Source organism: Spinacia oleracea, chromosome 4 (assembly GCF_020520425.1).
Source record: "Spinacia oleracea cultivar Varoflay chromosome 4, BTI_SOV_V1, whole genome shotgun sequence".
NCBI classification, from domain to species: domain Eukaryota; kingdom Viridiplantae; phylum Streptophyta; class Magnoliopsida; order Caryophyllales; family Amaranthaceae; genus Spinacia; species Spinacia oleracea.
In genome coordinates, this window is record NC_079490.1 from 107515769 (window position 1) to 107587857 (window position 72089).

Below are 72089 nucleotides of genomic sequence, written 5' to 3' on the forward strand. Positions count from 1 at the left end.
GTCTATCTTGAATATATCGTCAAATTGAAGGGACTCATCATTTAATAAACCACAAATTAAATGGAAAAATAAATTCTTTTCATTTATTGTGAATGATTAACCAATAATGTTTTACAAAGATTTAAACTCTAAAACTTTAAAACATTAAACAAGGATATCAAAGCCATTCTCCAATATGCTTGATTCCCATAGCTGCAGTGTGCGAGTTTTGCTTCGCCTGCGGCAGAGGTTTAGTAAATGGATCTGATATGTTGTCATCAGTTCCAATTTTGCTTATCTCGACTTCTTTTCTTTCAACAAACTCTCGTAGAAGGTGAAATCTACGAAGTACATGCTTGACTCTCTGGTGGTGTCTAGGCTCCTTTGCCTGTGCAATAGCTCCGTTATTATCACAATACAGGGCTATTGGTCCTTTAATGGAGGGGACTACACCAAGTTCACCTATGAACTTCCTTAGCCATATAGCTTCCTTTGCTGCTTCATGTGCAGCAATGTACTCCGCTTCAGTTGTAGAATCCGCAATGGTGCTTTGCTTAGCACTTTTCCAGCTTACTGCTCCTCCGTTGAGGCAGAAGACAAACCCAGACTGTGATCTGAAATCATCTTTGTCGGTTTGGAAACTTGCGTCCGTATAGCCTTTAACAATTAATTCATCATCTCCACCATAGACCAGGAAGTCATCTTTGTGCCTTTTCAGGTACTTCAGAATATTCTTGGCAGCAGTCCAATGCGCCTCTCCTGGGTCTGACTGGTATCTGCTCGTAGCACTGAGTGCATACGCAACATCCGGGCGTGTACATATCATAGCATACATTATTGAACCAATCAATGATGCATATGGAATCCCATTCATTCGTCTACGCTCATCAAGTGTTTTTGGGCACTGATTCGTGCTTAGAGTTATTCCATGAGACATGGGTAGGTAGCCTCGCTTGGAGTCTGCCATCTTGAAACTATCAAGCACCTTATTGATATAAGTGCTTTGACTAAGTCCAATCATCTTTTTAGATCTATCTCTGTAAATCTTAATGCCCAATATGTACTGTGCTTCTCCTAGATCTTTCATCGAAAAACATTTCCCAAGCCAAATCTTGACAGAGTTCAACATAGGAATGTCATTTCCGATAAGTAATATGTCGTCGACATATAATACTAGGAAAGCAATTTTGCTCCCACTGACCTTCTTGTATACACAAGATTCGTCTGCGTTCTTGATGAAACCAAAGTCACTGACTGCTTCATCAAAACGTATATTCCAGCTCCTGGATGCCTGCTTCAATCCGTAGATTGACTTCTTTAGCTTGCATACCTTTTTAGCATTCTTTGGATCCTCAAAACCTTCAGGCTGTGTCATAAACACAGTTTCTGTTAAAACACCGTTTAAGAAAGCAGTTTTGACATCCATCTGCCATATTTCGTAATCGTAATATGCAGCGATTGCTAACATTATCCGAATAGACTTTAGCATTGCAACTGGTGAAAAGGTTTCATCGTAATCCACACCGTGGACTTGCCTGTAACCTTTTGCAACCAATCTAGCTTTGAAAACTTCAAGTTTCCCATCCTTGTCCTTTTTCAGTTTGAAAACCCATTTGCTTCCAATGGCTTGGTAGCCATCTGGCAAATCGACCAAATCCCATACTTGGTTTTCAGACATGGAGTCTAATTCAGATTGCATGGCTTCTTGCCATTGCTTGGAGCTAGGGCTCGTCATATCTTGTTTGTAAGTCGCAGGTTCATCACTTTCAAGTAATAGAACGTCATAGCTCTCCTTCGTCAAAATACCTAAGTACCTTTCCGGTTGAGATCTATATCTTTGCGATCTACGCGGGGTAACATTTCTAGATTGACCATGATTCTCACCAGATTCTTCTAAAGATCTCTGAGTTTCATCCTGAATGTCATCTTGAGCATTCTCTAGAGTTTGTTGTTCGACTCGAATTTCTTCGAGGTCTACTTTTCTCCCACTTGTCATTTTGGAAATGTGATCTTTCTCCAAAAAGACACCATCTCGAGCAACAAACACCTTGTTCTCAGATGTATTGTAGAAGTAATACCCCTTTGTTTCCTTTGGATAGCCCACAAGGATACATTTGTCAGATTTTGGATGAAGTTTGTCTGAAATCAATCGTTTGACGTATACTTCACATCCCCAAATCTTCAGAAAAGACACATTTGGAGGCTTTCCAAACCATAATTCGTATGGAGTCTTTTCGACAGCTTTAGACGGAGCTCTATTTATAGTGAGTGCAGCTGTATTTAGTGCATGTCCCCAAAATTCTAATGGAAGTTTGGCCTGACCCATCATTGACCTGACCATGTCTAGCAAGGTTCTGTTCCTCCGTTCCGACACACCGTTCCATTGTGGTGTTCCAGGAGGAGTCAATTCTGATAGAATTCCACATTCTTTCAGATGGTCATCAAATTCATAGCTCAGATATTCACCGCCTCTATCAGACCGCAGTGCCTTAATCTTCTTGCCTAACTGATTCTCTACTTCACTCTGAAATTCCTTGAATTTGTCAAAGGATTCAGACTTATGCTTCATTAGGTAGACATAACCATATCTACTGAAGTCATCAGTGAAAGTGATAAAGTAGCTGAAACCACCTCTAGAATTCGTACTCATTGGTCCACATACATCTGTATGGATTAAACCCAATAGTTCATTTGCTCTTTCTCCAACTTTAGAGAAAGGTTGCTTTGTCATTTTGCCAAGTAAACATGATTCGCATTCACCATAATCCTCTAAGTCAAATGGTTCTAGAATTCCTTCCTTTTGAAGTCTTTCTAAGCGTTTCAAGTTTATATGGCCCAATCGACAATGCCACAGATAGGTGAGATCTGAATCATCCTTTTTGGCCTTTTTGGTATTTATGTTATATACTTGTTTGTCGTGATCTAATAAATAAAGTCCATTGACTAATCTAGCAGATCCATAAAACATCTCTTTAAAATAAAACGAACAACTATTGTCTTTTATTAAAAAGGAAAATCCCTTAGCATCTAAGCAAGAAACTGAAATGATGTTTTTAGTAAGACTTGGAACATGGAAAATTCTTCAAGTTCCAAAACTAGCCCGGAGGGCAACGACAAATAATAAGTTCCTACAGCTAATGCAGCAATCCGTGCTCCATTTCCCACTCGTAGGTCGACTTCACCCTTGCTTAACTTTCTACTTCTTCTTAGTCCCTGTGGATTGGAACATAAGTGTGAGCCACAACCTGTATCTAATACCCAAGAAGTTGAATTAGCAAGTATACAGTCTATAACGAAAATACCTGAAGATGGAACGACTGTTCCGTTCTTCTGATCTTCCTTTAGCTTCAAGCAATCTCTCTTCCAATGCCCCTTCTTCTTGCAGTAGAAGCATTCGAATTCAGAAGTGGGTTGACTGACCTTCCTCTTTACAGATTTGGCGCCAGTTTGCTTAGTTGGGCTGGCCTTGTTGCCACCTTTCTTAGCATTCCTCTTCTTTCCAGATTTCTTGAACTTGCCCCCACGCACCATAAGCACATCCTGCTTATCACTTTTGAGCGTCTTTTCAGCGGTCTTCAGCATACCGTGAAGCTCAGTGAGCGTTTTGTCCAGACTATTCATACTGTAGTTCAGTTTGAACTGATCATACCCGCTATGAAGAGAATGGAGGATGGTGTCTATAGCCATTTCCTGAGAAAATTGCTGATCCAGCCGACTCATATTCTCAATGAGTCCAATCATTTTGAGAACATGTGGACTTACGGGCTCGCCTTTCTTAAGCTTGGTCTCAAGAATTTGCCTATGAGTCTCGAATCTTTCGACTCGAGCCAGATCTTGGAACATGTTCTTCAACTCACTGATGATTGTGAAAGCATCTGAGTTGATGAACGTTTTCTGTAGATCCGCACTCATGGTGGCGAGCATTAGACATTTCACATCCTTGTTGGCATCAATCCAACGATTGAGGGCTGCCTGAGTGACCCCGTCGCCTGCGGCTTCGGGCATCGCCTCTTCTAGGACATACTCCTTTTCTTCCTGCATAAGAACTATTTGCAAGTTCCTTTGCCAGTCAAGGAAGTTTTTCCCGTTCAACTTCTCCTTTTCGAGAATTGATCGAATGTTGAATGAATTGTTGTTTGCCATATTAAAAACTACAATTGAAAAGAATAAACAAATAAATAACCATTCACAGTTTCTCTTAATAAACTTAAATTCTAGCATACATGCATAATTCAATGTTTATTAAGCATTTTATTCAAGTTATGTGTTCCGGCAGGTGTGAATAAAATGATTCCAAGATCCTAAAATCATTGAAGAACTAAGCACAGTTTGTCGACTTAATCCTAAAACATCTTAGGTAAGCAAAAGCCTTTTTCTAATATTCTAGAAACTATTCTTGGTTGATAGGTACGTCTAAGAACTTATTAGGTAAACCTATCAATTTTTCCACGACATAAAAGGACTCCTTACTTATATCGTTGAGTTTCACCAAAACGAACATGTACTCACAATTATTTGTGTACCTTGCCCCTTTAGGACCAATAAGTAACACCTCGCTGAGCGAAAACTATTACTAGATTGATGTAAAGGATATCCAAGCAAGTGTATATTTTGGCATGGCACCTTTTAACTCAATTTTTAAGTTTGGAACTTAAGGCTCTTACTATGTTGGTTAGATTTTAAGTGAACTAAAATCCTTAATCATGCAACATAATCAAGCTTTTGATCTTATGCATTTCAAGACATATTTAAAGCAATAAATAACTTAAAGCATGCATAAGATAAATGTGATCTAGTATGGCCCGACTTCATCTTGAAGCTTTAACTTCAAAGTCCGTCTTGAAAATCTCCGTGGGAGGCACCATTTTCTTCAAATAGGATAAGCTATAATTAAAACTAATTACAACTATTTGATGGTACGCAGACCATATTTGAATTGAAAAACAACTTTGGTACTTTAGACCAATTACATTCAAAATTAATGGTACGCATACCATATTTTCTATCCTATTTGAGCCATACTAGTCACTTCATAACCTGCAAAACAGTACATATACAATATATACCATTCACCCATTCATTATCATGAATGGCCCACATAGCTGGTTAGTAAAACACATTATGCACCACGTAAACATTTGCAGCAATTAATCAAGGGCACCAATAATCTACCAATTATTCAGTCCTTATTAATTCTAATCAAGTTGTTTTAACCTTAAGGATTTGTAGACCTAATCAAGAGTTTATGACTAAAAGGGCTCCCACTTAAACCAATAAATTCATATGCTTTACTAATTTTAAACATAAAAATGTATTTCTAGTCTAACCGGAAACATACAAATTTAATTAAAATTTAAAGCTCATATAAATTTATAATTGAATCCAAAAAGTTTAATTTAATTTCAGTCGTATTTAAATTAATTCATGATTTTAATTTTAGTAAAATAATTAGAATAAATAAAATTTATTATAATTACAATATTCAAAATTAAAATCCAAGAAAATAATTTAAATTATTAATTTTAAAATTAATTAAAATTACGTAAACTGAAAATTTCAAATTAAAATTTCAAAACGATCTAATCGCAACGCAACAACCCCACGCAACGTACGCCCATGGGCCACACGCACACAGCCATCGCTGGCCATGTGCGCGCAGCCCATGCGCTGCGTCGCATAGCTGCTGCTGCTTTCCTTCGCAAAGCATCACGCGAGCTGGTGCTCGCTGCGCGCGCGCCAGCGCTCGATGCACGCGAGCCATCGCTCGCTGCGTTCGCTCGCCAGCGCTCGCTGCACGCGCTTGCCAGCGCTCGCTTTGTGCGAGCCAGCGCTCGCTGCGCGAGCTTGCCAGCGCTCGCTGCGCGCGCTTGCGCGAGGCAGTGCGCGCTGTGGCGCAGCTCGCTTGCTGCCCACACGCGACTGTTGTGCCTTGCTATCGCCCTCGCCCATTCGTCCATTACACACAGCCCACGACACAAGGCAGGGCTGCTGCCTTGCGCTCGTGCACCATGGCCTTGCTCATTGCATTCGTGCCGCATGGGCGACGAGCTCCCTTGCTCGTCGTCACATGCCCGCACTATACAACACCCCTTAAGGGTAACACGTAGCGTCCATTGCTTTGTGCGTGCAAGTTATATGAGCGAATCGCATAAAATTTAAAAAAAATTATATTTAAAATTAATGACAAATTAATAAATAATATTAATTTCATAATTTTAGGGCGAAAAATCGAAAATTTATTATTCAATTGATTTCCGATTATCATGGATTCAAGCCTAGGTCATAAAAATTTAAAATTTATCATAAATTTACAATTTTTATGGTGGTTTTCAATCATAGGTATCTAATTAAATTATAATTAATTATGAAAATCAAATTAATTCTAAATTATTCTAATTTTCAACAAATTAATCATAATTACAAATTAGATTGCATAATTAACAAGGCTAGGCATTCAAACTTGTTAAACATATACAGTAGGTCAATCAAAAATTCAAGATTTATCAACAAGAATCGCAAATATTTAATTTAACATCTTAAATTTACGAAATTTTGCATTCGAAAAACTAAAACCTCCGAAAAGTCATAGTTAGGCTTCGAATTTGAGAATTCTGGGTTCGGCAGAAAAATATTAATTTTGTCAAAATTTTAGAATGCCTTTTACATGCGAAATTGATACAAAAATCACTCGATTTGGATGAGTAACGAAGAAACTGCCGAAAAACTGCGTACGTATAATTAAATAAACGCAATTTGCAATTAATTAACAATCACGAAAATTAATCACCCCTTTTAATTCTTGCAAATTTGTAATATTTAACCATGTTCATGCATTTAGATTATGAAAATAATAAGAGGCTCGTGATACCACTGTTAGGTTATGATACATATGACAATTCATAAATCATGCGGAAAAACCATAAAGCCAGGAAAACATATTATTTACACATAATCATTTAGCATAGTTTAGATGCATACTCTTTGTTGCGTGCCTTCCCTAGCTGCGCCCGAACCGAACAAGAACAAGTCTTTAGGACTCCAAGTGTCGTCCCTCCGTAGATAGTCCACAGCACGTCCGGATCCGCCTTAAGATTGACCAACTAGAATCGCCCTTAAGGTACTATTATTTTCGGCACTTTTATAGGCAAATGTGACTGAATTTTTCTCTCTAAAACTCACTTTGAATACTTGAATAAATTCTGTAAATATGTGACCCTAGGCACCTATTTATAGAGTTATGGAAAAGGATTTGGAATCCTATTAGGATACTAATTTATTTAATTATAACCCTACTAGGACTGTAATTAAATAATCATTATCTAATAGTTTTAGGATTTAATCATATTTCGAATCCCGATTGCTTTAGGATTCCCGCACAAGCATTGCACGAGCACCGTACACCCGCGCAAGCCTTGCGGCCCACGCTAGGCGCACAACGCTCGGCCCACTGCTGCTGTGCTCTCGCGCGCGCGCCCCAGGCCTTGGCTGGGCCTGGCCTTGCGCTGGGCCTGGTCGAGGCTTGGCACGCGATGGTGCGTGTTGGCTCGCTGGGCGATGGCCTGGCTTCGTGCTGGGCCTTCGTCTAGCGGGCCTCGTCCGATGCTAATTCGTACGATACGCTTCCGATTAAATTCCCGATTCCGGAATTCATTTCCGATACGAACAATATTTAATATTTCCGATTCTGGAATCAATTTCCGTTTCGAACAAATATTTAATATTTCCGTTTCCGGAATTATTTTCCGATTCCGATAATATTTCCGATTCTGACAATATTTCCGTTTCCGGCAATATTTCCGATTCCGGCAATATTTCCATTTCCGATAATATTTTCCGATACGTACCATGTTTCCGTTTCCGGCAACATCTACGACTTGGATAATATTTATATTTCCGATACGATCCATATTTCCGTTTCCGGCAATATCATCGTTTCCGAAGTATTCATTTCTTGCCTGTGACGATCTCAGCTCCCACTGAAACCAAGATCCGTCGATTCCGAATATCCATAGATGGAGTATTTAATGCCATTAAATACTTGATCCGTTTACGTACTATTTGTGTGACCCTACGGGTTCAGTCAAGAGTAAGTTGTGGATTAATATCATTAATTCCACTTGAACTGAAGCGGCCTCTAGCTAGGCATTCAGCTCACTTGATCTCACTGAATTATTAACTTGTTAATTAATACTGAACCGCATTTATTAGACTTAACATTGATTGCATACTTGGACCAAGGGCATTATTTCCTTCAGTATATTCATTTGTAAGTCTGGATATGAATTCTTATGAGCTTTTTCCATAAATTCATTTAAACCTTTAATGATTTCAGTTTTAGCTGCCTAGCAGCAAGCCAACAGCTAGCTTGAGGTCCTCTGCATTATTTGATTTTCATATTTCTTCTTATGCATTTCTATGTTACTACATAATCTAATTCTTGATTTTCTAGGTTGATCTAAGTGAATATGTGTAGTAACATGAATTTGTGTTCGATGCGGTGCTACACGGAATCGAATTAAATCGAACGAAAGTAAGTATTTTTAACAAAAATTGAACGAAATCAAACTAAAGTTATGAACGATATCGATGGTATTCAAGTGAGGTAGGCAGCGAAGGCAGCAAATCCTAGCTCTTCCAATCCAGCAGCGGTGGCGACAGCGGCGAAGTCGGAAGCGAGGGAGGCAACAAAATTCTCGAAAATGAGTGAAGAAAGAGAAAGTGATGAAACATGCATGATGCTTGTTCTCTCACTCTACTCAAGTCTGGCCCTGTCTTTACTTCATCTTTTTTTTGTTATTGATTTTCAGTTTAAAACTAGACATAATTACCAAAATGTATTCACTCGTATTTTTTGTCAATTTCTGAATATTTGCAATAAATTTAGAACATGTTTGAATACATTTTAAAACATGCTTGAACAAATTTAGAACATACTTGAATAATTATAACATGCTTGAATGGATTTAGAACATGCTTGAACAAACTTTGAACACTGTTGAATAGAGTTAAAACATGCTTGAATAAATTTAGAACATGCATGAATAAATTTAGAACATGCGTGAATAAATATTGAAACACGGTTGAATAAAGTTAGAACATGCTTGGATGAATTTAGAAATGTTGAAAAAATTTAGAACATTTTTTGAATTAATTTAGAACATGCTTAAATGGATTTAGAACATGCTTGAATAAATTTAGAACATGGTTGAATAAATTTATAATATTTTTAATAATTTTAGAACATGCTTGAATTAACTTAGAACATCTTTAAATTTTAGAACATGTATATATGTATTTGTGTTGACTAGGTTATCATGTTCTAAATTTAGAACATGGTTGAATAAATTTAGAACATGCTTGAATAAATTTAAAACATGGTTGAACAAATTTAGAACATCGTTGAATAAATTTAGAACATGCTTGAATAAATTTAGAACATGAGATTGAAATTTTAGAATATGTATATGTGTTGACTAGGTTCTCATGTTCTAAAGTTAGAACATGCTTATATAACTTTAGAACATGCTTGAATAAATTTAGAACATGTTTGAATGGATTTAGAACATGCTTGAATAAATTTATAACATGGTTAAATAAATTGATAACATGTTTAATAATTTTAGAACATGCTTGACTTAATTTAGAACATGAGCTTGAAATTTAATTTAGAACATTTATATGTATATGTGTTGACTAGGCCAGGTTATTGGACGGGTCAGGGCGGGTCATTAGCGGGTCATATGAAAATACATGCGGGTCAGTGTCGGGTCAAGGTCATAAGGGCCAGGGTCGAGTCAGGGTCGTAGCCAAAAGCTAATAGGGTATATAACGGGTCAGGGTCATACCAAAAAAATAGCTTTATCAGTATTGTCTGCCCATACATTTATATTATGTCCTGAAGTTATGCTTGTCATATGTCATATTTCACAACCTCATATTCATCCTAATAAAGAAATCGGGTTAACAATAATCAAGTTTTTTTATTCATACATAGTAACATAATTGAGTGGTGATGATGACATGATTTATGGGAAAGCTGAGTGTTTTAACAATAAAGAAGATTACAGCAGCTGAACTGCAGCTGAACTGCAATTGCAAAGTACACCGATGGTCATACAGAGTTCAAGTTCAGTAAATCAGGACTTTACTATTTCATCAGTAGCAACAAATACAACTGCAACAAAAATAAGAAGGTTACTGATGTGGTTATGGATGATAGAAGCAACAAAAACATCAAGGAATTTCTTAAACCATAAAAGAATCAAAATAAAGTTTAACTCAGAATCAGTTCAACTGAATAAGTAAGAAATACATCAATGTAAAACCCTAAATTGTAGAACAGTTAATCCAGAAAAGGAGTCAATCCAAAGGATAATTTCTTAAACCCAACAATTCCATAACATGAGCATGTCCACCTAGTAGCTGAACCAGATAGATTTAAATTCACTAAATCAGTACAAATAGAGATCAAATCAACAACTATACAGTAATTGCTTCAATCATACGCGCAGAATCCTATTTCATATGCCAATTGATGCTGATCAGAAGTACATAACCAGCCATCCGAACTGCAGCACCCTCAAGTGCATCAACATCAGCCCCTTCAAGGAACCCTTAAGTAGAAATAAGAAAGCAAAAATAGTCAAACAGCAGCAACAGATAGACAAAATAAAGGGGTCTGCATCATAATTGAAAAAAGCTAATTAAGAAGCATCATTATACCTAAAAAAAGGGGTTTACATCATCATCATCATAATCATCATCTTCTTCTTCTTCATCTTCTCTAACTATCTCGTCATCAAACTCAAGATCAAACTGCTCTTGATCTTCAACAGAATCTCCACGATGCCAATCTTGCAAACAAATCAAAGCTTCAATTGTTTTGGACTTTAAGGCACTACGAGATGCCAAAACGGTCTTTCAACCAAAACTAAAGGCGGACTCCGAAGCTACGGTACATAGGAATAGTTAACAAATCTCGTGCCATCTTTGAAACCACAAGATATCTCTCAGAACTTTGATGCCAAAACTCTAGAACATCCAATTCCGAGTTGAGATCAAGAGCATCTCATCTAAGTACATCTCAAGTTGTGACTTTCCTACTTTAGACCTTGTACTAGTGCCGACAAAATGGTCATAATCATCAAAGTGGTTCTTACTTCCTAAAGTAGTAGCAGGAGAAGGATAGACTATTGTAGGTGAACTACTAGCATATTGTAATTTGTAATCCATAAACAAGGAGTTCATAGTCGCTAACACCAAATTTAATCATCTTAAAGGCTCGTCACTACCAAATAACTTACTAAAACAATATTCAACAAATTTGACCTTATACCTTGGATCAAGAATGGCTGCGCAAGACAAGTGCAAGTTGTATTCGGACCAATACTTGTCAAATTTTATAAGCATTGGTTGAACCATATCCTTTAAAAACATGTGAGGACCATTTCCCGCCTCAAACAAATGACGATGCACTATCCGTGCACCTTTGAAATACAAGTTAGCAGTAGGATATTTCACGCCCGAAAACATACAAGTAACTTCGTAAAATAACTCCAAAAAGTTGTGAATCACACTAACTTTCTCCCACTCATCCTCTGATGGAGTATATGCCTTAAATGGTGCATGATCCGAACTCTAATGAAGAAAAACTTCTTTAAAATAAAGGGTAGTGCCAAGCATTTTATAAGTGGAATTCCAACGTACTTGCATATCAAGGTTCAATTTCCTTTTTCCATCTAAGTGAAAATCTTCTCCGCACAATCATAGACCTCATCACCCCTATGAGAAGATTTGGTGACCATCTTTGTCAATGCACGAATTTTGTCCAATATTTCACTAATGCAGACAATCCTTTTTGCACAATAAGATTAATAATATGTGCACACAACAACGTACATGAAACAAAGTCTCACCATCAAGTAACCCTCCTTTAGGAACTAGACGTTTCTTCAAGGTGGACACCATCGATCACTTCATTATAAGTAGCATTATCAACCGTGATGGAAAGAATTTTATCATCCAACTTCCATTGATTAAGAAACATACTTAATTATTCATTAGCAATACTTATTCCATTATATGGAGGAGCTAAGGCCCTAAACCTAAGAATTCTCATGTCCAATAACCAGGCTTAGTGTTGACTAGGTTCTCATGTTCTAAATTTAGAACATTGTTGAATAAATTTAGAACATGCTTGAATAAATTTAAAACATGATAGATATTATTGACTTGTCCAACAAGTACGTACATAAGTCACGTCTGGGTTGGATCCCCATATCTCCGGTGTACACAAAGCCCCACCCCACCCTTGAACCCCAGTGACAATTGAACCCATGATTTTCTCTTACGTGCATACTACATAAAATGTAACCACAAGACTAAAGATCACACATATATAGTTTATTTTATATGGAGTAGTACGTAGTTATACACCCAAATCTTGCATGGCCTCGATATTTAGTTATTTTCTGTTTCGTGGAGGGATAAACTTAAACAATGGAATCTCATGGTGAGAATTGGTAGAAGATAATGATGGAGCCCTTTCATAGTCATTTTCTTGAGGTTGGAGATTCCCATGCTTCGTCTCCTCTTCTAAATTCACTCCTAAAGCTTTCGGATCGTCAATCAAACATATTGTTGCGATCACAAGTATTACTGCAACGCTTTGAAGCTTCATTTCAATTCGTACGTCGTCACAACTTTTCCATTAACAAAATTAGACACCTATAATATTTTTTAGTAAAAGAAAACAACACAAAAGTTAAGATAGTTGTCTCTCAAGACTGTGTTGAACAACTATAATTAATCAAGTCATTTCACTTGGAAAAATGCTACACTATATAATTAAGCCCTTAAAGGACTTTGGACCGGAAAATACTTCCATGAGAGTAGGAGGATTTGGAGTTGGCCTCATCTAGTTTACTTTTACTCTTTCTATTCGATATTATCAACCAGTTGACAAGTGCCTGAGATCAATTTCCGTCAATATCCTACCTAGTCCTCTACACCTAAACTTAGCATCAAGTAAAACAATGACAAAAGAATAAAAATTACGTAGTACCTTTCAAAATACTAAACATATATTTTCACCAAGTAATAGGATAATTGCTTTAAGTGGAGATTGAGAGAAAATTATTTACATAAATGATCAATACGTAGTATCCTCTACTTACTAAAAAGAAGCGGAACATGCTTCCATGTTTTACATTATTTTTCTTGCCCATTATGCCCCCAATCTATATAAAGGTGTCTCTAATAATGTATGTGTGTCACGTATTTTCTGTAATCACTAGAACATGCCACATCATCTGATTAGCAAGAAATATATATCACATATAACATACATCAAAATTTTATTGCAATAAGATTTGAACATGGGATCTATCAAATGAAAAATAAAGATCTTACCATCTTAGCCAACCATTAGATATGGTCTTTATTACACAAAAATATATATAACTTGGAACATCCAAGCGTATAATATATACACCAACTTTTAACATAATTCATACCACGTACATGATATTCAAAGTAGTAACACGGGGCATCGCCCGGGCACCAAACACTAGTTAAATTCATTATTTACCGTATTGCCATGCCCACTTAAAATATCATTAATCAATTTCCTTTTTTTTATGTTTTTTAAACAAAAAAATGCATGTCTCCTTTATACACATTTATACAAAAATCCAAAAATATGTAGGGGTGAGCGAGATCGGGTATACAGTCAAAAACTACAAGAACGAAAACATGAAGGATATAGAAGCAAAGATGATAGTGTTGGTGACAGCCTCCTGAGCCAAATCGAGAGCTTTATGAACTTGATCATCATCAACTTTTTAGATATGCACCAAAAACTCTTACCTTTATCAATATCATTATTCTATGTGATTCGCATTTAGATTCTTATTATAAAAGATGGACTCAATATCCCCTCTACTGAAACTTGTGTTACATCCAAATTAAATATATGGTTTTGATATAGTTAACTACAATAATTAACTAAACTACTCCTTCCATTTCTATAAGTTCATATAAACGATGTTGTCTGAAATATTTGCCATTACGAATGTATGTATGTAGGACACACGCAAGAGGCGAGAACGACGACCTTTTAAGATTGAAGTTTTGAGCTTCTTTGTAGTCAGTATACTGGTTAGGTGGCGTCCCCATTCTACATTGAAAGTTGTCTTTGGTGTTAAAAATCTCATAAATAACATGTACCAAGTACTTTCACAATCCTGGAATTTTAATAATTCCTCCGTTCCATAAACATCGCACCATCTTGTTTTTTACACTATTCACACTAGACCTTTGTTTATTTTTTGTGATTCCTACCTAAGAAAAATTGTAGTCATGTGAGATCTTGTTAGATTCGTATCAATAATATATATTTTTTTAATATAAAATGTTTGTAAATTTTACTTATACATAATTCGAGATATTAAGAGTCAAAATATGCGTTGGGAAGCGTAAGTCAATTTTGATGCAATATTTAAGGAAAGGAGAAAATATGAATTTCTGCTTGTTTAATAATCATCGTTTTGTGTTTAGTAATTTGTTTGTGTTTAAGTTTCCTTCAAACTATTATTTCTAAGTACAATATTCTCTCTTAAAAACATAATGTAACATTCTCGTAAACTTTAAATTCTTGTAAGTTGTAACTTTTCTTTTTTGTATGATCTCGTTCCTATTTTTATAAGCTCTTTATCCTCCATTTCAGCTTTTCTAATTTCATCAAATAATATACTCCCTCCGTTCTTGTATATTACTCCCTCCGTCCCTTAATACTCGCACCGGTTTGACCGGTGCAGAGTTTAATACACTTGAATTGACTTATTAATTTAATGAGTGGTAGTTGATAATGGGGTATTTTTTTTAATATAGTTAGTGAGAAATGTGTAAGGGATAGTGGGGGTGTGAATTTTTAAATAATTTCTTGTAGGGAATGGGTTAATAGGTAAGTGTGAAAAATAATATAATATTGGTAAAAAAATTCCATTTATAGAAGCGGTCCAAGTATTAAAGGACGGCCCAAAAAGGAAAGCGGTGCGAATATTAAATGACGGAGGGAGTAGTCCCCTTTCCGTATTGGGATATTTCTTTTGTTAGTTCATTTTACAATTTTTCCTTATTTGTTCAACAATTATTCTCCTTTTACCTTATAGGACAATTGTAATTCCCTTTTCTTCCCAAACAAATATGCAAGTGGGCCCTTTATTTTTATAATTGAACAACACTAAACACATCACCTACTCATATTTTCTTAACTTTTCTCTCTTCTACCCGCATGGGTGAGATTATTTAGAGATTCACATCCAAGGTGTCATTTTAGTGGATTGTTCTATATTCCATAAGGGACTAATAAACAAGAATGGAGGGAGTAGGTCTTATTCCTATGACCCATAATCTTATAATTGTGTTTCCTGTTTCAAAATTACATTTATCTCAAGTGCCTAAGCTTGTTTTGAATATACGTTTTTTCTGATTACGTACAAGTTCATTAAGCTTCTTTGAACTATAAGCTTCTTTTGACTAATGTGCATATTTACGAAGGTAGTCTACAGGAGTACATTTCTAGTTTTGGATGTAAGAAAAACAAACTCTATGCAATTAAATATACTATATTACTTTATACAAACAATAAAATGTATGCAAATATACTAATTATATTCTACGTATATAAACATTTTAGTATCTTACATGACATGCAACACACGTCTCTTGAAGTAGAACTAGGGGGGAGAGGCAATATTCCTACAAAACATCCATCAAAGCGCGCAATCGATAGGATTTTGGCCTAATGACAGACTAATTAAGGGCATATATGTGACTAGATGGCGTGTTCGAATTCCCCCCTCATTTTTTATGCAATACCCTTAAATTATGGCTCATTTAGATTAAAAAATTAAAATCAATCAAAGTAGCGAAAAACTTACAGAAATCCAGATGAGCTTTGAGCAAGTCTTAAACCATCCAATTAAAAGATTAATCTTTATATAGACAAATGGCTGAAGATGGATGAGGTAATTTCAAATTAATGGAGTTACCACAAATGAGGCAAGACTAAGTGGGTTATCAATTAATCCACTTTTTTAATCAAAACAACAACAATTAATTCAATGAGATATATTGATTACCACTACAAAGACATAGGTTTTTCTTCGCAACTTGTCTAAATTTCAAGTGCATTTCAACAAGGCTTAATGCTCATAATAGTTATTTCCTCCGTTTCTTAACACTCGACCCATTTTGACTTTTTGCACTATTCACATAATTCACTTTGATTCTATTTTATTTCTAGTTTATGAAAACAAATGTCAGTATATAATATATTGTTGACTTCATCTTAATATACATTTTTAAAATATTTATATTTTTATAAGTTTTTATAATATATAGTTAAAGAAATTGGTGTTCAAAGTTGTGCATTGACAAGCGTGTCCGGTCAAAACAAGTCGAGTATTAAGGGACGGAGGGAGTACATCAATACATTTTTTTCAACATGGCTTAATGCTCAAAAGTAAATAGTTACTACTCTCTCCGTTTCTTTATAAATAGAAGTATATTACTGACACTCACTTGTCAATGCACCATTTGATTGTTAATTATCTATATTTTTCTATTTGTAAAAATTATACAAAGTTGATATTTTAAAAAAAAGTGCATTGTTTTTGTTCTAATACGAGGAGTTCCCACCGCCTTCGGCGAGTAGACTAATATCCCGCGGGAGTTTGCATGGGTACCTCGATGGGCAGCATTCCTCCCAGTTGAGATTTTTTTCATACCCAAGGCTCGAACCCGAGACCTTGGTTAATGAGTAAGAGACACTTAACCACTCATGCTAACCTAAAATTAAAAAGTGCATTGTAAATTGAGATTTTTTTGTTGTTTTTTTTTAAAGTGCGTTGTAAGTAATCTAACAAAATTTTACATAATAACATTTGATTTTGGCACGTAGATTATGAATTTTACATAATAAGCATTGTGAATATGCATTTAAGCCTCAATCAAACAAAAAGAAATTGCAAGCTAGTCCCTAACTACAACCATTGAAGATGCTCTTAACCGTTAAGTAGGTAGCTTTAAAATCTTACTTTGTATTTGTTTATTTATTTATTTATTTCGTCAATTTTCTTTACTACTATCTTTCCACTGTCACAGGACTCACAACAACGCGCAATTTGGATTATACACCCGGTGCACAGTACTCATCGTGCATCCCGATGAACATTTATTGAATATCTAATGAATATGGAGATGATTTCAATGTACATCTACAAGTGAAATATTTCAACAATATGTTCTTTGTATTTGAAATATATATTTATTTAAAAATAGGGTACGCAATGAGCATTGTGCACCCGGGTGCATAAACCATATTTTGCCCAACAATAGACAATCTTCAACATAATCAAATATGTAAAAATGTATGAATTTCTCAATTTTACATTTTTTGTTTACTTCTAGAAAAATTATAGAAAAGTAATTATATGAAAACATGTAGTAATCATTTAGTATCGGACTATTTAGTTTTTCATTGTTTCTTTCAAAATCAATTGAAAAATTAGGTAAAATGGAAAAAATTTAAATTTTCTTAGTAATATTATCCAACGGTTTTCCCAATTAACTAACCAAACAACGTAAAAACTTTGTTTTCAATATTTTTTCTCGTCGAATAAATGAATACTAGTAATTTACTTAGTTTTGATTATTAACACATGTTAGTGTTTTGATTTTTCACATATTTCACTACAAAAAGTATCCCAAACATAGTGAAAAAGAATAAATTTTTATGATATGTTTGGATTGATGGTATTACGAAGTAATAAAAGTCAAAATAAAGAAAAATATGGTGATTTTGACTTGAATTTGGGATTGAAGCTTAAATGCATATTGGTAACAGGAAGAGAAAAGTGACTTGTTATACAACGGCATAAGATTTAACAAAAACGTTCTAATTTACCATGAACTTCCCACTATACCCTTATTAGATTTTTTTCCCAATTACCTGCCCCTTTACCTCCTTTACTGACTCTCTCCTCATCTATAGTTTTCTCTCTCCTTTCACTCTCTCTCCTCACCTTCACTGATAATCCGGCACCACTGTTATTGTCCACCGTCCTCCATCGGCGCTGCCCTTCGAAGTTACCTTGCTTGCTCATGTTCTCTCCTCTTCAAAGATCTAACCATTACAATTGAAGTCGTTGCTTGTTCCTACCTCCGCGGACTATATGTCGAAGGGATTTGAATTCTCCAGTTCCAACCACCGCCAACCATCGCTCCAGCCAACGATGCTCGTCAAGCCGCCTAACTAGCGTCTCCTCTTCTGTTCAAAGGTTTATTTAATTTTGCTTTCTTTTTGATTTATATATTTCTCAATAAAGATCCTCAATTTCTGAAATTGGATTCATATGGTGAAGGGTTCTTCGTATTTGTTGGAGATGAATCAAATAGTTGGATAGGCGTGAAAGGTGTGGTTGTCAAAGCCCCAAAGGTACTGTTCTTCCCATGGTTGTTTTGAATCTGTAAAATTCAGCAATGGTGAAGAACGAGAATGAGACTATGGTTGATCTAGTCTTGCCCTAGGGTAAGACTGTGTTAGATGTAGTCTGTTCAATGTTTAGACTCAACTAAAGCTAGTATTCCCTTGGGACCTGACTAGTTTTTTGGCAAGAATAAGACTAGAGCTGGTCTTATCTTGCCCGTAGGTCAGACTTTGTTAGACCTAGTCCTGTCAATGGTTAAGACTCAATTTACCTTAGTCTCCCCTTAGGGCCTAACTGAGTTTTGGCTAGTCCCGTTTGTATTGTTGGTGTAGTTGTAATAATAATAGAAATAAGGTTGAGAGTTTTAAAACTTTAATCATATCTGCAAAATTTCATACCTTATGAGCTTTAGTATTGAGTGTTAAATACATATGCTCTGAAATAACCTTTTAGGGATGCAAAATTCATAATTGTCTATGTTGGGATTTAATGAATAATTTTGTAGATTATTCATGTCAATTTTAAATTATTGTCACCACCTGACATATAATATGGAAATTGTGCATAACTGTTAAAAGTATATATAACATTTGGGAAGTTAATAGTAATTATTGGTATTAGGATTTACGAAAGTATATACATTTAGGAAGTAAAATATATAGATTGAATGATGGTTGATGGTGATGCACTAGCTAGGTTGAATGATTCTTTCTTTTGGAGAATTGGTTGTGACTTTGAACAAAAAAAAGAGAGAAAAGGTCTTATAATAAAATGAGTTCAGTTTCCAAGTACCATATTGAATTGCTGGTTGGCTATGATCTTTGAAAAATCTGAGTGAAGACCTAACATCTGATGTGAGCTAAGGATTACTAATTTGCCATTAGTAAAACCAGATGTGTAGTGTAACTCATGAATGAACTTATTTATTACATGACAAATTCATCTCCCTTGTATCCAACCTAAAGTAGTACCCAATAATCTTAATGTTATTTCTTTAAAATTTTGAATATAAATGAATTTCAAGATGCTTCCGTAGATGTGGTTCTTTTACTATCTGTTGTGAATTAGCATAACTGGAAAATTTAGAGGAAGAAACTTAGATTGATAATTCTGGAAATACAATATCAAAGTATAGGTATCAAGTTGTGTTTCACTCCAAAAGAGTTATACCAGACTAAGATAACAATTCAATTTTGGATATCCCCTCTTTCCCTTCTTTTCTGTATATATTGTATTGTTCATTCCCGTTTCATTCTGTTTCCTCTAATTTGTTTTATGTCATGTTCTTCAAGTATCTCAACTGATTCATAATGCAAATCTAGCTACACCCCTCCTAAGTGTGGTTCATTACGTTACTGGTCGTCCAAAAGATTGATAATGATAATTGTTGTAGCGATTATTTATAGTCTAGACATGCCTTGTAACAACAAGGACTTAGTTAACCTGGAAAAAATAATCAAACAAATTGCCATATTAAAAGGCAACTAGGCAGTAGTGATTGTTGGAGTCTTCTACCTCTTGTGTAAATAGCTGATAATTTTGAGCATAAAAAAAATGGTAAGAAAATATATAATTTGCTCTTTAACGCATATTGCATATGCACGAGCATGCATTTTAGTGAGCCTATTTTTTTCTCAGTAGTTGAATCCTTCTCTAAAACACCATTAAGACTCACTTACAAGTACGAGTAAAATCCACCTTATTTCTTAGTGCTAATACGTTTTTTACGAGATGCATTTGCAGCTTGTTTTCATATTTTTATCGTAAATACTTCATGCTAATAACTCCAGTTTCATGAAATATCCTTTTATGTTCAATCTGTTGGTCTTTATGTCATGGAGCTAACAATATTTTTCTTTCTTTTTTTGACAAAAAGAGATGACAACTAAGGGTAAGAAATATGGAAAAGGGAAAAGTGCAATAAAAAGGGAGAAACTTTCAGCTAAGAATGTTGCATCTAAGAAGGATGTCGCTACACAGGACTCTGGACCACGACATCCTGGTAAGCGAGGTTTGCTAGCCTCCGAGAGAAGGAAGCGTTCACGGGCGACTATTGTGAAAGGACATTTGCAAGCTTTTGTTTTTGTATTTTGTCGAATGGCCATTTCCAAATCTTTGCAGGCATTATTATATCAGCCACCACGTTTGCATTTAAAGTAAATACGTAAGGGGCCTCCACCATTTTTCTTATGGGATGTTGTAATAATTTCAAAACCTTGTTGAATTGCAATATCTTTAGTCCATTCAAAAGCCGCATTTCGAGTAGCAAAACTTTGATTAGTTTCAAAATAAGAACTACAGTTAAATTCCATCTCCACCAGAATCTTCAAACATATCCTATGAAACATAAACCAATTATACATATTTATTAGAATTACTATTAAACATAAAAGTAACCATCCGTATTTTAAGAGGAAAAAAAATCAGTGAAGGGCTGAACTAGGTGTAGTTCAGCTAGAACCATGGTAATAACTAACAGAAAACTAGTGAGGTCCATGGCATAGAATGGAGTAACCTCAGTCTAGCCCCTGGTATTTCCTACGTGAATTTCAGATTCACTCTATGGGCTACACTAATCTTTTGTGAGTTTGTCCCATTGGCTTCACTAGACTGTATTAGTCTACCCCATGGGCTACACTGAGACGATTTCAGTCAAGCCCATAGGCTACCTTCATTTAGATGTAGTCTTGCCCTATTTTCTCGAAAACGTACAAATTTCACACACTGTCATTACCTCGTGAACAATAGTTGTTCTACGACTATCGTCTTCAGTCATGCGAGATATTGTGGTTTTTCTCCTACATATAATGGAAATTGTGGATGTAATTGAACAAGATTGAAGAAATTTAAACTAAAATTTTGAAGAATCAAGCATGCCCAAAAGAGAGAAAGGGGATAACTCACTGTAATTGGGATGTATATGAGCGAAAAACAGTTCATCGGCTGAGGGAGGTCGAACACATTGCTCGAAAATACATAAATTCGCCGGACTCCGAGAAGCTCCGTGCACTGTGGTGGCTTCGGTGATTACCTGTGAAGTTGTGGTGGGTGGTTTGTTTAGGTCATTGGGTGAGAGAGATGGTAAAAAATATAGAGAGGTAAGAAAAAAAAAATAGTGAAAAGAAAATGGTAAATGAGTAAGGGTAAAACAGGAAAGATTAGTGAAAAATAGGGCGTCTTAACGTATTTGTAGGGCGTTGAATAACAACCCCGAAGAAAACTACCCTCACTATGAGGTTAATTGTTACCCTTGCTTTGGATAATAATTTCCTCCTTCCTTATCCTCACATCAGCACACTATGCATCATATAACACCACATTACCCTCCTTCCCTCGTCACACTTCTCTTAGAGTTCTCTTTGTAAGATAAAATGTCCTTTTAAATATAAAATGTTTATTCGGAACTGTTGTAATAAAATTTACCAGTTGCAGAGAGTCTATTTAGGAAAGTTCCCAACATTTCCCCAATTTGCCCTCGGTGTGGTGCCAATGAGGAGACACGCCTTCACTTGTTTAGAGAGTGTTGGGAATCTAGCATCCTTTGGAGTTATGTATTCCAAAGGTTAATTTTCACCTTTCATAGAAAGACTGGATGTTTTTTAACAAAGCAGTTTTTGAACTGAAAAAGATGAGACCATTTTGAGTCTTCAATGCGTTTGGTGTGGACTTTGTGGCTACTAAAAACATTCTACAGGGTAAATGAAAAGCGATACTGAAAATAAAGGAACCTGTTTGGGCACCGCCAACTGACAATAATATCAAGTTGAATGTGGATAGCAGTTGGAACTGCATGTCACAATGATGCAGGTGTAGAGGTGTGTTCCGTGGTGCATCTAGGACTTGGTACATGGGCTTCTCTAGTAAGCCAATGCCATAACTTGGCTAGCTAATGAACTGTATGTTATTCGTGATCGAAGGTCTTTTCATGGCGGTAGATTACAACATCTAGAAGTTAGAGTTGGAAACAGATGCACAATCTTTGGTCACTATTGGATCAATTTTATAAGCATGAATTGGTGCCGGTTGTTGCAAGTCTGATGACTAAGTGTGAAGCACATTTCTCGAGCAGACAACAAAGTGGCACATTGCTTAGCAAGTTATGCACTTAATATGGCAGTCGGGCATAAATTCTTCCTTAATATTCCACCATTTGCAAGAGTGGCAGGTGATCTCAAGGCAGTAGCATCAATGTATACAGGTGAAGGACGGACTTCGGGTCATGTGGAGGAGCAGCGTATTGTGATTGATCTGGAAGCCCCTCCATCAAGTGCTTGAGTGGTTCCATAGTTTTGGTGTTCATAATTGCTTTGAGGGATGGGTTCATTTTCGTAGTATTTTGGGCAATTTTTTGGCTAAATATCGGATAGTTGACTAGTTGTAACTTGTAAGTGATGGGCAATCTTTTTTTTGGGTATAGCTGCCCCCTTTTTATTTAATCTCCTGCCACTAATGTCATATAATATCTTCATTTATGCGTAAAGAAAAAGGTAATTTTGTCTTAAATTTGGGATTAAGTCTTCATTTATGCATATGGGTAAGGAAAAGAAAACTACCCTCACTATGAGGTTAATTATTCCCTTGTTTAGGGTAATAATTACTCCTTCCTTTCCTTTTATTAAGGTGATTTGACTTTAATTTCCTTAATTCATTGCCCCATCCAAACATGGCCTGGATTTTCTTTTGGTTTGTTTATCTTTTAGTTCAACTCAAAAGGTGGCCGAGCCGCCGAGCCATTAGGACAGAGCTGCAATTCACACAGTCAAAACACTAATGTGTTTTACCTCGTAACTACGGGTATGGCCGGGTTAAACGCATGTTGATGACATGAATCCAATGCAAACTAGCTTAACAGCAGCCTCGGCCATATTCCGATGACTATCAGAATGTACAAAAGAAGCTCAACTGCTCAAGTTTAGCCATTTTACATGCACTATGTACAGAAATTTACAATGACCAGGTAAAAGCTTGATTTGGTTAAGCAAGAACTCATAAACAAAAAACAGCATCACTGGCTCACAGTCCAGACCACCTTCAGCATACTAGCTTGGTATCGAAGATCCGGAACTTCCTACTTCCCCAGACATCATTTTTGTTAAGATAATATGATTTGATACAGCAAAGCACCCACGGAGGATTTCTTGGAGCATTCTTAATTACACCACCACCACCATCTTCAGCAACACCAAGCAATGTATTCCACTTCCGAATCAATGCATCCAAAGGGGGATAACCTTCAAAAAACACTTTCTGCAATTCAAAAGCACCAGAATAAGCATAATTTGAACTCGCAGCTCTCTCTGTATATTCACGTGCTTTTACGAGTTGTATCTGACATGGGTGCATGTCGGTGCTTGAGGTGAAATGAAGAGTCTTAGTAACTTAAGTAGTTGCATAGTGGTAAATCTTATCATAAACCATTACTATAAACCAACATTTTCTGGACATCCTCAGAAGTATATGTGATTGTACTTCTGATGGAGGGAATATATAAACCAGTCTCATTCTTGTTCCCTGTTCTCTTAACCTACGATCTTTTCGATTGCAAAGCTACAATACTGTGGTGTTAATTCTTTGCTCTGTGAAGTCATGGACTACTTTAGTTTTAGGCGATTCACTGAATCACTACTTTGGTTTTTTGGCTTGATGTTGTGTTCTCGATATCTGTTCATGTGACGCACTCCTTTGTTAGATAGTCAGATATGGCAGTACCGTGACAATTAATTCCAGACAGAGGGAACATGTATTATGATGACCTTCAGCAAATCTCTACCATGTAATGTTGAACTGAATAATATGGCAGAAAAGAATCCATACCCCATCCTCAGCATACAAATAAGCATGAATTCTTCCAGTAGGGTCCTCTAAAGTAAGCCGGACCCGGTAGGTCCCATCTGGAGAGCGAAAGTCTTTAACAGTCCATGGAAGTGCTGCTACAACCCGAACAATACACTTATATTTTCCTGTCGCCTAAAAGAATGAATAGCAACAAATTATTATACGCGCACATTTAAAAAAAAAAATTGGTATGCCAAAAAAGTTAAAGCTGGGTGCTTTGGCAAAGTGAAAGATCTGTAAATGAATTGGAAGTAAGTGATTCCATATAGACTTCTAGCAAAAAACAGCCAAACAATACGGAAATTATATATGAAGGCAACTGATTTCAAGACCTGATAAAATAAGCCTCGAGTCCTCAGCTATATATTAATACATACAATACATTTCTTATTGAAGGCGGAAAGGAATAGCGAGCAGAGAAAGAAATTTGCCAGTATATTTTTCAATCCATCTGCTAAACTTTAAGACCGATTGCTATCAAAATGTTAGTAGAATTTTGTTTCATGTAGCAGTAAGATTGTAATGATCAGATGAGAGCTTGTATTAGCTAAGTTGTAGCTGGTGTCATCCTCAACCCATCCTAGACAGTGGGGGGACTTTTCCACTGTTAAGTCTTGGAGTAGTGTGTTGTTGTGGTGCTTGTGATCATTACTTGGTAAGCGATAAATCTCTTTACTCGCCAAAAAGAAGAATAAACCTAAATTCTATATTACTTCGACTATTCATTTTGCCTCAACTACCCGTGTTGGAATACTCGACACTTTGACATTGGTATGAAACTTGGATACTCTTGGGCTAAAATTAGGTAAAACTTTCATAAAATGGTTGTGTTGACACTTGGACACATACCCAAGTCCGACACTTAACATAGCCTAAAACTTTAACTATCTTCACCATCGTCTTCAGTTACAATAGTCAAATTGCTCTTCACTAACTAATATATCACATAGAAGTGCAAAAGAGAAGAATTATGGAGACTGGAAACCGCTGCTAGCACTTTAATGCCAAGGGAATCATGTTCTCAATCGTCATGTTAACACTTCTCTCTCTCCCTCTCTCTCTATTTCTGTCATATTTTAGTCATTTTATTAAAATTTTGCTCCGTCACAGGCAGGCTTAGCTGTGAGGCAGTGCGCTATTTCAGACATCAAACGTTGTACTTTTAAACAAATGAGCACATACCATGGAAAACACCAATTGATATATTGTTTCATACAAACATCATCCAAATGCCTAACTAAGAACAAGATTTTCCATTGATAAGAAGAACCCCTTATCATCAAACAGGGAAGGATATGGTATGAGGAACTGAAAATAATCAAGAATAAAGGAAGGTGCAGAATAAGAAGAAAACATCATACTCCTGGAGGCAAGTAACAAACCAACAACTATAGGATACGGGATACAACCCCTTATCATCAAATAGAAAAGGATATAGTATAAGGAACTGCAAAGAATCAAGGGTAATGGGAAGGTACAAAATAGAAAAAAAAACCATACAGAATAATGGAAAGATTTTCTATAGATAAGAAAATCTTGTCAACAAATAGGGTAGAACACGGGAGAAGGAACTGAAAATAATCAAGAATATGGAAGTTTTCAATTTCAAAAAGCTCTCTGTTACTAGGTACCTTCCTAAACAGGAGAGGGAAGAGGGTCGGGAGAATGCAACAATAGGACGTGTGAGATAGAGGGAAGTTTGGGAGCCATACGTACTAGCGAGCTCGGTTCAGTCAAAGCTTGACTTGAGAGCTTTGTGAGTCGGCTTGAATATATCAATTAAATAACAGCAATGACTTCTAACTTGTGAAAAAGGATATAAACTAGAAATATAATTCATGAAAATCTCAAAAAAGAAATATTGTAAATATCAAACAACAAAATTCTATAGCATGATTACGGAAAACAGAGGAAAGAAAAGAAAAAAGAATCAGCTACTGTGCAAGATTAATTTGAAAACATAATTAAAAAATCGGAAAAGGGACTGTGAGGTAGAACAAAGAATACCTGCTGATACGTCATAATGTCCATTAGTGTGACAAGTGGTACATCTTCAACTTCATCATCAACTTCTGATAAGAATTTTCACAGAAGAATATCAGTGAAGAATAATTATTTTATCAAGACCTTATACAATTACTATCACAATAAAGTTAGGAAAGATTGACACCTGTAATACGTATAGGCCAAGGAAAGCTTGTAAATGGCATCCGGTCAAACTTAGAAGATAACCGCTTTTCAAAATCCCTAATGAAAATGTGAAGCCTTTTGTTAAAACCAATCACCAGAGCACTTAGCCACTAGACCATGCAATTATGGGTAAATTACTAAGAGATACTGCCAGAACTCTCGGTTACAGTATATTTTCCTAATGAAGAGTGACTCATGTACTCAATGAGAGACATAAAGTGAATTACCAACCTTTGGCGCTCTACAACCATGACGTCTTCAATTGGTACAAAACGAACTTTTGTTGATGAATTTAGGACACCAAACCACAATCCTTCATGTACCTTAAGCATTAGGTTGATAAATTTTACCCATCTACCAGGACTCAATGAAGGAATATTAAGCTTGACATTTCTTTGGTTAACAGAGACTCTCAATATTGTTCCAATGGTTGGAAATTTACACAAGGCCTCCCTGGCCAAAGGCTGAGGTTCCAACTGCAGTGGAAGTGAATGATCCTTTTCTGTTTCTAGCCTGCACATGTTGCATTAATCGATTATGTTCTTGAGATAACCGAAGTAAACACCTCATATAAAACATTCGCCTATCTTCCCCTTCATTTTGTAAAATGATAATACTCCTTGTTCTTAAATATTAGTCTTAATTTGACTTTTTCACCCGTTTCAACTCAATCTTTAAACGTAAATATATCCAGATACGTATGATAAAAATTATAAAATTTGATAATGTGAAACTACACGTTGAGACGAATAGAACAAGATCTCATATGAATATGTTTCAAAATACATATTGGAATGAAATTAGAAGATTCTTTTCAATAAAGAATATTCTAGATTCCAAATAGGACTAATATTCCAAATAGGATTAATAAAGAAAATGATAAATAACGAATTCCAAACAAGGATAAGGATAATTGACATAAATTTTTCCAAATTAATCCTTAATAAAGGAGAAAAAAAATAAAGCAACATAAATGTGTCTCAAAATATTAAATTCAACTAACATTCTAACAAACATGACTGATAACTTTATAATTTGGGTGCAAAATCGCTACAAAGTAAAATATTTATTCAATATTCAATTAGAAATATCGTATCTCTGCCACGTATTTAAAGAAACACAGGGAGAACGAAAGGAAGAGGATTTAAAGATAATTGATCAAAAAATCGTTGAGTCACACTTTCAGAAGTAGAAATCGCCCCGCACAAGACATGCAAGTCGTCCTTTTGATTTCTTCTTATACAATAGGAAAAAATTATATGGAGTATTACGCAAGAAATATTAAGATCTACAAACAATTTTGCAAGTAACAAATTCAAAAGTAAACAAAATTAGAATTAAAATTTTGAAAACTTAATAAATTAATTAAATATTATCTTCAACTGCGTAAATGAGTGTAACAAAACACAAAAATGATATAAAATCTTACTACACAAATGCCCACTTTCTACACTAATATACTTTTCCCTTCAATTTTACAAAGTATGTACTTTTTTGTTTTACAAGTGAGCTATTTTCTTATGTTTTTTTAATTCATAGACCAGAATTTTAAAATGTTACTTCGTCTTTTTAGCGATGAATTCATACTACTTTAAAGATTTTTGTCTACCGATTTTGTTCTTCGTGCATTAACGAGGACTATTTACTAGAAAATTAGAGATCTGCCTTTGTGGACAATAGGCCTCGAGCCTTTTGTATTTTAGTCGGGAAACAAAGGGTGAAGTCTATCGTGCATATGAAACGGACACTGTGAGGACAGAAGAGGACTGCTAAAAGGTCATCAAACTCTTTAAGAGTTCAAGTACAACTACAGCGCTGCTTACTAAGTCAGTTAACTAATTTTTACTATATGAGAAACAGGATTTGTTAGCCGACCCCAAATCATTTTGGGACTAAGGCTTTGTTGTTGTTGTTGTTGTTGTTGTATGAGAAACAGGATTCCAGCAACAGAGAACAGAAGAAAGCAAACCTCAAAGTGACCAAATTTGACAAGTCCATCAAAGAACTGTAGCGTACTTACTCAGATTGAAGTTGAAGTGGCGGAGCATCACTACCATCCCAAACAAACAGCATCCACTCATCTTGATTGACTTGAGATATGTGCAAAATCTACCCCCCCCCCCAAAAAAATGAATTACCAGTTATTGAAAGTTCTTTGACAAAATAGAAATCATCCTAAGATGCTAGTATACCGACTGAACATCCAGAATCTTGTTACTTCAATCAAACGTCAACTATGCATAATCAACGAGATCAATCAAACATAATATCAACAATCTAGGAGGCATCAACACCTTAATAAAAGAAAATTACCTTGCAAACCAGATCATAACAATAACATTGTCCTTCCTTGATATGCCTCAGCAACACAGAATTGTTTGATACTGCAACATACATTACAAGATTTAACACTGTGGCAAAGCCAATAGTACTAACTTTTGGGGGGAAATCAGCAACCAGAGACTGTCACTCGGCTTTCAAAATGAGATGAGATTAACCTAGTTAACCTAACAAGTACTAACCATTGACATCATCTTTATAAACAGAAAAACAACTTGCAAAGTTCTCTTCTCTTGAGATAAACCCTGCATAATCCTTATTTCTTTGGTTGAAAATGACATTTTATGCATATTCTTGTGCCGTTTTATATTAATTATGTTTTCATTGTCTTTAAAAGGCTAGTAAACGGGGAACAGTAATGGCAGTTAGTTCTGTTTTAGTAATGGGAGCATGAAGCCAAATAATCCATATTTTTCAAGGAGCGAAAGAAAGGAAGTGAACAAATGACTTCTAGAGATAGGAAAGAAACGGTTAAAAAAACATAGATCGTGGAAGCCTTAAAAATAATTCTAAATCATATAAATCATGCTCAAGCAAAGTACATATCAAACAAGAAATTTGACATCTTACTAAACATAGTCTGCTCTACTCTTGCATATAAGGGGATCATTTTGTCATATGTCATTCAAATACAACAATTAGACGGCAGAAAGAGAAGCAAAATACCTAAGAGAACAACCATATAGTGCACCATAAAACAAAAAAATGTATAATCTATCAACACTCTACAATGGTAAGATTTCCAGAATGGTACCTGTATCGAGCTGGAAACTCTCTACCCATTTTCTTAAACTAACCACATATGTCATGTCTTGGTTTCTAGGCTGAAACTTGGAAGAAATTTTATAGGGATTACAGCTTCCACCATATTTTCCTTCGTAGAGAGCAAATGAAGAGAACTTTTTGTTGTAAAGGGCATAGGTTTCCATCTTATGAATTTTCATCTGCAGAATTATCAAGATAAACTGATTTAGGGTAGTAGTAACCATAGAAAGCATAGAAAACAGACAAGGGGGAAAAAAGAGAAAAATATTAAAATGACAAATCCAATTTGGAAATCAATTTTCGACAGCCAGTTGGAGCCTCTTCAGCAACTGGGCTGCTATCGAGATTCAAGAGATAAGCTTCATCTTCCCAAAGAAGCTAAGAGAAGGAAGAGAAGGGATGAAGTTTTCAAAATTCCAAGTCAAAAAGATGTGAATTGCAAACAAAATTTTCATAATTATGCAATTCCAGAAATGCTGAATCAAAAGCAACCAAAGTTTGATCTTCCTGTCAACACCTTTATGAATTGGAAGTATTTCTGCTGCCAATCAAATTAAATTAACCAGGTTAGAATCTAGGAGATCTTTCACCTTAACAGCTTTCAAAAAATTACCATGCAAACCAGAAAGGAGACACCACACTTAGAGCACATGATTAATCAAACCTAATTACTTTACAGCAAGGGGTGGTTCTTTATATACAAAGATTATAGTCTTCGGGAAACCATATGAGTAGGGAAAAAAGTTGAGATACCATAACGTGGAAAAGTTGAATAATATCTCCAGATGCCTCAGCCTGAGGAAGCTTCTCTTGAGTTTCAGCAAAGATATTAACTAAAAGCCCACGGATATTATGTGACTCATCCACAATTCTCAATGAACAAAACCAATCTGTTGAGAAACACGAGTATATATGCAATCACTTTCTGGAAAGTAATTTGCACATGCACAATAGCACAGAAAGTAGCAAATTATCATAAGCATGTGAATGGTGATTTAAAAAGATTGAACAAAAATCTTACATAAAATTACGCTCAGAGTAACCTATACTCGGAATCTATCATCAATCTACTACCAGCTCAAATTTGAGGGCAGCCGTAAGTCCGGCCTTTTACTCATCATTGCCAACTTTTTCATACATATCATGTCAAGCACCAACATTAAGTTGTACTGACAATACCCCAAATAAATAAGAAATCATTTGTCTGAGGGGAAAAGGAAAGATAACTCAAAGGAAAGAAATCATTTGTCAACCAAAATGTTTGACCTAGGAATAGGATGTGATATGCTTCAGCAAGAGAAATAACTAGTACAACCATGGATGCTCTTGTTAATACTATAAAAGTACTCATAACTCATATGGACAGCAATAAGTTGAACCTTTTATTCTCAGTAATGCAAACATTGTTAAAACTTCCAAGTAAAAGGGGAAAAAAAGCTGTCCCATAACATATAGTTCAAAAATCATGAACATAAAATGTCCATAATCTTTGAACAATATGTTCTTTTGAATCACGTGTTCATTTGAAACTAGGATACGCGTCCTAGTTCCTGGCAAAACAACGGAAAGTTCAATAACCACAACTAAAATTAACTTTTAATTAGTTCAAAATCAACCCAATATAACAACATAGATACACAATGTGGCTTCTACCAACAACGCCACCACCAAAAAAGTACAACTCCAATCGAACAACGGGCTATATCACTAAATTCGGAGACTAGTATCACATACCAGTTCATGTCCAAATGTCAAACTTGACCATTTCACAAAAGTTCTGCATATTTCAAGTCCGAAACGAAGTGCATATATAACTATTTCTAGTGACAGTTACAAGTTCATTATATGCTTGACAAGAATTCAACATAAAAAATCGACATTGAAAACCGCAACAAATCTGGCTCAGGAAAACCTATACTCAGACTCAATCATCAAACTACTACCAAACCCAATTAAGGGGGCAGCCGTAAGTCCGGCCTTTTATTTATCATAGCCAGCATTTTAGGTATACTTTCAAAAATCAATCAACAAAAACAGCCGAAAGAACTCTGCTTTCTACCAAAAGAAATTCAAGTATGTGAAAAATTGAAGATTGGAAAATACCTGTCCCTCTGCTTCGAGTAGGAGCTCCGTACTCGGTGATAATGCCGATTAGGTTAACTTTCTGATTCAAAGCCGTCATTGCATCAGCTAGTCTGAGAAATCTGTAGTCATCTCTGTCCCTCATGTTTTAGGGTTTTGGTTGCGAAATGTCGAAAAAATTTAATTTGGGTTTTGAAGGAGGAAAACAAATTAGGGTTTATGGGTTCTATCTTATACCGACTCTCTAGCTAGTAGGGCCAGGGGTGTGCAGAAATGGATTGGAACCTGAATCCGGTTCGGAACCGGACCTGAATTGTTCGGTCTGGTCCGGACCGATTGATTCAGGACCGGACACCAGACCTCCTAAAATAGAGTTTTGGATTTAGGACTGGACCGGACGAAAATCGGATAAATCCGAAATTGTTTAGAATCAGGTAAAATGTACTTCACATATTTTTAATTACTCCCAACTTTAATAACAAAGTTGGGGATTTAGGGTTTCCCCTCACGCAGTCACTCTCCCTCCCTTTCTCCCTCGTTCTCTCTCCTCAATTCAAGATCTCAACTCTCCCTCATTCTCTCTCCTCAAGCTCACTCAGCCTCCTCCTTCGAAGAGTTCAAAGACGACTTCTTCTAGCACACTCTCCTCGTAGTCCGAGAAGTCTCCATCTTCAATATCTCTCCTCATTCAACCTCCAGCGAATACAAATGTGGTGAATGGTTCCAATCCGATAAGATCTAGTTCGTCGCCTTTGTGTCATCACTGACTCACAGTTACATAATACTGCTGCCTGCTGGGTTATGATCTAATGAGAGCAGAGCTTGGTCTTTAATGGTGGTTGGGTGGTAGACGGGGAGTTGGGTTGGTGGGGCCGAGATTGAGGTGGTCATGGTGGTGAGTGGTGACGGGGGTCCTGGTATGCAAATATGCAATTGTAACTTTTCTATAATTTTATTGTTATCTTTGTATCATTGAATTGATTTTAATTTTGTGGGAAAATGTTTTATTTTCTTTAAAATGGTTGGATTTTATTCTTTTCGTTTGATTTTCGAATTGATGTATGGATAATCAGCTTGTACTAGATCAAAGAACAATATACAGTGAGATATGTTCTGGTTAAACTTGAATCGCAGTAGTATTTTTGAAAAAGAATAAATAAAGAAACTCGCCAAAACCAATAAATCAGGTCCAACCGGTCTAAATCCGGTCCGGTCCGAAAATTTCATGTCCGGACCGGTCTCCAAACTCAAAATATTAAGAATTGCGGATCCGGTCTATTCCGGATCCGGTCTATGGTTTAACTACGTGAATAATTAAAAGAAATAAGGAATTTAAAGAAAAATATACAACTAGAGTTCCTAATTCATTTAAACTCGCATCACAACCCGAGCCCAAAATCCAAAGAAAGCCCAACATCATTCACCTGAAATATTGAACAACAATCCACAATCAGTGGGGAGCAACTAACAACTCTCCCAACCCAAGGTTAACCAAACAAATATAATCAATAAGAATCATAGAATAAAATAAACAGGACAATAGACAAATAGTAAACAAGGACAAATACCTATACTCACAATAACATGACTTGTAAGATATTCATACCTAGAATTATGGAGATAAATATCATGAAAACAGAAAATTAACTATTCATAAGAATACATAGTTAAACTAGTCTATAAATAAACACATTAAGTAGAGGCAAGAACAAGAGCTTGAAATTCACAATTTACATTGTAATGGAGTAAAGTTAGGGATACGCCCTTCGGACCATGCCGTCCTAGTCTAAGTATGGCAACACTCTCAAACCTAGCTCACAGATCATGCCACCCGTGAGTAAACTCATTGGACAATGTCGTTCGGGGTAAATTCTAGAATTTGAACGACAACTCTAACCAAACGAACTTCTGATCATGCCACCCGAGAGTAACCCATTGGGCCATGTCGTCCGGGCTTGGCGTGCTCATCTCCGGGGACCATGTCGTCCCTATGGATATGTTATCCTCTAGAACATAATTAAATGAATAAATCTATAAGTTCAAGTAATCATATAAGAAACCCAACATTAGAAATTTGGAGTAACAGTAGTCTTAAACTAACGACTTAAACTCCGGGATTCTATTTCCCATATAAATAAATTCGAATTTATTAGAGATTCGCGACCATGCCGTCCCTAAAAATATTTATCAACAATTCATAAGGTCATAAATAAAAGGATAATGTTTCAATAAATCAATTCTTATAAGAGTAATATCCATAAATCAACTATCATGGTCATCATAAAAATGACCATTGCTTAGAATTAATATGGGCCACAAAAAATGCTTTTATTTTATCTTTAAATTTAACACAAATAATATATTTTAATGATTTTAATGATTTTAATTGTTTTTATCCTTAAATTTAAATACACATTTTTTTTATGAAAATAATTTTTGTAATTTCTGAATATTCCAAAATTAATTATTTGTATTTTCGAAAAGTGTAAAAATTAATAGTTAGATTAATTAAGATAAATAGCCAAACTTAATTAAAAATGGGGGTTTGAAATTTCTCTCTCCTGGTGGGTGGTGCGACGGTGAGGGTGGGGGAGCGGCGTTTCTGGGGACACCGCGTCGTCGTGGGCACTGGGTGCCGCTGCTCAGCGCGCGTGGGCGGGGGGAGAGAGGTTGTGGGTTGCGTCAGAAGCAGGTGGTGGTTGCGGCTTGAGGCGAGTTTAGGGGGTTTTGCGATGTCTGGGTGCGGCGTGGAGGAGAGGCCGGTGAGTTTCTTACTTTGACGGGGTGACAAGCGGCATTATTCAGGTGCGACAAAGGGGCATGGGTCGCGGACTCGCGGCTGTGACTCGGCGCCGGCAGTTGCAGTGTGGTGGTTGTTCGCCCTAACCGGGTTGGGCTAATTAGGGCCCAAATTTTTTTTTTAAAATCTTCCAGTTTAAGTTATGGTTTATATCTTAAATTATGCTTCCAAGTGACATGAAAGCAATTATGTCTTGGTGGTTATGAGCATATAAATTCTTTGTATTGACACCCCATAGTTTGAGGTTCGAATCTTCATGCGACTACTTTTTCCCTTTTTTTTATATTCACTTATATCCTTTAAAATAAAAAGATAAATCTTATGATGATTATTTTTTATATTCTTTTAATGAAATATTAAACTTTTACTTATTATCTTATTTCAATAAATAAAAACTCTTTAACATGTAGGTATTAACTTGAAAAGTGAATCATTCGTGACATTCTTTTTTTTTTTTTTTTTGATATTTACTTATATCCTTTAAAATAAAAAGATAAATCTTATGATGAATATTTTTTATATTCTTTTAATGAAATATTATACTTTTACTTATTATCTTATTTCAATAAATAAAAACTCTTGAACATATAGCTATTAACTTGAAAAGTGAATCACTCGTGATATTAATATTATAAAAAAAAATTATTATAATCTATTTGTTTGAGGTAACTTGCAAGAAAATATAAGGACATACCAAAACGCAAATATAGATTGACATTGTTGTTGATTTTTGCGATAGGTAAATGTTCGTCTATATTGTTGGTAGTTACCTTAAATTATTTTTAGAACTAAGTATATATTGACAATATGTTGAAAACATGTTATGGTAAATGTCCATCTATATTGGTGGTAGTTACCTTAAACTATTTTTAGAACTACGTATTAACCATTTTCTTATGGATGTGCGTTACCATTCTTATGTTCTTATGGTTATTACCAACATAATCCATATATAGTATCCAAACACAATGTAAATAGTATCCACCCTTATTTTCTTAAATTAATTTTCATTTATAGCTTAATTTGTTTAAGCTTTTAATTACATTTTTTATTTGTTTTTTAAATATAAATTATATACTTAATTATTATTTTTGATGGTTTTAATGAATAAATAAATTATATAATTACGATTTAAAAAGAAAAATATTGTTAATTAGCTAATTAAGCTACAATAAAGTATATAATTACGATATAAGGATCATTTATTAATAATTAATATGACAACCCAATATACTTCAATTAAATTACTATATCAATGAACATAACCTCAATTAAATTACTTTAAACCTTATTCTCTTAAATCGTTCAAGATCATGGGATATATACTTTGGAGAATCCATCAATGAGTTTTTTTAATCTAACAACGTTTAATCGTCACCAATTATTTAATTTCATATCTTCACATAATATTTCATTGTTCGAATTATATTGGTAATGTCCATCTATGTTATTGGTATTACCTTAAGTAATTTATTGTTTAATGATTTTATTTTTCTTCATTTTAATTTTAATTTTTAGCTTAATTTGTTGAAGATTTTAATTACTTTTTTATTTTTCTTATTTTTTTTAATATAATTATAAGCTTCATTATTATTTTTATTGGTTTTAATACATAATTAAATAATATAAATATGAGTTAAAAAGAATAAAAATCGTTAATAAAACTAATGAGGCTATAAAATAAGAAACAAAGTTTATTTATTTTCTTCGTTTAAATCATTTATAGTTGAGTTATTTAAGATTCAAGATTCAATGGTTTGTTTGGTCATGTCTAACCTTATGTTCAATAATGATGTTTCAATTTCTATTTCATGTCTAACACTGCACATTTCATATCATATTCTAATTCTAATTTTTATTTTGTAAATATGGGTTTTTTACATAACAATTATTGCTAAACAAGCATGTTAGTGGACTAAGGTCGAATAAACAAGTTTAGGTGAGTTTTGTTTGACCTTGTTTGCGAGTAGTTCGCGAAAGTATCAGCTCATTTGCTCCACTATTGTGAACAATATGAAATGGAAATCATATATTGGTTTTCCATATTAATTGAAAACAAATGGGGGAAAACACCTATTTTGAAATAATTAGATATAAAAAGTATTCATGGTAACTACTAACAACATATATGGACATTACCAACATATTAGCCAACAAAAATTTCAATTATATCTTGTTTTGGATAGTTTCCATCTATGTTGTTGGTAGCTACCTTAACTTACTAGGACAAAAAGTACACGCACTTACAATTGGCGGTTCAACAAATTTAAGTTCCTTAAATTCAAGTATTTTGGCGGTTTTCCAAAATTTTCATCTACAATTTTTGTTAAAAACCCAAAATTTTCTTTCTCCTCACAAAAATTTACAAAAAATTTATCTCTCCTAAAATTCCCTGAATTTCTCTCTCTTTTAAAATTCTCCAAAATTTTCTCTCTCCTAAAGTTTTTTTAATTTCTCAAATTATTTTTCTGAAACAAATTTAAGTTTTTAATTTACAATTTCAATTCATTATGGTATCTATGGTGGAGTTCACTACTATATATTCCTTTGAGTTTGCGTGGTTGGAGATTTATTTTGGTTGTACCAGAGTTTAGAACTAAGTATTGCAAATTTATTGTGTTTTGTTTTAGATCTATAAATAAAAGATGTAGACTTGTAGTGTGTGGTGTCTTTGTTATTTTTTTGGGAGTTTACAGCTATTCCATGAAACCTTGAAGCCATGGAAGCTACTGCCTACTGGGAGTATGAGAGAGAAGATGATGGACAATGCGTTAAAATTGAAAAAGACGATGAGTTTTATTGATTTAAAAATTAATTACAAAACGGTGGTCATTACCAAACATGAGGTTGGACATTACTAAACAAACCATCATTATAGTGAAGATTGGAACTGACCATACTTAATATTGGACATGACCAAACCTATAAAGTTTCTTCAAAATTGACAAAATAATTTACAACTTGGTAATCACAAAATATAATGAAATTACCAAACACGTACAAGGACTTTGGTCTTAGCTTTGTGTGTTGGTAATGGTCCATCTACATTGCTGGTAGTTACCTTAAACAATTTTTAAATATAAATATTATACTTTTTATTCATTTTTACCTTTGTTTCTTATATTGTATCTTCATTAGTTTAACTAACGATTTTTATTCTTTTTGACTCGTAATATATAGTTTATTTATGCATTAAAACCAATAAAAAATAATAATTATGATTGGTCATGTCCAGTACTATGTATGGTCATTGTCAATCTTCACTACGTTGATAATTTGTTTGTAATGTCCAACCACATATTTGGTAACTACCACATTTCTATAATTAATTTCAAAACCAACAATTATCGTCGTCTTCTTCCACTTTAATGCACTATTCATCATATTATTCCTCACACTCCCAGTAGCTTTCATGTCATCAAAATTTCGAGGAACAGTTGAATTAAAAAAAATTATATCGTTTGAATCCAAAGATGGGTAGTTAGTAGAATTGGGTAACACCTATATCTGAAGCATAAATCAATAAAAAACTTGAAAATGCCAAGAATTTTAACAAATCAGAATAGATCCAGATTGAATTTGCAAAGACAAGCTCAAAGAAATTCATTCAAAAATCCATGAGTTAATATACAAGGATTAACTTGAAAAATTATAATTTTAATACTCATAAACATAAAACCAAATAAAATTTCAGATCTAAATGACAAAATACAATCAAATAAAATCTAAAAATCTAAAATGCGATTTGAATCTCCATGTTCATAGCTTTAGTTGGTGATAGTGAGGACATGATGCCCGAAATCTCCTTGAGAGCTTCCAATTTGAGAGAGAGAGAGAGAGAGAGAGAGAGAGAGAGAGAGGGGCTAGAGAAGTGGTGAGGATTGGTTAGTTAGGGTTATAAAATATTTATACTTGAGGTTAATGAAGGAAATAATGCCCTTGGTCCAAGTATGCATTTAATGATAAGTATAATAAATGCGGTTCAATATTAATTATGCAAGTTAATAATTCAGTGAGATCAAGTGAACTGTATGCCTAGCTAGAGGCCGCTTCAGTTCAAGTGGATTAATGATATTAATCCACAGCTTACTCTTGACTGAACCCGTAGGGTCACACAAATAGTACGTAAACGGATCAAGTATTTAATGACATTAAATACTCCATCTATGAATATTCGAAATCGACGGATCTTGGTTTCAGTGGGAGCTGAGATCGTCAAAGGCAAATAAATGAATACTCCGGAAACGATGATATTGTCGGAAACGGAAATATGGATCGTATCGGAAATATAAATATTATCTAAATCGTAGATGTTGCCGGAAACGGAAACATGGTACGTATCGGAAAATATTATCAGAAATGGAAATATTGCCGGAATCAGAAATATTGCCGGAAACGGAAATATTGTCAGAATCGGAAATATTATCGGAATCGGAAAATAATTCCGAAAACGGAAATATTAAATATTTGTTCGAAACAGAAATTAATTCCGGAATCGGAAATGTTAAATATTGTTCGTATTGGAAATGAATTCCGGAATCGGGAGATTAATCGGAAGCGCGTCGAACGAATTAGCATCGGACGAGCTTGCTAGACGAAGGCCCAGCACGAAGCCAGGCCCGCGTCCAGCAAGCCCACGCACCACACAAACAGACAAGGCCACGCCAGGCCCAGCGTAAGGCCAGGCCCAGCAGGCCGTGGCTGCGAGCATGGTTGTGAGCAGGCTGCGTAGCTCGCGTGGGCTTCGTAGCTCGCCTGGGCTGAGCGGCCGCGTGGGCTGTGCGCGGGCATGGCCTGCGGGTCATGCTCGTGTAGTGTCTGTGCTTCCGTACGAAACCTAAATCGTGTAGGATTTGTTTAATGATTAAATTCCTATTCCTAATGGATAAATTAATTATTAGAGTTTAAATTAGATTCTAGTTAATTAATTCGTATCCTAGTAGGATTCGATTACTTTTTCCATAGCCTATAAATATGTGATTAATGCTCACAATTTATAACGAGTTTTAAGTATTCAAAAGAGAGAATTTTGAGCTAAAATTCAGTCATCTATTTTGCACATATTGCCGAAAATAATAGTACCTTAAGGGCGATTCTAGTTAGTCAATCTTAAGGCGGATCCGGACGTGCTGTAGACTTTCTACGGAGGGACGACACTTGGAGTCCTAAAGACTTGCTCTTGTTCGGTTCGGGCGCAGCAAGGGAGGGCACACTACAAAGAGTATGCATCCTAATTATGCTAGTTGTTATGTGACAATTAATTTGGAATCCTGGCTTTTATGGTTTTTCCGCATGATTTATATTCATTTATATGTATCATAACCTAACAGTGGTATCACGAGCCTCTAATTAATTCCATAATAATTGCTTAACATGGTTAAATTTTATAAATTTGCAAGGAATTAAAGGGGTGATTAATTTTCGTAATTGTAATTAATTGCAAATTTGCGTTTATTTAATTATATGTACGCAGTTTTTCGGCAGTTTCTTCGTTACTCAACGAAATCGAGTGATTTTTGTGTCAATTTCGCATGTAAAAGGCATTCTAAAATTTTGACAAAATTACTATTTTTTGGCCGAACCCAGAATTCCCAAATTCGAAGCCTAACTATGACTTTTCGGAGGTTTTAGTTTTTCGAATGCAAAGTTTGTAATTTTAAGATGTTAAATTTAAATATTTGCGATCCTTGTTGTTAAATCTTGAATTTTGATTGACCTACTGTATATGTTTAACAAACATTGAATGCCTAAGCTTGTTAAATATACAACCTAATTTGTAATTGTAATTAATTTGTTGAAATTCGAATAATTTAGAATTGATTTGATTTTCATAATTAATTAACGATTTAATTAGGTATCTATGATTAAAAACCACCATAAAAATTGTTAATTTATGATAAATTTTAAATTTTTATGACCTAGATTTGAATCCATGATAATCGGAAATTAATTGATTAATAAAATTTTGATTTTTCGCCCTAAAATTATGAAATTAATATGATTTATTAATTTGTCATTAATTTTGAATTAAAAAGTTTTAATTTTTATGAAATACGCTCATGATTGTTGCACGCACAAAGCAAAGGACGCTACGTGTTACCCTTAAGGGGTGTTGTATAGTGCGGGCACGCGACGACGAGCAAGGGAGCTCGTCACCCGTGCGGTACAAATTCAACGAGCAACAAGCTGGGGAACGCGACGACGAGCAAGGGAGCTCGTCACCCGTGCGGTACAAATTCAACGAGCAACAAGCTGGGGAACGCACGCGAAGCAATGGAGCTGGCCGGGTGGGGCTCAATGGGCGATGGGGCGAGAGGCAAGTGCAGCGAGCAAGGCAAGCACGCGTGGGCAGCGATGGATGCTGCGCCACAACGTGCGTTGCCTCGCCCAGCAAGCACGCCAAGGCAACGACATGCACGACAGCGTGCCAATGCAATGGGCGAGTGGGCTGCGCGCAAGCGTGGCTCGCTGGGCCTGTTGCATTGGTGCGTTGTTGCTTTGGCTTTGCGGTACGTACGATCAATCGAGTGACAAGGGGTTTGTTGCTTGTTGGACTTGATGAGGCATGGGCGCAAGGCCATGGCCTAGTCTTGACCCGATTGGTTCGTTTTAATTTTAATTTTGAATTTTCGATCAGTTCGGAAACGATTTTAATTAATTTTAAAATTCATAATTTAAATTGTTTTCTCAGAATTTAATTTTGAATAATCTAATTATTATAAATTCTAATTTATACTAATTATTTTACTAAAATTAAAACCTTGAATTAATTTAAATTCATTCATTTAATTCAACTGAAAATAAATTAAAAGGATTCAAGTATAAATTTATATGAGCTTTAAATTTTAATTAAATTTGTATGTTTCCGGTTAGACTAGGAAATACATTTTTATGTTTAAAATTAGTAAAGCATGTAAATTTATTGGTTTAAGTGGGAGCGTTTTAGTCATAAACTCTTGATTAGGTCTACATTCCTTTAAGGTTAAAACAACTTGATTAGAATTAATAAGGATTGAATAATTGGTAGATTATTGGAAGCCTTGATTAATTGCTGCAAATATTTATGTGATGCATAACATGTTCTACTAACCAGTTATGTGGAACATTCATGATAATGAATGGGTGAATGGTATATATTGTATATGTACTATTTTGCAGGTTATTGAAAAGTGACTAGTATGGCCCAAATAGGATAGTAAATATGGTATGTGTACCATTAATTTGAATGTAATATTGGTCTAAAGTACCAAATTTTATTGCTTTTAAATATGGTCTGCGTACCATCAAATAGTTGTAATTAGTTTAATTATAGCTTATCCTATTTGAAGAAAATGGCGCCTCCCATGGTGAAATTCAAGACGGAGTTTCCAATCCATTTTCAAGACGGACTTTGAAATTGAAGCTTCAAGATGAAGTCGGACCATACTAGATCACATTTATATCTTATGCATGTTTTAAGTTATTTATTGCTTTAAATATGTCTTAATTATGCATGAGATTATGGCTTGATTATGTTGCATGATTAAGGGTTTTAGTTCACTTAAAATCTAACCAACATAGTAAGAGCCTTAAGTTCCAAACTTAAAAAATTGAGTTAAAAGGTGCCATGCCAAAATAACACTTACTTAGTTAACCTTTACATCAATCATAGTAATAGTTTTCCGCCATAACGAGGTGTTACTTATTGATTCTAAAGGGGTAAGGTACACAAATAATTGTGCGTACATGTTAGTTTTGGTGAAACTCAACGATATAAGTAAGGAGTCCTTTTATATCGTGGCAAATGCGATAGGTTTACCTAATAAGTTCTTAGACGTACCTATCAACCAAGAGTAGTTTATAGACTATTAGCAAAGGCTTTTCTTACCTAAAATATTTTAGAATTGAGTCTAAATACATAATGTGCTTAATTCTTCAATGATTTAAGGATCTTGGAATCATTTTATTCACACCTGCCGGAACAATAAAATCGAATAAAATGCCAATGACTTGTTTAAATTGCATGAATGCTTTAATTTTCAAGTTATTAATCATGATAAATGTTTAGACTTTGCATGCTTCAATGTATGTTTTAATTATTGTTTATAATTAAATATCTTGCACTGCAGTAAATCCTTTTAGAAAGGTAATAGTAAATTTCCTCGATTGGTAGTGAATCCAATAACGATTCACGGAAATGAGAGAAAGTGAGCAATTTAAAATGTACGTTTCTTATAGCGACTTTTATGGTTGTTTTCGAATATCAAAGTCAAATGGCAAACCGATTGGTGCTTGTGAATTCAACATACAATATAGTTTTGAGATCATAAAGCATTGAGTTTAAACGCTCAGCTTTACCAATGGTTAACAACCTAATATCTTTGTCCATTTAATTCACGAATGAGTCTAGTCCCTAGACATTCGTATAGATCGATGCTTAGAGAACTTTAGAAGCTTCTGGTAAGATCATCTAGTTGAAGCAAAATGTTCAACATAAATTAAATGGTTAAGAACTTTGTTGGAGTGACATTGGACATGTCTAACAAAGTATAAAAGTCAACACTAAATAATTCAATTCTTAAGACTATAAGAAAGGGTACAAGAAATAGGAAAACAAGGAACAAATGAAAGGAATTTACGATTCTGTTTCTACCTATAAGTTTATGTTTAAAGAGAAGTGTCCTAGCAAACAAACTTCCTTGGTATCATATACCGCTTGAGGTTCTTACTTCGGTAATAACTCAAACAATGGAAGCTAGGCTACACTAATGGCCTACAATTGGGAAATGAAGCATGGTAATGCTACATTAGTTGTAGGGTCATCTAGTTTATTTTAAGTCCTTCCAAGGCTGGAACTTAATGGCTATTTTGTTCCATAATCAGCATACCTAAATTTATGTTTTCAAACACATAAAGACTCACATTCAAGAAAAACAAAAACAATGTTTGTTTGTTTATTTGAATAAAATGGTCATTAACGGGTTGAGTCAATATGCTTGATTAAAACAAACAACTCTTTAACAATAAAACTTTACTACGTTCAAATCAACCCCTTGATTTGAGTTCCACTAATCTTTGGCATTGTTGCTTAGACCATATCAACAAATTAACATTCAAAATCTCTATTTTGATGGACTTTTGAAAGTTGATTGATTTCTAGATCATTCAAGACAAGCTAGTCTTACTTGTTGAAAGTAACAAAAGATATGAACTATTGTTAGAACGCCTAGACAATAGAGTTCAAAGCTAAAAAAAATTTTATGACTTTATTATTTCACCTAGATTTGAGTGAATATTGGTTTATTTACTCAATGTGATATAAGTTTGAATCTGTTTGGCTAGTTCAAAGATTAAGAAGTATAAAATCCACTTGGCAAGAAATCATAAAGATCTAGGTTAGATCATGACAATGATTACTTTAAGACCAAAAATGATCATCAATGATTGTGTGTTGTAGTTTCACGATCTAGCTCCATAAGATATATCATATCTACGTTGGAATGATCGAAGTCAATAAGTACTTGATTCGATCAATGATGAATCATAAAGACTTTTCCTATAATTTCAAAAACAAAATGCTCAACTACCACCAAACTAAACCAAATTCGTCAAAGCTATTGAAAAGTAATTTCAGAATATCTTTTCAATAATATATTTCTAAAGAGTTGCTAAACTCAGTGGTAGCTTAGTGTTTGTTATTCAACAAAATAAGGCCCAAATATAGATATACGTTTCATTGTGATTTATTCAAATGAGACACAAGAGTATTGTTTCTACCACGAATTTTTGAAAACATAATGTTTGTTTGCTCGAAATAATGTCCTTTTAGAGATTCGTTTCCAAAATGACAAGTGGGAGAAAATAGACCTCGAAAGTCTTCGAGGCGAACAACAAACATAAACGGACATTCCGGAGGCTTTTCAAAGTTCTTCAGAAAATCCGAACACTTATTCTTAAGGACTTTAGAAGTGGCTTTAAAGAATAGACATCTCTTAGAAGACTTGCATCAAATCAAATGAATATTTTAATAAACTCGATGAAACTAAGTAATTGTTCTAACTAAGTAATCGAGAAAATTGAATATAAAACAAAATAAAATATAAAACACGAGTTATTAAAAGAAAAGAAAATAATTTAAGCATAAATAGATAAAGCAAAAGACCATGGCTAAGATGGAGGTTTAATTTAATTAAATAAATTTACTTTGACCATAATTTAATTAAATAAATTTACTTTGAAATAAATTTAGACATGGAGGTTTAATATTTTATTAAAATAATATAAAAATTACTGCCATAAGATGAATCCTTTTTATTTTAGATGATATAAAAAGGCTTAAGGTAATTACCAACAATATAGAAGGACATTACCATCACAAAATCCAACAACAATATCCATCTATATTGTGGTTTGACAATGTCCATCTATATTGTAGGTAGTTTCCTCAATAAATATTTAGATCAAAGTGTTCAAAATTAGTGTTATTTGTATCTTATAAATTATTCTACGAACTATAGACTTCAGTTGATATTCAAATATTCGACTTGGATCCCGAGCACGTAGCTTGCATAAGATAAAGGCGAGGGGCGAATCGATAAAATTGAAAATAAAACGAAAATAAAATAATAAAAACACGAGTGATGAGCGACATTTATGTCGCTCTAGGCTAGGATTTTATAGAGTTTTATTATTCTTTTTTGTTAGTTTTATATAGTTTTGCTATTCTTTTATTCCCCTTTTCCATATTTGTGGTTTCAGGAGATAATGTTGAAAATGATGGAAAAACAGCTGAGATTTGCTCGAACAGGTGCCGTGCGATCGCATGGACATTTTGTGTGCTCGCACGGGTCTACAGAGTTGGCTCCAAAAGTCAAGGCAGTGCCGTGCTATCGCATGGACATTTTGTGCGCTCGCACGGGTCTACAGAGTTAGCTCCAAAAGTCAAGGCAGTGTGTGCGCTCGTGCCTCAAATTCGTGTGCTCGCACAAATCCGGAAAATCGATGCAGGAACTATGAGTGATTTTGTGCGATCGCACCGCAGAGGAGCCCGCTCGCACGGAATTTCGGTGGGCTCGCACTAAATTCCCGTGCGAGCACACAAGGATTTTCTAAGGTTTAGCCAAGTCACAGCCGTGCGATCGCACGGTTGTTGGGCACGATCGCACGGCACGAAGGAGAAGAATCGTCATAGGGCCCGTTCGCATTGATGCACAACACGATCGCACTGATGCGATCGCACCTGGGTCTGCACGTTCGCACGGCTGCGCGGGATTCAGTTTTCGAGTTTAAAACTCTTATTTTTGGGGTTTAGTATAAATAGGATTTTTGATTATTTTCATTTTACGCTTTCATATTTTACATTTCATATTTTTACACTTTCAATTCTAGAGGTTTTGTGATTTTGTTCTTCAATCTAGAGAGAGAAACTCTTCAATTCCAAGCATCAATTCAGTAGTTTTCTTCAACTCTTCTCTTCTTTATGCAATTGAATTATTAGTTCTTTAATTCTTTCACTTGCTTAGTTGATAATTGTTTTGCAATTCCTCATTACCTTGAGTTCTTGATTTCAATTTTGCTTGTTACTTTGATTTTCAGTTTTTGATTTGATTGTGCAATTGAGTTTCCTATTCTCTACTTCTCCTCCTTTAATTTCATGATAGCTAGTTTTGAACTAATGGATAGCTTGATTGTTAGGATGATTAGTGAGTAGTTTTAGGTTAGGGAAAGGGGAGAAACTAGGGGATGAATTAGGGGAAATAGATAATTGATTGTTGGTTGATTCATGTGATTAAATAAGGTTTGATGATAGGAAATCCATGCTAGTTGAGTGGTAGTTGCAAATGCTATTCGATTAGATTTCCGTGGAACCATATGATAGGTTTGGCAAGACATTGTGGACCTATCTTGTGTTGATCAAATGGCGGTACCTATTATATGCTAGTTAGTTTAGTCTAGGATTAGGCGAAAGCTCTTCCGTGGATTACACGCTTAGCGTTCCCTATCCGAGAGGTGGCGGGTTCGTCTTTAGATGCCGTTTGCCTAATCACCATTTCGTTGCATAATCACCATTACTAAATAGTTGAATTGATTTCCCCCGGTTTCCCTAGGCTATCCCCGACTCCCTAGCATTTCCCTTTCTTGATTCAATTTTACATAGTTCTTTATTTGTTTTTAGACTCTTAAAAGTGACAATTCAAAACAAATCCTTGATCGAACTAGATTGACTTCCAACTCAATAATTCACCGTTTCTTTGGGACGATCCCTTTGCTTACCGCTTGCCGGTAGTTGAAGTGGTTTTATAAATATTGTTTGCATAGGTGGTTTTCTATCAACGACGGAAAACACGCCTATCAAAATGGCGTCATTGCCGGGGAACGGTCGTTGTTATTGAGTTTAGTTGAGACTAGTTCATTAATTGAAAATACAAAAATATTCCATTCTTGCTTTAGTTTTTCCTTTGCATTGCTCACGTGCTCGTCAAAGGATCCTCCATCCTCTTGACCTTGAATTGGAAAGGACTTTAAGGAGACTTAGGCGTGCTCGTTCTAGCTCGTCAAATCATAATAGGTTTGAGGCTTTGAGTGTTGACATGGAACAAGAAGTGAGTGAGCAAGCTAGTGAGAACATGGCTCTTCCGGTTAAGAACTTGGGAATACCGGGAGCATTTGAGGCTACGTGTGGGATTCAAGCACCAACAACATGTGCTAATAATTTTGAGATCAAGCCCGCCTTGATCAATTTGGTGCAAAGTCATCCCTTTTGTGGGAAAAGCAATGAGTCGCCTCACGAGCATCTCAAGCAGTTTGAACACTATTGTGACACAATAAAACACAACGGTGTGACCTCGGATTATGTGAGGTTGACTTTGTTCCGCTTCTCTTTGCTTGGTCGTGCTAGTGATTGGCTTGACAAGGAGGTCAAGCCCAACTCACTTTGCACATGGAATGAAGTAACTAGCTTAGTGCCTTCTTGAACAAGTTATATTCTCATGGGAAGACGGTGGAGTTTCGCCACAAGATTCAATCATTTGAGCAAGGCCGTGATGAATCACTTTTCGAGGCTTGGGACCGATTCAAGGAATACCAAAGGGAATGCCCTCATCATGGGATTCCCAAGTGGTTGTTGCTACAAACTTTTTACCTAGGATTGAGTCCAAGCTCGAAAACAAGTTTGGATGCGGGCGCAGGAGGCCCCATCATGAACAAAACGGAAGATCAAATTGAGGAGATAATTGAAGATGTAGTTCAAAACTACCAATCTTGGCATGTAGGTGCAAGAAGTTATGATGGGAAAAGTAGGATTGAGGATGGAAAGGGTCCGGTGTACGCCATAGAGCAAGCACGGATGATAGAGAAGCTTAGCTCGAGATTAGAGAAGCTTGAGAATACACCATTTGCGGGAAGTGCAGCAAGCAAGCCACCATCTCCGTCCATAATTCCATCTCCTTCGGCCACTCTTCTCAATAAGGGGAAGGGCAAGGTTAGTTCTTATGGCTCAATGCCTCCGGGCACATTCTTTTGTGAAAATTGCCAAGACTATAATCATTCCCCCGATGCATGCCCTCTAGTTCATAACTTGTCATTTGTGGATTATGGCCCTTCGTATGAAGGAGATTTTGATGTAGAGTATGCTAATGCCATCAATGAGAGGTCTAGGAATGATAACCCTAACAATCCTAATTTTGCTAGGCAACCTAGAGGGCCCTCCATGTATGGTCCCCACCAAGGCTATGGCCAAGGAAGTGGGTATGATAACCAAGGCCGAGGTGGCTATAGAGCACAAGGCTATCAAAGCCAAGCGCCCTACGGTCAATCTCAAGGTTTTGGCAATCAAGGCCAATACAACCAAGGGGGTTATAATCCCAACCATCAAGGTGGAGGGGGTTATAATTACTCTTATGGGCAATTTAGGGGTGCCTTAAGTGGGGGTTATCCTTTGAACTCGGGAGTTCCTTATGGTGCATCTCATTTGCCACCTCCCGGATTCAATGGACCGAGGACCTTTGGCAACCAATATCAATCCAACCCAAGTGGTTATGGCGTTGCACCTCCACCACTCCCGCCTCTCAAGTCGAATCTTGAGGCTCTCATGGAGTCGTTTGTGGGGGCGCAAGTCAAGAAGAACATTGAGTTTGAGGATGGATTCAAACAATCCAACACTCAATTGAAGGTGATTGAAAACCAATTAGCTCAACTTGCTAGTACCGTTAGGGAACATCATGCGCTTACCATTCTTCCACCCAAAAGTCATACTCTAAGGCAAATGAATGCTATAGTGACAAGGAGTGGAAAAATCCTTGATGACGTTCCTAGAGCTAATAAGGTTTCTAAACCCAATGGGGAAGATCAAGAGGGAGTCATTGAGTCGAGTGACAATGATGTGGTAGAAGAGGAGCCTCTCATTAATGATGAAAGTGATCCTACCACCCCCAAAGTGGCAACTCTTTTACCTCTCCCCACTCTTAAACTTCCCTATCCCCAAAGATTCATAAGACACAAGTTGGATGTGCAATTCGCAAAATTTCTAGAGATCCTTCGGAAATTGCATATCACTCTCCCCTTTACAGATGCGTTAAAACAAATGCCTACCTACTCACGATTCCTTAAGGAAATCTTGAGTGGGAAGCAAAATTGTGACGTAAAGGAGACGGTGAATCTCACCGAAAATTGTAGTGCTATTATTCTTAACAAAATGCCACCCAAACTCAAAGACCCGGGTAGTTTTACTATCCCTTGTGCTATCAAGGAGCTAGAAATAAGCAATGCCTTGTGTGATTTGGGGGCTAGTGTTAGTCTAATGCCCTATTCGGTATTCTCCAAGCTTGATGTTGGTGATCTTGTCCCAACCAACATTACATTGCAACTTGCCGATCGTTCGGTCAAATATCCTATCGGCAAGATTGATGATGTACCTTTGAGAGTTGGTAGACTTGTGATCCCCGTTGATTTCGTGGTCCTAGACATTGATGAGGACGTGCATGTCCCTATTATTCTAGGCCGCCCATTCTTAGCCACGGAGGGGGCTATAATTGATGTCAAGCAAGGGAACATTACCTTGAAAGTAGGGATGGATAGCTTGTTCTTTGACTTGAATAAAACCATGAGCTACCCTAGCTCTACCAATGAGAAATGTTTCTTGGTAGACTCTTTTGACCCTTTGGTGCATGACATGCATGAGCATTTTCTCACCACTAACGACCCACTTGAGTTTGCTCTTTTGAATAGAGATGGCTTAGGTGATCAAGGAGTTGAAGCGGCTAAATACAAGAGACTAATGGATTCTACCCCACCTTGTGATCAATCGGAACATTGCATGCTTGTGCTTGATGGAAAGAAGGCTTTGGATGATCATGCCTCCCAAATTGGTAAGGAAGCTCCCAAGGTAGAGCTAAAACCTCTACCTTCGAGCTTAAGGTACGTATTTCTTGGTCCAAATTCTTCTTACCCCGTCATTATCAATTCCTCTTTAGATGACGAGCAAGTGCTCAAGCTCATTAATGTTTTGAAACGTCATCAAGGGGCTTTGGGCTACACCATTGGTGATTTGAAAGGTGTTAGCCCAACCCTTTGCATGCATCATATTGAGCTTGAGGACAATGCTGTCCCACATCGTGAGAGGCAAAGAAAACTTAACCCACCTATGGGAGAGGTGGTTAAGAAGGAAATCCTGAAGCTTTTGGCAGCCGGGGTTATCTATCCTATCTCGAATAGCCGATGGGTATCCCCGGTCCATGTGGTTCCAAAGAAAGGAGGGATGACGGTAGTCAAGAATTCACATGGGGAGCTTATTTCCACCCGGACGGTGACCGGGTGGCGCATGTGTATCGACTATCGTCAACTCAACCTCTCTACCAAAAAGGATCACTTCCCCCTCCCATTCATTGACCAAATTCTTGAGCGTCTAACCAAGCACAAGTACTTTAGTTTTCTTGATGGTTATTCCGGATTCTTTCAAATCCCAATTAATCCGGAAGACCAAGAGAAAACTACTTTCACTTGTCCCTATGGAACGTTTGCTTATAGGCGGATGCCACTCGGGCTTTGTAATGCTCCCGGAACGTTCCAAAGGTGTATGATGAGCATTTTTGGTGATATGCTTGAAGAAGAGATGGAGGTGTTCATGGATGACTTCTCGGTGGGAGGATCCACCTATGACGAATGCCTCATCAATCTTGGGAAGTGTCTTGCAAGGTGTGAAAAGGTCAACTTGGTTCTCAATTGGGAAAAGTGCCACTTCATGGTGGAGGAAGGAATTGTTCTAGGGAACAAGGTGTCTCATCGTGGGATTGAGGTTGATCGAGCAAAAATCGAAGTGATAGAGAAGTTACCTCCCCCGGTAAATGTTAAGGGGATTCGGTCTTTTCTTGGGCATGCCGGTTTCTATAGGCGGTTCATTAAGGATTTTTCTTTGATCGCCCGGCCTCTCACCAACCTCCTCCAAAAGGAATGTGATTTTCATTTTGACTCCGCATGTCTCAAAGCCTTTGACACCATCAAGAATGCTCTCATATCTACCCCTATAGTTCAAGCTCCGGATTGGTCTCTACCTTTTGAGTTAATGTGTGATGCAAGTGATTTCTCTGTTGGGGGAGTCCTTGGTCAAAGGAAAGACAAGAAGCTTCATGTGATCTATTATATGTCTAAAACCCTCAACCAAGCACAAGCAAATTACACCACGACCGAGAAAGAATTTCTCGCCATAGTGCATGCTTTTGAAAAGTTTAGGACTTATTTGGTAGGGTCAAAGACAATTGTGTACACGGATCATGCGACCATTCGTTATCTTATGGCAAAGAAGGAGGCCAAACCGAGACTCATTCGTTGGGTGCTTCTTCTCCAAGAGTTTGACATTGAGATTCGAGATAAGAAGGGAGCCGAGAATGTGGTGGCCGACCACCTTTCTCGGTTAGAACTTGGAAGTGTAGCTAAAGATGATGTTCCTATCGAGGATGCCTTGAGAGATGACACTTTGTATATGGTTGGGAGCACTCAACTCCCTTGGTTTGTTGATATTGTAAATTACTTGGCTTGCGGGGCAATTCCAGAAGAGCTCACATCTCAAGAACGCCGCAAGTTGAAGCATGATTCTAAACGCTACATTTGGGATGAGCCCACTTTGTTGAGAAGGTGCCCGGATGGCCTCTTACGGAGGTGTGTTCCGGATGAGGAGTTCCCAAGTGTTCTCCGTATGTGCCACTCTTCCCTTTGTGGTGGGCATATGGGGGGTGATCGAACCGCCTCCAAGATACTTCAATGCATGCTATGGTGGCCCACCCTTTTCCGGGATGCTTGGGCATTTGTCAAGGCTTGTGATCGTTGCCAACGGACGGGGAATATTTCCAAACGTCATGAGATGCCGCAAAATCCAATATTGGAATTAGAGGTGTTCGACGTATGGGGCATTGATTTCATGGGCCCTTTCCCCTCTTCTTATGGAAACCTCTACATCCTTGTTGCGGTTGATTATGTCTCCAAGTGCGCGGAGGCCATTGCTTCGCCTACCAATGATCACAAAGTGGTTCTCAACCTCTTCAAAAAGGTCATTTTTCCGCGTTTTGGGGTTCCTAGGGCTGTGATTAGTGATGGCGGATCCCATTTCGCCCATGGAAAATTCAAGGCACTCTTGCGGAAATATGGGGTTCATCATAAGGTTGGTGTTGGCTATCATCCCCAAACTAGTGGCCAAGTGGAAGTTACTAATCGTGAAATCAAGTCTATTCTTGAAAAGTCGGTTGCCAAGAACCGCAAGGATTGGTCCGTCAAGCTTGGTGATGCCTTATGGGCGTATAGAACGGCTTTCAAAACACCTATAGGCATGACTCCTTACAAGCTTGTCTATGGCAAGAATTGCCACTTGCCGGTGGAGCTTGAGCACAAGGCTATGTGGGCCATCAAAACCCTGAATTTCGAATTGACTAGTGCGGGAGAGAGACGCTTGCTTGACCTTCATGAGTTGGAGGAACTCCGCATGAATGCTTATGACTCGGCGAGCATCTACAAGGCCCGGTCTAAACAATATCATGATTCCCGGATCGAAAAGAGAGAGTTCAAGGAGGGGGAGCAAGTCCTCCTTTATAACTCGCGGTTGAAATTGTTTCCGGGTAAACTCAAGTCCCGGTGGAGCGGTCCTTTCATTGTTGTTCGGGTTTTCCCGCACGGTACTATTGAGATCCAGAATGATAATACGGCTCCTTTCAAGGTGAATGGTCATCGCCTCAAGCATTATTACTTAGGCGATCCCATTGGTTCCATTGCTTCCATAGATCTCCATGACCCCCCATGAATTTGGGGGGATTCGTCAAGCTAATGACGTTAAACGAGCGCTACCGGGAGGCACCCCGCGGTTCTTGAGCACTATTTTGGTTTGATTCTTTGCGGTGGGTTCTCACTTTCCACCTTGTGCCTTGTCCGTCCATTTTTGGTGAGTTTGTTCGGGTTTTACCCGGGTCTTTGCGGGACTTGCTCCCACGATACTTCCGGTAACATCCTTCCGACTCTTATGCATTCTTTACGGGACGGGCATATATCATGTTGGGGCATTTGGGTGGATGGGTAGCTGTGCCCCTCCTTGCTTAGTTTTAGGCCTTGAGGACATGGCCTAATTCTAGCTTGGGGGGAGTTTTGTTTGTGGATGCCTATTTGTTGATGCTCTTTGCTTTGAAATCATACCAACACATGCTTGTTTCTTTGTTTTCTTAGTTTGATTTAGCTTGATTTTTAGTTTCTCTTCTTTTTCTTTGTGTTTGTTTCTTTTTGTTTCCTTTTTGGTGTGTTTTCTTATTTTCTTCCTTTTCTTTTTGTTTTGATTTCTTTTTCGTCAAGGCAAGTTTTCTAGGTTTTCTAAGCAATATTCTTGATTGGGGCATATAAAATTGGAACTTGTAGATTAGAATGCTTTTATTCCTAGTTGGTAGATTTTTACACGGTTCTTAATGTCTTGGGTCGAGTCTAGGATTTGGTGTCAAGAAAGTTGGTTGAACTTTGGGTAGCATGCGTCATGAACTCTTGGCTTGTGGTAAGATGGTGTTGAATTCTCTAGTGATTTGAAGCCGGAGAGAATGGTATTTGCTCCCTTGTGAGGTTCATGTTCAAATTATCCCAAACACATATTCATATATTCATTTGAGTGGCATGGATCCTTAGCATTGACTTTCTTGTCTCCCGAGTTTGACCATTTCCTTCCCGAGACCGCGACCGAACTACTTTAGGGGACGATAGAGGCATTTCTTTTGGTGACTATTTTTCTTTTTAGTTTAGAACTTTATTTTCTATTTTTCTCATATGTTTTTGTTTGCACTTGCCCCATTGCTAGCCATTTGAGCCTTGACCCTTCATTTCTTATGAGCACATTACAAGCCTATTAACCTTTGTTTTATTTTCACCCTTAGAAGTGATAGTGAAGCTTAGAGTTATGATGCTTGTTGTTTTGGATTGATTATGCAAAGTTGAGGAATGAATGTTGTTTGGTATGAATGGCAAAGTTTTGGAAGAATGTTGTATATAGTGAATAAATAAGCAAAAGCAAAAGTTTTGAAAAAGCCAAAAATAGAGAAAAACAAGGCATGAGAAAAGTTTCAATTGAAACACAAAAAAAGAGGAAAATCAAATCAAGGAAAAAAGAACAAAAAGAGTTGTAGTTTAGAGTTGTTGTTGAATAAGCTTGGGGGTATCCCAAATAAGTGGAAAAGTTTGTTTTCGGTTGATTATGCTTGAGTTGAGTTCTTATTGCGCTTCACTTTAGGTATGAGCACCACATCCCAAATTTATTCCGCACCTTACCCCTAGCCTACGTTACACCCTAAAAAGTCCTCTTGACCCTTTTGAGTTGAGTCATTGTCGGTGGAGGGAGGATTTGGTCAAGTTTATGGAATGGGATTGTCATGCTAAGATGTCGGGTAGCCTAATCTTGATTTTCTGGTGCCTTCGCGGTGTCTCGAGACGCTATTCTCAAAGGTGAATAAGATCTAGAGTTTTGACGTGGTATGCCCGGATGTAGGGGGATTGACTAGTGTTTGCCTTTAGTTCGCTTTGCTTGATGCTCAAATCTTTCATTCGATTTGGGACATTAGTTAGCGTGTACTCATTTATTTGATTAGTAATATTAGTGTTCTTCTATGCTTGTTCCATAATAAAGCCCCCATCTTGGATTTTGTAGTTTAATTTCTTTTCTTTTCTTCTTTTCTTTCTCTCTTTTATTGATTTGCGTTTTCCATTTTTAGTCTTGCCTTGATTAGATTTGCTATATTTCGATTTTGGTAAATTTTAGAACTTGATAGGTTGCTCATTCTTCCCTAGTTGTGTTTTGTTTGCTAGAGACTAGCAAACGCTTAGCTTGGGGGAGTTTGATGAGCGGCATTTATGTCGCTCTAGGCTAGGATTTTATAGAGTTTTATTATGCTTTTTTGTTAGTTTTATATAGTTTTGCTGTTCTTTTATTCCCCTTTTACATCTTTGTGGTTTTCAGGAGATAATGTTGAAAATGATGGAAAAACAGCTGAGATTTGCTCGAACAGGTGCCGTGCGATCGCATGGACATTTTGTGCGCTCGCACGGGTCTACAGAGTTGGCTCCAAAAGTCAAGGCAGTGCCGTGCGATCGCATGGACATTTTGTGCGCTCGCACGGGTCTACAGAGTTAGCTCCAAAAGTCAAGGCAGTGTGTGCGCTCGTGCCTCAAATTCGTGTGCTCGCACAAATCCGGAAAATCGATGCAGGAACTATGAGTGATTTTGTGCGATCGCACCGCAGAGGAGCCCGCTCGCACGGAATTTCGGTGGGCTCGCACTAAATTCCTGTGCGAGCACACAAGGATTTTCTAAGGTTTAGCCAAGTCACAGCCGTGCGATCGCACGGTTGTTGGGCACGATCGCACGACACGAAGGAGAAGAATCGTCGCAGGGCCTGTTCGCATTGATGCACAGCACGATCGCACTGATGCGATCGCACCTGGGTCTGCACGTTCGCACGGCTGCGCGGGATTCAGTTTTCGAGTTTAAAACTCTTATTTTTGGGGTTTAGTATAAATAGGATTTTTGATTATTTTCATTTTACGCTTTCATATTTTACATTTCATATTTTTACACTTTCAATTCTAGAGGTTTTGTGATTTTGTTCTTCAATCTAGAGAGAGAAACTCTTCAATTCCAAGCACAGATCTGCGAAGTCGACGACGAAGAATGAGTGAAGAAGAAGCTGTGCGGGGGAAGGGGCGGTGTGGGTTCGCGCGAACGGAGGGGTGGACGACGGGACGGTTGAAGGAATGAATATTGCAACAGCAAAAAACGGTCAGAAACATTGAATGTAGTAACGAACGTAATTAATGGTAATTAATCCAACGGTTACGTAATCAATACAGATTCCCGTAACAATGACTTAACCAAAACGAGAATAGGGTTGACCCACAAAACCCACCCCACGCCCGCGAACCGCATTGCCAAGTACCAAGTACCAAGTACCAAGTACCAAGGCCCATGGCCCACGGCCCAAGCCCGACCCGGCGCGCGCGCGCGTGTGTGATGTGTCCACCCATACCACTCTCACGCTTTCTTAAACAAGAGTTACACTCATTCCCCAATTAATAAACAACGAGAATATGAAGAGTTCTTTCCATGTGGGACTCTTTTATTTTCACTCACTTTTTTCCCTTTGTGTTTCCCAATGAGAATTTCCAACAATCCCCACAGGTTCGAATATGCGGAAAAGAAAGGAAAAAGGAGAAGGATATTGGTTTTGGGCAAAACAAAACAATTGAAATTGGTGCCAATGTCTTTCGACTTGAATTAACACTTAGTGACATTTAAGCTATGATCTCTTTCCTACCAAGTGACTTTCGTATTGAACTTGATAGGGAGTTAGAAACCCGTCACTTAAAGCACGCAACTGAATATGTATGACATTCTGACTCCGCGAATAAAGTGACACCTTATACTGGCCATACGTCCGACCTGGATATGCTCATAGGTGCTCTAGAGAATAGCCCACATCGCAATTCTCATAGGAAGCGGCCACACTTCCACACCTACGTAGGTGAATCCCATCAAGTGTGAGCTACCTTCACACCACCAAACATATGGTATGGGTTCATTAAGAGCCGTATGCTCAACCTCTTTCCGATTGTAGCAAGCACATTATAACATCTAGGGGATGGACAAAAAATAAAATTTTGTGCTTCCGAATTATAACATAATGTCGTCCTTTGAACTCTGTGAGTAGGAGTTCATTATTTTACAATTCATTCAATGGGCTTCAAGCCCATCCCTTCCGATGTTTCCAAAACTAGTTTTCTACATAGGCCTTTCGTTAACGGATCCGCAATGTTCATTTCAGACTTTACATAGTCTAGTGATATCACCCCACTTGAAAACAATTCTTTGACGGCCTTGTGCCTCAAACGAATGTGCATTTTTTCCCATTGTAGGCATGGTTGTTTGCCACAGCAATAGCCGCTTGCGAATCACAATGAAGTGCAACTGAAGGAGCTGGCTTCCCCCACAGCGGAATATCTGCAAGCACATTTCTCAACCATTCTGCCTCATGACCTGCCAATTCAAGAGCAATAAACTCAAATTCCATAGTAGACATAGCAGTACAAGATTGTTTACAAGATTTCCAAGACACAGCTCCACCTCCTAGGGTGAAAACATAACCACTGGTAGAGTTAATTTCATCATTGCCAGAAACCCAGTTGGCATCGCAATAGCCTTCCAAAACTCCTGGAAACTTGGAGTAGTGCAAACTCCAATCCATGGTACCCTTAAGGTACCTAAGCAATCTCTTCAAAGCATCCCAATGTTCATGACTTGGGTTATGAGTGTACCTGCTCAATCTACTCACAGAATAAGCAATGTCAGGTCTAGTGTAGTTCATTAGAAACATAACACTACCAATAATCTTAGCATATTCAGATTGGCTAACAGGATCACCATTATTTTTCTTTAAGTGGATGCTTGGATCATAGGGAGTCCTAACTGGATCGACGTCAAAAGAGTTAAACTTTTTAAGTAATTTTTCAACATAGTGAGCTTGGCTAAGACAAATGCCATTTGGAGTTCTCTTGATTTTTACTCCTAAAATCAGATCTGCCTCACCCATATCTTTCATTTCAAATTTAGAACTTAGAAAACTTTTTGTCTCATTTACACGATCCAAGTTAGTCCCAAAAATTAACATATCATCCACATAAAGACAAATAATCACACAACCATCAGAATCATGCTTAGAGTAAACACAAGAATCACCTTCATTTACATGGAACCCATTACCTGTCATAGTCTTGTCAAATTTGTCATGCCATTGCTTTGGAGCTTGCTTAAGCCCATACAAAGACTTGACTAATTTACAAACCTTATTCTCTTGACCAGGAACAACAAACCCTTCTGGTTGAACCATGTAAATTTCCTCATCCAAATCACCATTTAAAAATGCAGTTTTAACATCCATTTGATGCACAACAAGATCATGAATGCAAGCAAGAGCAATCAAAGTTCTAATAGTAGCAATTTTAGTGACAAGAGAGTAAGTATCAAAATAATCAACACCATGCCTTTGGGTGAATCCCCTTACCACAATTCTAGCCTTATACTTGTCAATGGATCCAGTGGATTTCAATTTTTTCCTAAAGATCCATTTACAAGTAATGGGCTTGCAACCCCTAGGCAAATCAACCAACTCCCAAGTATTGTTACTTAGGATTGACTGAAGTTCACTATCTATTGTCTCTTTCCAAAACACTACATTAACAGATTTCATAGCCTCTTCATAGGTTCTAGGATCATCTTCCAAAATAAAGACATAAACAAAGTCATCATCAATCAAGTAAGGTTAAGTTAAGAAAGCAGTAATAAAATCATCACCATAATTGGTTTCCTTTCTTGCCCTCTTGCTCCTCCTTGGCTCCAATTCAGAATTCACATTAGAGGTGGGAGGAGCAGCAACAGGCATACTGGAAGAAGTATTAGAAGAAGGCACATCATTGATACAAGATATTTTCAAAGGAAATACAGTTTCAAAAAACTCGGTATCTCTTGCCTCAATGATGTTACCACCTGTATAAGAATTGTTAGCACCCTTAACAAGAAAACGATATGCAGCACTTTGGTAAGCATAACCAATAAAAATACAATCAACAGTTTTAGGACCAATCTTGTCCCTTTTGAAGCTGGGTATAGCCACCTTTGCTAGACACCCCCACACTTTCAAGTAACTTAGGTTAGGTGCACGACCCTTCCATATTTCATATGGAGTCTTGTCTAGCTTCTTGTGAGGTACCCTGTTCAAAACATGACAAGCAGATAATATAGCTTCCCCCCCACATGTTATCAGAAAATCCAGAACTAATAAGCATAGAATTCATCATGTTCTTCAATGTTCTGTTCTTCCTTTCAGCAATCCCGTTCTGCTCGGGTGTGTAGGGAGTCGTTGTCTCATGTATGATCCCATTCTGCTCACAAAATGCCTTAAGAGTGTTAGGGTCATACTCACCACCCCTATCACTCCTAAGTCTCTTGATCTTCCTATCAAGTTGGTTCTCCACTTCGGCCTTGTATTTGAGGAACATTTCCTCAGCCTCATCTTTTGACCTGAGAAGATAAACCATGGAAAATCTTGAGCAGTCATCAACACAAGTAATATAATACCTTTTACCACCCCTGCTCTCATAATTTTTAAAATCCCACAAGTCACTATGAACAAGCTCTAGTACTTCAGTTTATCTATCTATTGATTTAAATGGCTTCTTTGCAAACTTGGCCTCAACACATACTTCACATTTTGCAAAATCAGTTTTAGAAAAACTGGGGATCAAATTAAGTTGTTTAAGCTTTTTAATTGAAGCAATGTTGAGATGACCCAACCTTGCATGCCATAAATCAATAGACTCAGCAATATAAACAGAAGAAGTATTAACATTCTTATTCATAATTTCAAGTTTGACATCAAGAGTAAATAAACCCCCATTACAGAAACCCTTTCCCACAAACTCCCCATTGTGAGTAATAACAAGCCTATCAAAATCAAATGAAAGCTTCAATCCAGCCTTCATTAGCAAGCTACCAGAAATCAGGTTCCTACGCATTTCTGGAACATGCAACACATTGGTAAGAGTAATAAGTTTTCCAGAGGTAAGAGTGAGAACGATCTTCCCTTTGCCTTGAACAGTTGCAGAAGCTGAATTACCCATGAAGACATTTTCACCATCAATTTTTTCGTAGGTAGTGAACATGTCTTTGTTGGTGCAGATGTGTCTCGTTGCTCCAGTATCAACGATCCATTCAGCAACATTACCTGTCAAGTTAGCTTCTGAAACAACAGCAATAAAATGGTTAGGATCAGAAACTTCATTAGCTTCAGCAAGGTTGGCTTGGTTCTGATCAGGCTTCTTCTTGGATCTGCAATATACAGACTTGTGACCAGTTTTCCCACATTCAAAACATTTCCCCTTGAACTTATACTTCATTGGTTTCCCTTGAGGCTTGAAAGGACTGCCCTTTCCCTTAAACCTATCAGAATATGCATTAGGCTTAGGTTCTACAAGGTTAGCCTTAGCGAAACCGGAAAACACAGATTGACCCTTATCCTTAATACGATTTTCCTCCTCAATTTTCAGGTGACCTACAAGCTCCTCTAAGGTAAGGTCCTTCTTTTTATGCATCAACTGATTACGAAAATCTTTCCAAGAGGGTGGGAGTTTCTCAATTAAAACTATAGCAAGAGTAATATCACAAATACCCAAACCCTCGGCAGCCATAGCAATGCAAATATTTTCATAAGCATGAATCTGATCAATAATTGGTTTATCATCTTAAACTTGAAAACCTAACCACTTACTGACACAATAACGCTTAGTACCAGCATCATCAGTTCCATACTTCTTTTCTAATGCATCCCAAATATCCCTAGCATAACCAAACCCCATATAGATATCAAGCAATGCATTCGACATATGATGCAGCAACATGCCCTTACATGTCCTATCATCTTTAGCAAATTTCAACTCAAAAGCATGCAATTCAGTTTCATCATCAGGTTCAACAACATCATCAAGCACATAAGAAATCTCAATTTGTTCTAAATAGAATCGCATCCTAACAGCCCAACGTTTATAATTCTTGTCATCAAGAGGTTCTAACTTAGACATATCATGAATCATGAATTTCGAATTCAAAGCCATAATAATCGTCTTTTAGATTGTTGCGACTAAACCAAAAATTAGAACAAACTTATCTGATTCGATGAACTGAACGAAGAACAATTGTTGCGTCGTGGACACCCACTGTCCTAAAAGACGATTCCGCGCTACCTCCCGGTGCAGTAGAACAGAATGCGGTCGCCCTCCAGGATTAGCGCAACTCTGACGTTGTGTGCACTCACAAAGCCGGATGGAGTCAGAACATATGCCCAAAATCGAGAGCAATTTTTTGTGAGAGAAAGAATGTGTTTTCGTATTTGTGTGAATGATTTTATGTGTTTTAAGGAATCTGAAACTCTGATTTAAGTAATCAGAAGGAGAGCAACTCAACAGACAAAAACGGCTGAGGGAATGAATATTGCAACAGCCAAAAACGGTTACGTAATCAATACAGATTCCCGTAACAATGACTTAACCAAAACGGTCCAGTTACCAAAAAGAATAGGGTTGACCCACAAAACCCACCCCACGCCCGCGAACCGCAAGGCCCACGGCCCTAGGCACGAGCCGGCCCGACCCGGCCCGACGCGTGCGCGTGTGTGATATGTCCACCCATACCACTCTCACGCTTTCTTAAATAAGAGTTACACTCATTCCCCAATTAATAAACAAGGAGAATATGAAGAGTTTTTTCCATGTGGAACTCTTTTATTTTCACTCACTTTTTTTCCCTTTGTGTTTCTCAATGAGAATTTCCAACAATAAATACAAGAACGACAAACTTACATCAACACTTAGGCGTTTTGACTTCTAACTCACACAAATGATCGAAGTAGTCGGCCACTTCACATTCTCACACCCTCACACACTCCAAATACAATAGCTACGTAGAACAGAAGCTAAACCCACTTAACGATGAAACAAATTAGCCATGTCGAAACCCTCTTAAACATGAACATACGACACCTTGAGAACATTGATTTTTACCAGAAGTAATTATCAAACTCATATAATGCAAGACAACCTAAGCATGATACTAAAATCATATAGTTGTATAACACACGTTTTATTCCAATACTCCTATCAAGAATATTTATAAGATCAACCTAAAACTAGGGAAAACCGCTAGTTACCTTCAACAACTAAAGGAGTGTAGATTACATACGATACGATTGGCTACCGCTCCCGGGTTTGATGTTGCTCTTTCCTTCGTCTCCTTAGCAAAAGTACATCGTCCCGATAAAGAAAAGAAAGAGGAACTTATACTTTCTTTAAAGATGAATGAGAGTTTGGAAGTAAGAAGGAAGAGAGGAAGGTAAAATGAATTTGGGTTAAACTACTTTTAAGAAACACCGAGAGGAATGAGAGGAGTTGAAAGAATTAACAAGGGAGGGGATGAAACGAATTGGGTTTAATACCCGGTTATAATATTGGGGAGTTACGGAAAGTTATAACTCCTCAGCTAAAATGAACAAGGGAAGGAATTTGAAAGTTAAAGCTTAGCTTTAATTACAAGTCAAAACTCACGTTTAAAAGGGAACATGGAAGGTTAGAAAAATATATAATAACTTTTGTTAACTCAATTAATTGGAAAGAAAGGTTGATCAATAAATAATAATTAAGGGACTATTAAATATAACTTTATATTTTATTTATTTTAAATATACTTTTAAATATAATTATATTATATTTTTAAAGGGTCAAAAATATGGGGTGTTACAATACTGGCACCAATTAAAATTCCTTACTTGATCCAAATTAACAGTGCTAGCAAGGAATCTGAAGTTCGGCTTTGGAAACAGAAAAACATAAAAGAAAAGAACAACAATTATGATTCTTAATAGAATAAAAAAATAGAACACTCAACAGAAAAGAAAGGAACATTAGAGGGAGATTAAACGAAGAATGAGAAGAAAAGATCATTAAATTATGTTACTTAAAAAATAATAATATACAACAAACAACAGGATATAAAGGCACATAAAAGAGAGATTAAAACAAAAATGAAAGTCAAAGAAAAGAACATTAAATTCAACACAAAAAAAAACACAACTGAAATCCAAATAAAGGAAAGTACATCACAGAAAAATCAAACGTACCCAACCAAAAAACAAAAGAACAACAAAAACAAAAAAGAACATCATAGGCAAACAAAATAACATTAACGAGAAACAAAAGAATTTTGAAGTATACCGATATATTGGTAGTGGATTTAATGTATGTGTTAACTGCAACCACTAGAAAGGATCTCTTCCAGATATCATCAACTGAAGTCTCACTTTTGATCAGCTTTTCAATCACTGTCTTTAATTTTGGCATCCAGATTTCACAATCCAATACGCCCAAAATTCTGAAAATACCCTTGTGACATCCGGATCTTGTTCATATGTCCATTCCACCATCGGGGCACCTCCAATAGGTATACCATAGACCAGGTACACATCCTCTACGGTAATTTCAATAGCAGATTTTCTTAGATGTAGGGACAGGTCCAACGAATGGAAATTAGCAATCAACTCGTAGGGGAATGGAATTTCATTTTGGGGGATGTCACGGTTAAGAAGAGATCTAAACCCTAACTCTGTGACGACTTGTTATTTTTTATGATCAGTTTCAGAATTAAATGCAATTCCTCTCAAGAAGCGCAACATCAGTTGTAGAATTTGCCTCAGGTTTAGTTTCCGCTCATGAGCCTTCAGTTAGGAAACAACCAAAGCTTTTTTTCCTTCATTTTCTTCCTCCTCATCCAATTCTTCCATGTACTTATCATCAATCACAATTTCTTTGCCTTTTTTACCTCTCTGAAAAAAGAACAATCGAGAGAAAAAAAAAAGAACATTAGTCAATGTGTAAAAGAACATTATGTGAACGAAAAAGAACAAAGAAATAGAGGAATTCTTTGACCTTCTAGGCATTCCTCTTCCCTTCTTCATAACGGGGGACCTTTCTTCCTCTTCTCCAGCTACTTCTTGAGCATCCTCGTCTTCATAATCAGAATAAACAACGAGCTGATTTTTTTTGCCACCTCTCTGAAAGAAAAAGAACGTAAATGAGGGTGATAAGTACAAGACAGAGAAATAAAAGAACATTTTTACATAAAGATCTTTGTTTATATTATAAAACAACATAGAGGTAAATAAAGAAAATACAAAGAGAGAAAAGATATTTGAAGTTCACCTTAGTCGAGGCGATGGTCTTTTTATAGAAACTCCTTTCCCCTTCTTACCAACTGGGGCAAGTTGTTCTTCCTCATCAACTTTTTCATCGTCCTCAGTGACGACCTTTTTTCCTTTATTTGTTTTTTTTGGCCCCTCTATGAACTTTCTCAAAAGGTAAAAGGGCCTTCTTCCTCTCTTCAGCTTTAAATTCCTCCTTCACACTTTGCATAACCTCAGGGAATTTTTCCTTCCATATTTGAGCTTTGTTGACCAAAACAAAAGAACAATACTACTACCAAAAAGAACATAAAAGAAACTAAAAGAATATCATTTATTAATATAAAAGGTAACTTGTTCTTTTCCTATTTGGGACTGTTTTCTTTGATTTTCCCCTTGTCTTTTGATGTACTTCTACCTCACTTTGAGGTACTTCAACACCTTCTTGGCTATCTTTCTTCTCTCTATTAAAAACAGAAACACAAAAATATGGTTAAGAAATAAAAACAATGACTACAATGTGAATAACAAGTAGAATTAATTAATACATAATATACCTCAGAGTAAAAGTTAATGTAATACCCTGAATTTTTAAAACTCGATTAATTAGGCTTAATTATTTTTATTTAGCTTAAAATCGTTTTAAATCCTAATTTCGAACTTTATTTTTAATTACGAAGTTTTATTTCTCTTGAAATTCTAAGATTTGTTACACGATTTACTTTTCGGATTTTATAATTTAATTTTTTTATATTTACTAGCTTAACGACCTTTTTTATTTTCTGATTTTTGGTAATTTCGAAACGTTCTTATTTTACTCGAAAACTAAATTTATTTTTCGTTAATGATATTTTTAAAAAAAGATTATTTCGAAACTTAGTTTTAATTAACCATTTCTATTCTAATTAATTTCCTAATAATAGAAATCAATTTTTCTGAATTTTGGCCTAATATTATGAAATTACGAAAATGCCCTTGAAGAGCAAAATTCCATTTCACTTCCTCTCCTTGCTCTCCACGTACAAAGCAAGAATGAAGAAAAATTCTTCATTTCTCTCCTTCCCTCAATTCAGTCTTGATTCATGCCTTGCTTACCAAGAATTTCAGCTTCTTTTTCACTCTACTTGAATATACAAATAAGTCATAATACCAATTGGAATTCAACATCAGAAAATCAAAACCGATTTTTCAATTCTCATTCCCCTCTCTGCTTCGAACCATCACCACCATCAACAACCACTGCAACCACCATCTCCCACCACCACCTACTGCCACCATCATTCCCAGCCACCTGCACCAACTCCGAAACCAATCACCACCTCCATCTCCTTCCAGAACCGGCCCGAAAACCTCCCCTCAAACTCCCCTGTTTCCTCTCCTCTGCTCGCCCCTTTCCCCTCTTTTTCGTTAATCCTGCCACCGTGAACCACCCTCACCGTCGCCTTACCGACACTTCCTTGCGCCGCCGTACCACCCAGGTGTCGGCCACCTTCAGCCGACCACCACCATGCAACCCTCGCCTTTCCCTCCTCCTCACTCGCATCTCCTCTGCCTTTCCCTCCCTCTCCTCCGCGACGCGCCGCCCTGCGTCCACCACCACCTCCATCTCCTTATCGGCACGCTCCTGCGCCGCCGTGTTGCCCCGGGCCCAACCGCCGTTCCCTTTCCTTCTCCCTTTCCGTTGCTTCAATCCCCCTCCCCTGCTTTCTCCTCCTCTTATTCGACCACCCTTTCCCCCCTTCCCCGTGTTCTGCCACCACGAACCACCACCTCCGCCGCCTCCCAGGCGCGGTTCCGGTGCTGCCGCGCCGTCCAGAACCCGAGCCCAGCCCCACCTTCTCTCTCTCCTCTCCTACCTCTGTTTCGAACCTCCCTCCCCTGTTTCCTTCGTGCCCCCTTCCCCTTTTCCCGTGCTTCCCTTTCGAATGAAACAGGTTCCAAATTGGAACCTTGTTTCCTTTATTTCCCACGCCCAAGCCCAAAACAAATTGGCCCAAATTCTTTTTTTCAAAGTGAGTTTTACTATTTATTTAAGCTCTAATTAATTGTTGTTATATCCTCTTATATTAATTATAAGGATTTTAAATGATAATTAGATGTTTATATTTTGGGCTGAAAGTTGGATTTAAATAATATTTTCGTTGATTCATGAAATTAAATAACATTTCATGTAAATCGATTTGAGAAATGTATATATATGTTTTGATTGAAATTTCGTTTAATAATATTTTCAAGAAATTATAAACATTCATATTTTTATTAAATTCATCATTTCAAAATTCACTATCTATAAAATTATTATTTATAAATATTAGTTTTAAATAAATTTATCGTTTTAGTAATTAATTCAATAATTTGATACTTTGAAAGAAATCAGACTCGGAGCTCAGGACGAACGAACCAAGGAAAAAGGCCTAGCAATCATGGAATTGAGGTAACGGTTATTGCTAGTACCCGCAATCCCTTCGAAATGTATTTATGAATGATGTTATGAATGATTGATGTTTTATAATGATGTTTTATGATTTGCGGGATTACAAGTATGATTTGATTGAATTGTTTTACGATAATGCAGTTTTATGCAAAGTATTGATTTAATGAATTATTATTCCTGAAAGAAATGATTTTATGAAATAACGAGATTTAATGGTTTTATTGAACCACCCTGAATGAATGAGATTTTCCTGATTAATGTTCAACTAAAAGAAATGTAAACATGATAAATGAAAGTGTAAGAACTGGTCAAGTTCCCCTGATATGGAGCCCAGGCTCCCCCTGATAAGAAGCACTGGCTTCCCCTGATATGGAACCAAGGTTCCCCCTGATAAGAAGCATTGGCTTCCCCTGATATGGAACCAAGGTTCCCTTTGATAAGAAGCACTAGCTTCCCCTGTTATGGAGCACCGGCTCCCCCTGTTATGAAGCACTGGCTTCCCCTGTTCGTAGGAGACGTCCTACCATGTTTTCCTGTAAAGTCCTGACGACCAGAATAATAATGTTAAAAGGAAAAAGGCTAATGAATGATGTTCCTGAAACGATGTTTCTGAAATGATATTACTGAAATGATGTTTCGAAATGATGCTTTGGAAATGATGATTTATTAAATATTTTACTATATTCTATTCTCCCTGTTTATTAAATAAAATGAATTGAAATGATGTTACGATGCTAGGGTAACTCGTTACTGAGTCTTCGGCTCACCGTTTTGTTTTCCGTTTTAGGTACTGTTGGGGACCACGGAAACGAGTAGTGGGGAGGATTTCACTATTACAACGTTCGCCTAAGTTAATGTTAAGTTGTAACAAGTTTAAGTAAAGATTCTTGATTAAGTTACGTACTTTTATTAAAGAATTAAAAAGGATTATTATGTTAATTTTGGAGTTTAATAGCTTATGATTGATAGTTGCCTTGTAATTTCCAAGAGGGAGTTACGGCATGTAATGTCCCGACCGAATTGGGTTAATTCCGCTGCTTTGTATGCCTTAATAAAGTGATTTAGAGGTCGGGGTGTTACAGTTAACTTCATTTATTTTTTAGGTTGATTTTCAACTTCTTCTTCGTTTTGAGGTTCACCCCGCTTCTCAGGAAATTTTAGCTCTTCCTCTGTTTTTCCATCTTCAGGTTCATCCTACTTCTCAGGATCTTCCACTGCATTCTGTGGTTGTTTATCTACCAATTGTTTTTCAGCAATTTTCTTTTGTTCTATAATCTCCAGCTTTCTCTCTTGTTCTATCAACTTCCTTTAAAGTTCTTCTACCATCTTTTGTTGCTCTTGCAGTACTTTCCTTTGTTTTTAAAGACTATTGTTACCAAAGAACATATGTTATGAAAAAAAACAATAAAAAAACAAGTTCACAGTTCTCATCATGCACACTTGTAGAATTTATTATTTATGCTACTTTGTTGTTAATTCATTTTGATTTTTCTATTTCTCATATTCTATATATATAATGTTTGACTTCCAGAATCTCAATTATTCATCATTTTATAATTTTAGAAATACATTTTAGAGACAGAAAGAAGAGAGGTTTTATTTTCTCTCAACAGAATAGAGATTTTAAGACAAAAAAAGAGTGAGATACAGAGAGCAAGAGTGAAAGCGTAAGAAACTACTTTCTTCTCTCACTAAGTTTTCTTCGATATTGTTCTAGTTTGTTGAAAGTAAGTGATGTAAGGAGAATACTAGTTTTTAAGAGAGTAAGAATGTAACACCCTGACCCCTGATGGAGCCGGGTTAATCCCCAATGCGCATCAAGGGTCAACAACTGTCCTCAACAACCAACACAAGTTCTTCCGGCGCATTTTGTCCTCACTCATGCGCACCCGTAAAAAATTCCCAAGAGGTCACCTATCCTAAGACTACTCCCAGCCAAGCACGCTTAAGTATGGAGTTTCTTAGCATATGGGCTCTCTAAAAGAAAGATGCATCTTATTGATATAAGTAGTACGTTGAATCCTTTTAAAGCAAAGCAGGGAGATTACAATCACCCCCACTTAGGATCGCAACGTCCTGTTGCGCTTGGAAACTGAAATACAGCCCCAGGTTGGAAACTGCTCACATATTTGGCCATGGTCGGTGATATAAGTAGTAGCACGCTTAACTATGGAATTTCTTAGCATATGGGATCTCTAAAAGAAAGATGCATCATGTTGATATAAGTAGTACGTTGAATCCTTTTAAAGCAAAGCAGGGGGATTACAATCGCAACGTCCTCATTGCGCCTGAAAACTGAAATTCATCCCCAGGTTGGAAACGGCTGACATATTTGGCCATAGCCTGTGATATAGCCCCAGAATCCTCCCCCGCTAGGCGACTAACCCGGGATCATAAATCCACAGGATCAGTACACGGTCGCAGGGTCGCTCTGATACCATTTGTAACACCCGACCCCTGACGGAGCCGGGTTAATCACCATCAAGGCTCAACAACTGTCCTCAAAAACCAACACAAGTTCTTCCGGCGCATTTTGTCCTCACTCTTGCGCACCCTGAAAACTTCCCAGGAGGTCATCCATCCTAAGACTACTCACAGCCAAGCACGCTTAACTACGGAGTTTCTTAGCATATGGGCTCTCTAAAAGAAAGATGCATCTTGTGGATATAAGTAGTACGTTGAATACTTTAAAGCAAAGCAGGGGGATTCCAAAGAAATACAATTTTGCTAGTTTTCAAAGCAAGAGAATCGCATAAGAGCATGATATAATTCAAAGGATTGACATCAGTTTCTGAAGATTTATTAAATAATATTGATGTTGTTAATAAATGTTGGTCAAGTGTTGATCAAGGTACGCTTCTTTGTTCTTTCCTCTAATGTTATTTTCAACTTGTAATGTTTTTTTAATAACTTTCCTTTTAATGTGTGATCAATATGGTTTGTTCTTTTAAATCAACATAGGTTGTTCTTTTAAATCTACAGTGATTGTTCTTTTAAATTCTTAGAGTGTTCTTTTGATATAGTTAATTAAAATATATTTTAATTAGAACATATAATGTTGTGAAAAAGAACAAATAACACTTAAATGAACAACATAAATCGGATGTGTTAGAAAAGAACAAAAATACTTTTGAATAAAAATGTAGATCTAGTTGTAAGTACCTCAAAATATCGTTGTTTTCATCTTTTTAATTAGAACAGTAAATGATTTGAAAAGAACAAATACATCTAATAAAAGAACATAGATATGTGTTAAAAAAAGAAAAAAAATCAACTTACTCGTTTTCTTCCTCTTGTGTTCCAATCTCTGCATTTTCATTGTTTATATCTTCCAGCAACTTTTCATCAATCATTGGTGGAGGATGTGGTTTCTTCTTCTTCTTTTGTTTTGGTGGCAACAAATTCTAAGATGGAACATCATCTCCTTTGTTTAAATTTTCAAATTGTTTAGTAAAATTTCATCCAAAATCAAAATTGACTAAAAATTATATAAAAATTGGGAAAGTTAAGTTGAATTCTACACAGTAGAACTTGTTGCATCGGATTGTACTCCCTTTTTCGATCTTTCCATTTCGATTGTTAGGGTTTCTATTTTCGAATGCAGATTGTGACGAAAATGATTTCAAATAAGAAACTGGCGAATTTTTTAAAGTGAAATGTAGTAGAACTTCTAACTTTTTTTTTTTCCAGTTTTGGAAGAATTTGAGAATTTTTTGGGAAGTTTTTGATAATTGGCGGTTCAATTTCAATTGCATCTAGGTTGAGTGTGAAATGAATGTTGCATTTAATTTGTTATTTATATAAAAGACATTGAGGAGAGAGAAAATAACAACTGCCACTGTTTAAATTTCTTTATAAAAAATTTATGGTTTACGGTTTTTTCCTTTTATTCTGTTTTTGTTGTTCTTTTTGTCCCTTTCATTTTGTTCTTTTGATTGATATGGAAAAAGAAAATGATGTTCTTTTGTGTTTTGTTCTTTTTTCCTTTATTCATGGTCGTTTTTTTTATAACATTAGTGTTCTTTTCATGTTTTTTTGATGTTCTTTTCTGTTTAGTTCATAAAAACGTTGTTGTTATTTTTTTTTAATATTTTTGTTTTTTTTAACTTTTTTATTGTTTTTTTAAGTTTTAGTATCATAATCGGTACTTTTTTTGTTTTTTGTTTTATTTTTCAAATAATGTTCGTTTAAAAAAATAATTGTTCTTTTTATAGTTTATTATGAAATATTTTCTTTTCTTATTTGTACCCTTTTCTTTGGTTTTTAATATTAGTGTTCTTTTCATGTTATGGAAAATGTTCTTTTCGTTTATCCTATTATGTATCTTTTTTCTGTTTAGTTTATAAAATCTTCGTTTTGTTATTTTTTTATCTTTTTTTTTAAATTTTTTTAATATTAACGGTACTTGATTTTGTTGTTGTTTATTGTTGCATTGATCATGTTCTTTTTATCGTTTATTAGGACAGAGAAAATGTTCTTTTCTTGTGCATAAAACTTAAAGTAGTGTGTTGTGGGAATTTTTTATGGTGTTGACGTGTCACCTTTTCCACGGTGGTATCATGTATGCGCTGGCACGATCTTCTTACAACCTACAAAACAAGAATACTCCCATAGGAATATTCCTTCCGATGCCTAAGTAAGTATTTAATAGAGAGAGTAGAGAGAAGGTAGAGCAGAATAGTATAAGGTAGGATAAGAATGAATTGATTGCCCTTTTTCCTTGGGATTTGGGCTATTTATAAGGCTAGAGTATTGGGATTTGTTCCCAAAAACCCTAGTTTACCTGGTTGATCCCACTGGGAGATGAGGACATGTGTCCTTAACATGATTTAGATGGAGGGCTTAGGATGTACCTCTTCTTGGCCCTTTACCCAGTTGGGTCTCTCATGGTGTTGTTTGGTTCACACAGAAAGACTTGACACCCGATGTAGGGGGTGTTTTTGAGTTTGCATCGCAAGTATTCTCTTTCCCTACAAGGGGCGGTTTTTTAGAAAACCATTGTATTTTTGTACCTCGAAGGAGTCGGCACCAAACGTTATTTAAAGTCTCGTTTGGAAAGACCGCAAGTGACTCTAAGGCTTTGAATCCTCGAAACGGATGGGTGAGATCCGGGCACGGGAACAAGATGCTTATTCCGCGAGCTTTAGAAATTATTCGAGTACGTGACATAGCATTTTCGAAAATATACCCTAGATTAGACTATGTGGGTTTGAAATTTAGAGCAAATAGGATTTCTAATTGTATGGTGGTCACTTTGCTTTAAAGGTAATTTAAAGGAACCTAAGGCCGGTTTGTCCAAGAAATTATCTTCGTTAAGCGTGATGTAACCTTGCATTTTGTTGTATTTAGCATGTATGGTGATGAAAGAAATAAAGCAAATAAAGCAACATCACAATTGTAAATGAGTGCGGAATTAGTAAATACAAGACCCCCTAGAAAAGGACTAGGGAGTAGGTCCACATTGCCTAGAAGAACTAGGCAAGTAAAGATGCGGAATTGAAATGCGGAATTGAAAGTGCGATATTGAAATTGCGGAATTGAAAGTTCGATATTAAAATTGCGGTATTGAAAGGTGCATAATTGAAATTGTAATATTGAAAGGTGCATAATCGAAATTGCAATATTGAAATTTGTACTTGGGCACATGAGATTCGAACGCCAAGCGGCTCCTTAAAAATAAGTGCGCCCGACACGAATTCAAAGCTAAAAATCTCAACTTGGGAGAAGTTGCTCACCCCAAAGTATCCTAGATTTTGCATATAGAACTTGAACTTGAAAGTTTGAATCTTGAAATATTGAACTTGAAATAATTGAACTTGTACTTGAAATATTGAAACTTAAGAGACTTGAATCTCAATGATCGGGCCTTTTAATGTTGAAAAGGTTAGATCTTTGATGTGCTCTTACTTAGTTTA

At 36.5% G+C, this 72089-nt stretch overlaps 1 protein-coding gene, 2 long non-coding RNA genes, 2 other non-coding genes and 1 pseudogene across 7 annotated transcripts; 1 reads left to right on the forward strand and 5 right to left on the reverse strand.

Moving 5' to 3' along the window:
• Positions 1-10352: 10352 nt before the first annotated feature.
• On the reverse strand, positions 10353-16041 carry LOC110797109 (uncharacterized). Its single transcript, XR_002535761.2, has 3 exons — positions 15921-16041; positions 10702-12705; positions 10353-10592 (listed from the first exon to the last, which is right to left on the reverse strand). It is a non-coding gene; the product is annotated as an uncharacterized lncRNA (long non-coding RNA).
• A 1945-nt stretch (positions 16042-17986) lies between these two features.
• LOC110797113 (uncharacterized) lies at positions 17987-20741 on the forward strand. Its single transcript, XR_002535762.2, has 3 exons — positions 17987-18320; positions 18405-18478; positions 20347-20741. It is a non-coding gene; the product is annotated as an uncharacterized lncRNA (long non-coding RNA).
• A 2545-nt stretch (positions 20742-23286) lies between these two features.
• On the reverse strand, positions 23287-32125 carry LOC110797114 (protection of telomeres protein 1b). Of its 3 annotated transcripts, none has more exons than XM_022002207.2 (10): positions 31704-32125; positions 30354-30490; positions 29590-29779; positions 28809-28879; positions 28516-28604; positions 26727-27008; positions 26476-26552; positions 26313-26377; positions 24285-24437; positions 23287-23717 (listed from the first exon to the last, which is right to left on the reverse strand). In XM_022002207.2, exons 1-10 carry the CDS (start codon positions 31825-31827, stop codon positions 23502-23504), a joined length of 1404 nt encoding a protein of 467 aa, XP_021857899.1. In that variant the 5' UTR covers positions 31828-32125; the 3' UTR covers positions 23287-23501. The 3 variants fall into 3 exon arrangements, with proteins under 3 accessions (XP_021857899.1, XP_021857900.1, XP_056699515.1); XM_022002208.2 differs by having other exon boundaries at positions 26313-26374; positions 31704-31898; XM_056843537.1 differs by lacking the exon at positions 30354-30490 and having other exon boundaries at positions 31704-31843.
• Positions 30629-30726, reverse strand: LOC130460543 (small nucleolar RNA snoR113). The gene has a single exon (XR_008920399.1). It is a non-coding gene; the product is annotated as a small nucleolar RNA snoR113 (small nucleolar RNA).
• Positions 31498-31596, reverse strand: LOC130460542 (small nucleolar RNA snoR113). The gene has a single exon (XR_008920398.1). It is a non-coding gene; the product is annotated as a small nucleolar RNA snoR113 (small nucleolar RNA).
• A 15345-nt stretch (positions 32126-47470) lies between the features above and the next one.
• LOC130460446 (uncharacterized) lies at positions 47471-47571 on the reverse strand (annotated as a pseudogene).
• Positions 47572-72089: the final 24518 nt, after the last annotated feature.

Coding starts and splice junctions, on each gene's coding strand:
- LOC110797114 (XM_022002207.2), bottom strand. CDS start 31,827: ATGAGGGACAGAGATGACTACAGATTTCTCAGACTAGCTGATGCAATG. Junction 27,009..28,515: donor CCACTTCAACTTCAATCTGA/GTAAGTACGCTA, acceptor CAACATGTGCAG/GCTAGAAACAGAAAAGGATC. Junction 26,378..26,475: donor TTGGCCTATACGTATTACAG/GTGTCAATCTTT, acceptor AATTCTTATCAG/AAGTTGATGATGAAGTTGAA.